Genomic DNA, 72,089 nt, shown 5'->3' with positions numbered 1-72,089 from the left:
CACTTCTCATGGATGGATGAATCTCCATCTTCCATTTTGTTGTTGTTGTTGTTGCTTGGGGTGGGGGGTCACGTAGGTTCTGACAACAGGTGGGCACGATCAAGTCCCTTCATCATTATGCATACCTGTAATGCTCATATTCTCTCTCAGATAATTACAGTAATCAGCAATTAATTTTTTCTTGCCAAAAGAGACTACTAAATCAACCTTAAAACCCATTAGCTGCACCAATACTTTCTTTCTCGTGTATTCTGACCCATTAATTTGACTAAATCCACTCAACTAATCCACTAATCTACTTAACTAAATCAAATCTTTTCAATAACTTGTCTCTAGTCCTCTTATTTATTAGAAGCGAGAACGGATTTAGTTATACAGCTTCTGGGCAGAAGAAAAGATTGAGGAAGTAGAGGTGTTTACCTAAACAATGCTTTGGGAAAAGAGGGGAAAGCCTGCCATCGTGGAAGAGGTAACAGAATAGGTTTTGGAGACTGAGAAAGATCAATGAGAGAAGCTACGGGTCGAGAGGAAGATGGGAGGCAGAGTCAGTGACAGGGGACAGGGAATCCTGGGAGTGTGACCTGTTAGCAGGAGGGTTTGGGGTTGGCTGACACTACTGTTCCAGATAGGATGAGCTACAGATGGCTCACAGCTATAGCAAAACTTCTCCTACGCCACCTCTGTACTGGTGTGAGATAGAACTCCAATTGAGAGGGAATAAATAAGCCAACTTCTTTGGTTTTCAAAACAAGCGGTCCCATTTGCTGCCTGATATTGAAAGTACAAGTATATGGCTTCAATATAAAATATATCTATACTCAAGATACTTGTCAGAGAGTTTTACCTGGCCCACTGTGGGTAATTTTACTGTATTTTACTTTGAGTTCTTGGCAGCAGGAACTAGAATATAAATTACAAATAACACAAACTTAAAAAAAAAAAAACCCTACTGCTCTAGGGTTGACAGCACGATTAGATATCCCTGGATCAAAAAGAAAATATTCCTTGTACTTTCTTTGCTCTGTTTAAGAAGGCAAGAAACTGTTGTATATTTTAGAAAGATTTTCATCCACACTCGTACCTTAAAAATGTGAAAGTGTTGGCATGAAAAAGAGTCGGCTCCGGTTATCTGGAAAACGTGTTTATGTGGAACACTTCATTCCCCAGCAATGTCAACCAAATGATGTGTCATTACAAGAAGCAACGATGCATAACATCAAAGAGAGTTGGACCCACCACATTTCATCACACTTCTGCTAGCATTCCAGAAGACCTTCTTGTTCTGCCTTCTTTATTGTTGCTGCAAGAGCTGAATCAAATATCCAGAGCTACCCCAGGCAGTCAAATTGATAACATTTTGATTTTTTAAATCTCCATTAGAAATTAATGCATAGCTACATGACAGGAGAAAAGGAAGCAATAATGTGAAAAGCCTAGGCACACCATGACATTATCATTTTATATAAATGTACTTACATTTTAAAATAGATAGCAGTGAGTCATCTGAGGAAAGATACTGTACCTTTGTATTACAGTGTTACTGAGCTTAATGCTGGATATCTTTTCATCTGCCACAGAAAGGAAGGGAGAGGGCTGGATTGCTTTTCATTGACCTCTCAGGCGTTTTTCAGGACTACGGCCACATCATGCAAATATTTAATCAGTCCCTGAAAATTGTCAGCAAGAGGCAGTTAAGAGGCAGCATTCTTCATTTATTACCAGCATTGCTATAACAGTACTCAAGAAATATAGAGGGGCACACCAATCCCCTGTCCTTCAGCTACACTACTGGGAATTCTCATCCCATCAGCAAAATGTGTCTGCCAAAATCAAGATATAAGGTCTTGCAGATCATTTCATTTGAGAAAACACAAAAAAGGACTATATGACGGACAAATAAATAATCTTGATTTTTTTTGTTGTTGTTGGGGCAAGGAGGATGGAGATTGATCCAAAATGATCACATTTCCAAGGAAGACAATTTTTATTTATTTTTTTAAAGATTTTATTTATTTGACGGGGGGGGGGGGGAGTGGCAGGCAGAGGGAGAGGGAGAAACAGGCTCCCTGCAGAGCAGGGAGCCCAAGGTGGGTCTAGATGCGGGGCTCCATCCCAGGACACTGGGATCATGGCCTGAGCCAAAGGCAGCCACTTAACCAGCTGAGCCACCCAGGCGCCCCTTGGGAAGACAATTTTTAAACCCATGGTATATGAATTATAATTTCAGGGAAAAATTTTAATCTGAATTTGGGCAAAATCGACATGGGTGGCATTCAGAATTTGTATGAGAATGAAACGTCTCAAAGATAATCAATTACGTTTAAGGAACAAATGTTGAAAGGAAAATTATCACGTTTGGCTGTATAGGGAGAGAATTTGTGTCAGCAAGTCAAGTAAAAGGGGGGAGATGGGGACCAAATGTTCAGGGAGAAACAAGACCATGGCATCTGAGCCAGCGGGCCAGCAGGTCAGAAGGGGTCTACAGGACTGACTTCCCAAAAGTCACCAGAAGTTAAGGGCCTCAAGTGACTAATTGGGAAGCCAACCAGCCTGGATTAGTCCACAGCTGAGAAGAATAGCCTTGGTCTTTCCATTTAAGACAGACTCTGGAAGAGGCTCTAGGAAGAGCCAAAGGTAACTTACAAGGGCTTTTGCTGCTCCTCAGGCTGTAAACATCCCCTTTGTCATGAGAATATAACAAAGCTCCATGGTGATTGACATCACCATGTCAATATTTTTTGTGGACTGTCCAGGATACCTTCTCCAAACCACCATGGAAACCATGAGGGTATTTCAAATAAATGCAGGGCCTCGGGTCCCAAATCCCAGGACCCCTCCTTATCATGGCTATGTTGCAGGTTTGGGCAAAAGCTTTGGGCAACTTTGTCACACGGGGGAAAACAGGGAAGGGCAAGGCTATGTAAAAAATAAGGTTTTGTAATCTGGAGAGCTCCACTGACCATGAACCCATAAATTCAGACAGGTCACTTAGGAATAAGGAGAACTGTATACAAACTGGTCTGCCCAGTGCCAACAGTAAATAGTGCCTCATTACTCCTAAATATCCCAATTTGAGTTCTATATCATCTGGGCACACAATTAGAAACACCATTTACAAAAACTACCTTCTGACTGAAAAAAACGCGTGCAAAAAATTGTGTGTAGAAACTAAATGTAGATAGCTAAAATAGGTTCTGTTCAGTAAAGAATCAGCTCTCATAAATTGGTAATAAAAGGTAGAGTATTAGAGAAATGTCGACCCTTTTAAAAGTTCTATCTTAATTTCTTCATCTTTGTATGGGCAGTGGTGATGGTAGTAGGGGGAAGTGTGCCGTGTGTGTGTGTGTGTGTGTGTGTGTGTGTGTGTGTGTAATTATTAATGCCTCTTAAAAGGCCTTAGGGTCCTATCAGTAAAGATTTCATACAAAGTGGGACGCCTGGGTGGCTCAGTCATTAAGCGTCCGCCTTCGGCTCAGGTCATGATCCCGGGGTCCTGGGATGGAGCCCCACATCAGGCTCCCTGCTCAGCGGGAAGCCTGCTTCTCCCTCCCCCACTCCCACTGCTTGTGTTCCCTCTCTCGCTGTGTGTCTCTGTCAAATAAATAAATAAAATCCTTTAAAAAAATAAATTAAAAAAAGATTTCATACAAAGTAGTATTATTGCAACTTGTCATGATTGATTAAAAAGACTTAAAAAACAATAATAGAAATTCATTTGAAAAGTTCCCAAGCAAAGAGGTAATCAGGGAAATGGGGGGATGGGGTAAGTTTCTGAATGGCTGTCAGACATCTCTTCTGTCCCATGAAGCATATAGAACTTCTCTGTGTGGGACAGAACATACTCGCATATATATCCACCCACAGGTATATCAGGGCACAATGAGGAAGTAAACATTTGTGGTTTTGTCCTTTAACTGAGGGAGTGGCAGCAGGCGTGGTGGAACATTAGAAAATTGTGGCAAGGGAGAGAAACCTTAGTGGTTTTGAATTCTTTACAAAGAATGTCCCACTTTGCCCTGGAGAGCGGGCTGAGCAGACTGCACTACCAGATCAACGTGGGATTAAAGAGTCCATGGTGGGGCCTTTGGAACCCCGAAGCAAAGCAGGGACGCCGCTCCTTGAAGCAGAGAGTTGAGATGCTGAGCCTTTGCCTGTTTCAGAGTCTTGCTGGGATCTCTTTAACATCCCCTGGTCATTCTGTAAATCAAAAGTAGCATGGAAACCACTTCCCAATACCCATTTTATCTCTCCTTTTTTCATCTATTGCTGAAAAATGCATGAAAACTTTATGAACTATAACATAAGAGGACCTAAAATGATGGTAATTTTGTTCCTCTTCATTCAAGAGGTAGGAGTGAGCCCAGGAAAGGGTAACAGGAGAGTGGGAAGTGGAAGGCCCCATTCATTTCCTTGTAATGGCTCCAGCCTAAGTTGCCTTTTATCCACTTAGGCCCACACCACAAGTTCACTCTGGAAATCTCTTCAGCTTTGCTACGTGCAGATGTAATCAGACCTGCTCTGGGCAGTCCTAATTGCAAACACATTTCTCTCCTTCTGTGGCCATTCCTAAGGAAGCAATGGTCAGAGCCTTGCCAGGGTTTTCTGGCATCTTTTTCCTTCTTTGTTTCCAAATCTGCATTTTTCTATGAGAAAAGATGCACGAGAGATTGTAAACAGGATAATTATATGGCAATATGATTTCTAATGCAGGCTTTCCTTGTGGATTATTTCAAATGTGTAGGGGTTTGTTTTGGTGTGTTTTTTTCCCACTCTGCCTGTGAGTCAGGGAAATAAAATGTTGTTTTGAAAGCACAAGTATATGGATCCACTAGAAACCTCCTATGATGTTGTTTAAAACATTTTTGCGAAAGACTACTGAAAGGAACAGCAAACACGAGTGAGAAGGGAGGGCAGAGGAGGTGCGCAGGTCCCCCGCATTCAGCCCACGTCGCCGTGGACACGGGGTCTACACCGTGGGTCCTCTTCTTTCCAGAACAGTGTGGAGAAGGAAGAAAAACTATATGCACAAACAGATGCAAGTTTAGATATGACAAAGTTACAACGTGATCCTGTCTGAGATGACAATGTGTTGGTTGGGGGAGGGGTTGAGTCTGATGAGTCTTTGCAAGGACGCGTCCTCCTGTCCTTCCCCTATGTCTTCACTAACTTTCCACTGCAGTTTGTCAAGTCAGATGGTTCTGCACCTACAGACGGACGGGGTAGTGTCAAACACTTCAAGCTGGCACACACAGACACAGCACGTTTATTTATTTTGGCACAGGAAATCACATAATTTGTGGCAGTTTAAGCTAAAGGGCACTTATGACCCGGCCCCCCACCCCGTGGCCATGCAGGCTGTGTGGCACAAGGCCAGGCTGCACGGGGCATGTGGACTTCTGGTGGAACTGGTGCCCCTGGAGCTCTACCCCAAAGAAAGCCCCAGAACGTACGGTTTTTCACTGATGATCTGTCTTCTATGCCTCGCACACTGCCTAGCACATATTAGGTGCTCAATACGTTTTGTTTTGAGCATGTTGATAATCAAAGGACCTCCAAAAAAAACAGACTATTGATTCCTTCCTTCAGCGGCTAGGAACACAGGGATAAAGAAAGTACCGTCTTGCTCTGGGAAGCTACGGTTTAATGAGAAAAACACACGAACAAGAGTCATGCAAACAGAGCACACGGATCGCACAGAGAGAAATCAGAAAAGTTTTCACATAGAAGAGGACCTTGGCAAAGCAAATTTTGCATTCTCCAGTCCCAAATATCAAAGAAAATAATGCCAACATCTGATCTCTGCCATTTCCTTCATTTTCAGGAAGAGGGAAACTTTGACCCATTCAAGAGGATGGATTACTCCGGATACATTAGAATCTATTCTGTTTGTGAATACTAGAAACTACCATAATCTCCCTATAATTTCATTCAAATGCAACAGGTTCTCTTTTTTTTTTTTTTTTTTTTTTTTTTTGAAGAAATCTTCCTTCAGATATTGTGGGATAGCCTCGTGCTACAGTGTTAGGTAATCCCAGGCTGATGCGTATTAGTTGAGTGGCCTTAAGAACGTTATTTATTGTATGTGGTGGTCCCTTAACCATAAAATGGGGATAGTATGTGTCAAGTGTCCATCCCCTCTCTTGCTGTCCTGCCCTTGAAGTTACACTTGGCATGTGGAGGTTTTTGTAAATAACCTACTTAACCGTTAGAATGGTTGGTACCCTTCACATGTAAGCAAATGCAGTGAAGATTCTTAGACGGCTCGTAGTTTGCCTCTTAATCTTCTCAAATGTAAACAAGAGCAGCACTATTTCTTTTTCAAGAGCTTCCTGAGGGAAGCATGGAGTGAGACTAAAAAACTTCAACCTAGAATATCAATGTTTACCATTCTTCAAATGAGGAGAATCTTTTTTTTTTTTTAAAGATTTTATTCATTTATTTGACAGAGAGAGAAACACAGGGAGAGAGGGAACACAAGCAGGGGGAGTGGGAGAGGGAGAAGCAGGCTTCCCGCCGAGCAGGGAGCCCGATGCGGGGCTCGATCCCAGGACCCTGGGATCACGACCCGAGCCAAAGGCAGACGCCCAACAACTGAGCCACCCAGGCGCCCCAAATGAGGAGAATCTTCATAATATCCACAACCACATCAACAAGTATTAACTGACAATGTATATTTTTGGAAGCAGCAATATTCTTTAGGCACTCCACTGATAACATTAGTAAGGCAAATGAAATCTTTCATGGACTATTTTAAAAATTAAATGTATTTAATATGTTTATTTTTTTCACGACTCCTAATTATATCTTCATTTTAAAAGTTCTTGACTACTATGTGTAATTTCTCTCTAGGAGCAATTAAAAATTTTCTGAAGAGTTTCAGGAAAGTATATTTGAGGGAAACACTTGAAAGATGTTCAGCAATCTATTACCCACAGAACTAGAGGCAATAAGAAAACTCAGATCAATGACATTTGAGTTGATTCCCATGACACATTTACAGCAAGTCAGTTGATTTTACTTCAACTTTCTTCCTAGAAAATTTTTCTCACAGCTGCTAAGTAACAAATTTCCTTTCTTAGTCTGCTGGGTATGACATTAATTATCAACAATATTCCCCCACCCAAAAAAATAATAAAACAGAGTGGGAAGAGAAAGTAGAGCCTTCTGTAATTAGACTCTAGCTAATACATTGGCTAAATAGCTCGGCTATGACTAATTCTACAGTTAATTCTAGATTACCCATCCACAGATAATGCAGGCAATAATTATAGACCATTTATTGTGTGACATCTGCTTTAGTAGGTACTGAAAAACAAAAACAAGTAAGACTATAACCTCCCTGAAGACATTTTTTTTTCACTACTACATCTATCCTCAGCACCTAGGACAGTATCTAGTATGTTGTTGAGTCTCAGTAAATGTTTGTTAAGTTGATAGATGAATTAAAGAAATGACAATGTTCCAAGTTGTCACTGTCTAGGTGGGGAAATTGACATGTGGGTCATTAATTCAATATTGTACTGTCCATGGTGGTTTCTTTCCACCCACTCTTCACAATCTCCAGACTTCCTTTCAGCCACTTTACAAAATCTTTTTCTAATTAGAGAGTGAAATGGGAAAACATTTAAAGTAAAAGAGGTTTGGTTTTAATTTTCTGTTCCACTGCTAGCTGTGTGACTTCAAATTATTTGCCAGTTTTTATGTTTCATCTTTGATTTATCAAATGGAGATAATAGTACTTGTGTGTAGGTCACTCTAGAGAATTAAGTGACATTGTATAAAACCCAGGGTTTGTCGGGGCACATGGGTGGCTCAGTCATTAAGTGTCGGCCTTCGGCTCAGGTCATGGTCCCAGGGTCCTGGGATCAAGCCCCACATCGAGCTCCCTGCTCGGCGGGAAGCCTGCTTCTCCCTCTCCCACTCCCCCTGCTTGTGTTTCTGCTCTCGCTATGTCTCTCTCTCTCTCTGTCAACTAAATAAATAAAATCTTAAAAAAAAAAAAAACCCAGGGTTTGTCAAACAGTAATTACTTAAGTAACTGTGAATCCCCCAGACTGATCCCTCTTTTTCTTCTTCTCTAGCTTTCTCTCCCAGACTGCATTAGCCTGTCCTCAGGACCACTGTGCCCCCAATCCCTCTAGACCAGAGGTTCCCAACCATGGCTGATTTCAGAATTACTGGGACCAGTGGAATTAGAATCTCCTGAGTGGGTCTGAACACCCATAGGAAGCTCATGCTCAGCCTCTCACTCCAGCTGATTCTGATCAGCTGTTAGGGAGTCACCGTTCTCCATCAATCCAATGTTCCTCAGAGCTGTGATTCTCAAACTGGAGTATGCACCAGAATCACCTAGATAGATTGTTGGGTCTCACCCCCAAAGTTTCTGATTCAGGAGGTCTAGAGTGGGACCCAAGAGCTTCATTTCTAACAAGTCCCCAGGGAATACTGATGCTTTTGATTCAGGGACCACATTTTGAGGTCTTGTTTAAAGGTCTTGCTAGTCAAAGTGTGATCCCCTGGCAGCCACATCAGCATCACTGGGGAGCACTGTAAAAATGCAGAATGTCACACCTCACCTCACATTAACATTAAAGTCTGAGAAGCACAGATTTATGGAAGAGCTTCATAAAGCGATCTTTTAAAATGCAGGTTCCTGGGCTCCATACACCCAGATATTCTGATACAGCCCCAGAATCTTCATTTTACTAAGCTCCTCCATGTCACCTGGATTCATGCAATTCTTGAAGCACACCTAGAAAACACTGCCCAAGAGGTTTGCTGCAGCAGCTGATTAGCTGCAAAATCAGTAATCGGGCTCCCTACTGAGTACACAACATTGAGCCTAGACAGCCTTGCTAGTTGTCTTGCTATAGCAAGTATCCTACCAACCAGGCAATCAAATCCTACTTATTTTTTCTAGCTATCAGCCAAAAAGATTGTGTATGCTTCCCAGCAATCTGATCATGACCTGCTAGGATAAGATAAGGATTGAAATGGATTCATTTTGAGACAAATGTCAAGTTTGGAGAAGAATGTCTGAAATCATTACTTATACCCATTAGTCAGGACTATTGTGATTTTAAGTAAGAGAAACCCTCTCTATCTAGCATGCAGGCACACACGCCCACCCACACATACACACACACACACACACACACCCCCACACACAATGAAAAGACGAGTTTTCCAGAAAGATAAAAGGTATCTAACAAAATCCAAGGGAAGGGACACCAGGATGGCTCAGCTGGTTAAGAGTTCTACTCTTGGTTTCAGCTCACGTCATGATCTCAGGGTCATGAGATTGAATCCCAGGTTGGGCTCCAAGCTCAGAGGGGAGTATGCTGCAGATTCTCTCCCTCTCCCTCTCCTCTACTTCTCTCCTCACAAATAAATAAATAAAATCTTTACAAAATACAAGGGAAGGAAGTACAATTGTGTCTCATCTCTTGATGGTCCAGAATGGAGATCATTCATCTGTGGCAGATTGTATATTCCCAAAATGGCCACAACAATATTTTATAGCCTACATGCTCTTCCTGAACTTTGCCACTCCTACACCAAGAGTTGGAGTTTATGGCCCCTTCTCTTGAAACTGTGCAGGTCTTTGTGACTACCTCCTCTAATAGAGGACCATGATGAAAGGGTAATAGATGACTTGTGAAGCAAAACTGTGTCATAAAAGGTGATATGTCTTCTACCTGACTCTCTCTCTTAGAATGTGCCCCTGAGCCTCAGTGTCAGAAGTTCAGCTGTCCAGAAGCTGCCATGTGGGAGAGACCACTTGGAAAGACCACGTGGAGATAGAAAGAAATGCCCCAAAAGCCCCAAGTATTCTAGTTCCTTACCCAGCTATTTGAGTCTTCCTAGTCCAGAAACAAAATATGTAAGGAAGCCCTCAAGTTGTTTCCAAGGATATTATCTGACTGTAGCCACATGAGGGACTCCAAAGAGAACCACCCAGTTAAATCCAGAACCATGAGAGATATTAATAATTGATAGTTGTTGTTTTACACCCCTATCCAGCAACAGTAACTGAACTAATCTCTCTGTTTGTCTAGAGCATTGTGATTTTGCCCCTCTGTTTCTCTCTGCACATCTGCTTTCTGTCTACAGACCAGGCTCTTGCATTTGTTCATGTACATAGAACAATATGGCTGTTCAGCCAGACTATAAGCCCTACAGAAGTATTTCTTAAGCTTTAATGTACACAGGAATCACCTGGAAATTTTGTTGTAAGATAGATTTGAATTCAGTAGTTCTATGGTGGTAACTGAGAGTTTGTATTTCTGTTTTATTTACTTTGTTTTAATTTATACTTTAATAGGTTCCATGCCCCACGTGGGACTTGAACTCATGACCCTGAGATCAAGGGTCACATGCTCTACTGACCAAGCTAACCAGGCGCCTTGAGAGTCTGTGTTTCTAAAAAGCTCCCAGGTGATGGATGTTGCTGCGGCTGTGGACCACTAGACTAAACTTTACCATTTGCTCGCTCTCTTGCTTGTGCTCTCTCTCTCTCTCATTATCTTGAATAACTTAAAAACAAGTTGTAGACATCATGATAGTTTTCGACTAGGTCCTTCAATGTAACTCTTCTAAGAAAAAGAGCATTCTTCCATATAATCAGATACTATTATATATGACAGAAACTTAATTTATATTTAAAAAAGGCCTCATCTAAAATATAGCCCATATTTAAATTTCCTCATTTGTCTCAAAAATATCTTTCAAAGCAGTTTTTTTTTCCATTTTGATCTAAGATTCAATCAAGGATTATGCATCTTTGTTACCCTATACTCTAAAATAGTTGCTTTATCTTTTCTTGAAATGTCTTTTATGAGATTGATATTCTTGAAGAGTGCAGGCCAGTTGTCTAATAAAATGTCCCATAATCTGGATTTGATTGCTTCTTCATGAATAGATTCAAGTTAACCTTTTTAATGTACCAGTTATGTACTTCACATTGGAACACATCAGGTGTCTTATGATACCACTTTGCCCCTTTTTTGGTGATGTGAGGTTGGATCACTTAGTTATGGTGTTGTCTCTTGCATTCCTTTTTTAGGTGCAAAGACATTTTTTCAAGAGTGGTCCCAGCTGGCCTGGGTGACTCAGTCAGTTACACAGTTAAGCATCTGACTCTTGATTTCAGCTCAGGTCTTGATCTCAGGGTCCTGAGTTCAAGCCCCACATTGGGCTCCACCCTGGGTGTGGAGCCTATTTAAAAGAAAGAGAGGGAGAGACGGCCCCAGCTGACTTCCCCTCTCATCTCATTGACCAGAACAGGTCACATGGTCACCACTAACCCACTCATTGACAAAGAAGAAGGGTGTCCTGTCACTGACGTAAACCAAACATGATTCCATCCCTGGAGATGAGGAACAATGCAGCCTCCCTGGAAGTGGAGGTCTGTCAAACTGTGGGAGAGGGGAACTATTGGCCTGAATGGAAGAGTGGCATGCAGATAGACAACCTAGAGTGTTTGCTGCACTTATGTAATATTACAGAGCTAGTTAGAAGAAAAACTGCTCTCTGATTCTTATTCCAACATAGCATGCTGCCTCCTCAAGAGATTAAGGATTTATTGCTTATAAAATACTTTATAGGCCTCCTGTGAGAAATCCAATATTTATTTGCCCTGTAAGATAAAAACAGAAATTTATTTTTTCTTATTTTCTTTCAAGCTTTTCTCAGTCCATGATTCTTCACAGTGTGATAATTATATAGCCATATATGTCCTCTGAAAACGAAAACAAACACTTTTTTTCCTTACAAAATAGGCCAATAAGTGGCACACAGAATAGGCTCATGAAATGTAAATAGTATAATTTAAAAACATTTTCCACTCTGTGATTCTTTCAAAAAGTTCTAGAGATAGAAATAAAAAGGAGTTATAATTCTATCAGGACAAGAAGCCAAAATTATGGATGCTTTTACAAAGTTTATCAAGACTATTAATAATGGTCATCCAAACCTTTGGCATCTGCAGAATTGGGTGGATATGTGTAAAATGTAGTTTTCTCTTTTTTTTTTTTTATTAACATATAATGTGTGATTTGTTTCAGGGGTACAGGTCTGTGATTCACCAGTCTTACACAATTCACAGCGCTCACCATAGCACATACCCTCCCCAATGTCCATCACCCAGCCACCCCATCCCTCCCACCCCCCTCCACTCCAGCAACCCTCAGTTTGTTTCCTGAGATTAAGAGTTTCTTATGGTTTGTCTCCCTCTCTGGTTTCGTCTTGTTTCATTTTTCCCTCCCTTCCCCTATGATCCTCTGTCTTGTTTCTCAAATTCCTCATATCAGTGAGATCATATGATATTTGTCTTTCTCTGATTGACTTATTTTGCTTAGCATAACACCCTCTAGTTCCATCCACATCATTGCAAATGGCAAGATTTCATTTTTTGATGGCTGCATAATATTCCATTATATATATATACCACATCTTCTTCATTCATCTTTTGATGGACATCTAGGCTCTTTCTATAGTGTGGCTATTGTGGACATTGCCGCTATAAACATTGGGGTGCACGTGCCCCTTTGGATCACTACTAAAATGTAGTTTTCTTATGAGAATTCTGGCACTTTGAAACCTTGTTCCAGCTGGAAACTAGATATGAAAAACATTAAGTTGATTCTGAGTCCCAGAAAAGATTTGGTGTAATTCTGAAAATCAAATGAAGTGTCTTGGGGCTGGATACAAGGGCCATTGGTTGGGTCAACCAAGTGATACTTTCCTCTCAGCTACAGTAATCTTTTGTTCTGTGCCTTCAGAAGTAGGAGAGGTAACTTACATCCTGTGATTTGAAGGGTTCACAGTCAGCTCTTTTACTAGTTTATACAGTGACTATAAGTTTTACCATAGGGATCTTAAAGTCATTCTTTATCCCACTTCCTGCAAGGATGTCTCCCCCTACCAGTCCCATTCTCACTAGGCCGAAGCTATTTCCCCTCTTTGTACTTCTATAAGGGGCCTCAGAGTTGACTCTTCATGGGCCTAAGACAATTCCTCCCACACCTCTCTCTCAAGCATCAGTCAACACTTTAGCAGTAGAACTTTAGGTTCCATTTAAACCTAAGGACAGAGAAGCCCAGATGGCCATATGGAGAATGGACTGCAGGTGGAGAAAGGGGTGCAGTTGAGTAGGGAGATGAAAAAGGAGAGAACATTGAAGTTAATCTTTATCTGCTTCACAATTTGCCCAAACTGAGCTACCATTTTTTAGAGCTCACCACCCTTTCTGTTTTCTACAACCACTGACCTCAACCTTTACCAATTTTTTCTTCTGTGCTGTAATCTTGACTCCAGGAGAATGGCACTTGTGATTTGTGTAACCTTGTTTTACCCCGCAACAAAAAAACAGGAGATGGCCAAATACCAGAGAGAACTGTGGGGTTATTTTTGTATGGGCACCAAACAAGATTTCTACATAGATTTGTCATCTCTCCCATACAATGAGTGAGTTTTAAAAATGTGGAGAGATTTCTCAGAACTCTTATTCCGGCTATTTTGTTCTTTGGCATTTACCCACATACCCCATGAGAGGTAAATATGAAAAAACAATATTTGCCCATGTAACTATAGTTACAGGCCACAGACAGCCAAGGATACAGAAATTTAAAGACGAATGTAATATGCAACTTTGCCCCAATTCTGTCTCCTTAGATAAACTCTGCTCACCACTCAAATCTAAGTGTTCCCTAGTCCTAGATAATTGACAAGCAGTGGGAGAAGGTAAAATCAAGTAGAAATTGAACACTGAATAGAAAAGGACCTCCCTTCCAAAAAAAAAAAATTCCATTTTATTGTGGAATGATGAAAATACCCTATTCTTTTGTTTAGATAAATTTCAACAGTATTTATGCTGATTTCCCCACCGGGAGAAAAAGAGACTATTCCTTTGAAAAGCCATTGGCAGAAAAACACTCAAGTTCAACTTGGTTTCATCCTGAAGGTTTGAAGTAAAATAATTCTTTGTGAGGATTTATAAATAAGACATTCATTAATGAAGTTTCACAATATCACTTTGAAGTGAATACTACTGAATTCATTTAACTAGTGCCAAGACTCCAGCAGAGAAATTGAGCAATTAGACTTGTTCAGTAGAGCATTTAAAAGTCTAGAGAACGAATCCAGGAATTCCCAATGCCTCAGTCTCCATGTTGCAGGACCCTCAGGTATGGAATCAGATATGTGACATATACAGGGAACGGAATTCTGTGACCCAGATAGAACCAGAAGTATAACCTACACGACTACTTAGGATATCACTATTCCCCGTCTGGAACAGATGTCCCATACATGTCACATGTGGAAGAAGAGGCTTCTGGGAAGTGCATGAGTGCTTTCACAGAACTGAACATCTGCCCTGACCTCTTCTCCAGTTCCGAGGCCACCTCAGCACCTGACTCCCCCACCCCCAAGTCAGTGCTGCTATTGAACATTTCTGATGCGAATGGTCTAAAAGCACCTTGGATATCAAAGTCTTCCCCCTCAGGGTCAGCCTAATGATCTAGCTTTAATGTAATTCTGTCTGCCTCTGATTCCTCTCTTTCCATAGTCCACCAACATTCAAACATGTCAGCTTATTGTTCGTCCCTAAATCTAGCCCATTTTTGTTGACACGTCCCTTTTAAGTCTTATTCGGGACCTAATTACAGTACTTTGTAATCTACTTCTTCAACACTCCTTTCCTTCCTGTCTGTCCTTCTGTCTATTGCAAAGATTTCTGTTGTTGGGGCAGGAAGAACCCCTTACTGCCTACCTATCACCCTTGGGTCCAAGTCACCTTTTTCCTTAAGTTGCAGGGTCTGCTTCCCTGATGTCTACTATCCATTGTCTCGTCTTTTACTCGGGCAAGCAGAGCTTCCCCAGAGGTCCCGTGACACAGGCATCTTTCTTTTGCCTTTATGTCTGCTACAATCACACATCCCTCTAATTTCTTTTCATGCGTTCAGGATCACTTCATCTACCAAACTTAAACTGACCCCGATGCCCCATTTCTTGTCCATGCTTTCCTTGTGCAATTACCCACATTAATTCAGTAAATATTTACTGATAATATCCTATGTACAGAGCACCATACATAACAAAGAAGATACAAAGGTAATTGAGATATGCATCCTGAACTTGAGGACCTGACCATCTGTAGAGAAGTAAGATGCAGAGGGATAGCATAAATCATTGTAATACACAGAGAATTCTAAATGATACTAAAATGATACTGATAAGGTGATATGGTCGTTCAAAATCAGGAAAAATTACTTCCGAGAAAGAGGAACATGAGCAAAAGCAGGAAGATTTCATGGAAGAAGTAGCTTCTTAGTGTAGCCTGTAGACAGATATTTCGGATGTAGAAAGGTATTTCAGGTGTTAAAACTGTACCATCAAAGGCATGGAGTGGGGAGGAAACCGGGATTAACAGCAGGGTAAAGTTTGGGCTGGCTAGAATCTGGAGGGTAGAAAAGGATGTTTGGAGAAATAAATATGGAGCCAGGTACACAGCATTGGAATGATATGCTAAGGTGTCCAAACTGTTGTTCTGAAGCCATTGAAAGTTTGTGATGAGGAGTGAGATGATCTGAGCTGGCCTCTGGAAGATGAAGCTGGCATTGGTACGGGTAAAAACAAGAAGCAAGGAATTTTAGGAAACCATTACAACCAACTCCAAGGGGGAAAAAAAAAAAGAATCGAGAGCCTGAACTAGAGTAGTGGCAGTGGGAAGGAGAAGGAAGAAACGTATCTAAGAAAGAGTCCGAACGTAGAATCAACAGAGATTGGCAACGGGCTGGATTAGAGGGGGAGAAAGTGACTCCAAGTTTTCCTAATAATGTTGGTACAAAGAGGCACTAGACAGGAGCTGCTTTTTTTAATTCCGTCCACAAATGCTTATTAAGCTCTTTCTGTGTGACCAGAGCAAGGCACGAAATTGGAGATAAAGGAGCAAATGAAAACAAATAGTCTCCTTCTATGAAGAAGCTGCCAATCCAAAAGAGTTAGATACAGGGGGAAAGTGTTGGAGATACTGTGAAAGGAGCTCACTCAGAATCCAGAGGGGCTGGTTAGTCACTGTCGGCTGGAAAGTTTCTCAAAGACCAGGTTGTGTGAGAGTCAGCTGCACATGACCATATGCGCAACTGCAGAGAAGCCCGCCTCCTCTGAGAACATTCCTTTCCAGCTCCTTGGGTGCCTGCGTCTCAGCTTTGATTGAAATGAAAACAAAGAGTACACTGAATTCTTTCTCTCATTGTTCATTGTTACCCAAAAACTGTCATTTCCATCGCACTTGTATTAGGTAATAATATCAGGTGATGTTGCATGTGGTGGGGAAGGGAGAGGACTGGCAGCCCGATCAGTGCAAAGAGCTCTAAATTCAGAGTCAGTAAACCAGACTTGTTTTCTGGCTCTCCCGCTGACCAATGGGGTGAACTTTACGAGGTATAAAAACTTCTCTTGGCCTCAGTTTTCTTATTCATAAAATGGTGATTTCAAAAAAAAAAATCTGCTTTACTTACATCACATTGTGTTGTAAAGATCAAAAAATAAATATAAAGGCAATTTGCAAAGCATAAAATATTATTAGTTATCAACTGTTACTAAATATATTTCTTTTAGTCCCGATTCCTCCAGAGAGCAAATGACACACTCACGTTAGATTAAAGGAGAGTTTACCAAAGACTGCTTACAAAGTACAGGCAGGGTTCTGGGGAGAGTGCAGTACTCGGGGCAGGTAACATCAGGGGAGCAATTTGGTCTCTTTGGGACCAAAGAGATAAGAGGTAGGAGTCATTGCAGGGATTGGGAAAGAAAAAGTGCTATCAGTTGGAGAAGGCCATCTGCAGGCAGCAGAGCAAAGAGGAAGCCCAGGTAATAAATACCTCAATCATGCTCTTCCTTCCCTCTGATCAACTTCCAGGGTCCCTTGGTCAAATCCAACCAGAAGACAGCAAGAGAGAGATCAGACTGTCTAGGTCAGGCTCTGGGGTCAGCGAGTTGAGTGGAGAAGGTATACGACCCAACTTCCCCCTAATCATCTATTAATCATCTTCCGTGAACGTGAGGATCACCGGTGGGAGCTTGTTAGAAACAAAAGTGCGATGTGATGTTTTCCTGAGCAGTCCACAGGTTCTCACATATGTGGTCAATAGACACATTTTGAGAACACTGAAGTAGTAGATAGCTTAATTTCTAGATAGGTTAATAAGTGATTTCTAGGAGCTTAATCAGGTTCTCTTCCCTTTGTCATGGGGGGATCTTAGGAGTAAGGTCAGATTAACCAACCATGAAAGAAGGCATTTGCTCCTCTTCCCACATGCCTCATAGGTCTTGGAGACCGATGTGTGAACCATGGGCCTTCCTAATTTGCTAGGACTCACCACCTGGCATGGCTCCAAAGGACTCTTACACCTTCCTTTGCTTCTAGTGGGACCCAAATCAGCCCAGGAGAGAGTCTGGTCACAATTCTATGTCCTCGTGTGTTTGTTTAAACCAATTATACAGAATGTCACTCCCCAGGGAAGAGTTTTTAATTTTTGACAGTATCCTATTGCCCTGGAAATCACTGCTTTTTCTCTGTCTTTGTATCCCCTCTACCAACACAATGAGTAGATGATAAGTGCTCTGTAAACATCGAAGGCCACCATTTCATGACTGGACAGAAAGGAAAAATGAATGCAGTTTAAATTTATGTTGGAAAGTCTATTATGTGTTTCTTTTAAAAAGCAAAAAAAAAAAATTCTTTTAAAAAACTTTCTTTGGAACTTTCATTTAAAATCAAATCCATGGGACGCCTGGGTGGCTCAGTCAGTTAAGCATCTGCCTTCGGCTCAGGTCATGATCCCAGGGTCCTAGGATCGAGCCCCACATCAGGCTCCTTGCTCAGCGTGGAGCCTGCTTCTCCCTCTCCCACTCCCCCTGCTTGTGTTCCCTCTCTTGCTGTCTCTCCCTCAAGTAAATAAATAAAATCTTAAAAAAATTAAAAATAAAAATAAAACCAAATACAACAAAAGTTCAAACAAATCTTTAAGACTATATGCAATTGCAGTGTTCCTCAAGGGAATTAGTGGGTCCCTGGGAAAGAGAGCCTCCTCTCAGGCTCTCACCTACTGTTTTGCTCTTCTGTGTGATTGGTAGTCAAAGTAACTGAAACTTTTTTAGAAAGGATAAACTTGTCACAAATGGCAAGATCTCATCCTTTTTTATGGTTAAGTAATATTCCATTTTATATATCTATATCTATAACTCGCATCATCTTTATCCATTCATCTATCAGTGGACACTAGGCTGCTTCCATATCTTGTCTATTATAAAAATGTTTTTGTTTTCCGTGAGTAATTTTTATGGGGACAGATAGTAGCTACACTTGTGGTGAGTATAGCATAACACTTAATCATTATATCGTACACCTAAAACTAATGTAACACTGTGTGTCAACTACACTCAAAAAAAAAAAAGAAGAAATGATAAAAAGGTGAAGATAATGCCACAGTAGATATGGAAGCTTCTCTTTTTAAGAGTCTTTCAATGTTTTTTGTCATGCATCCGTTTCCGGACATGTGTAAATTAAAAAAAAAAAAAAAAAAAAACCAAATCTTAGCAACTAGATTACACAGCTTCAGCCTAAAAGTGAATTTATTTCTTTTCAGTACACACTGCCCGTGCAACACCTGTTCCCTGCAGAAGATATTAAACATTTTGGGCATACCTACATATAGTCTTGGGGCAGGAATCACAGCTGTTTGTAATTTAACTGTAACTCTAATCCCGAGTGTGAAAAAGAACTAAGATAGAGAGTTATGAGACATTAAATAAGGAATCATGCAGCTGATCCTTTCTTGGTAAGGCCTCAAAAGTGCAAAATAAAGAAAAAGGTACTTATTCAATAATTTACAAAAATATTGAGCACAATTTTATTATTTTCTGAATATTAATAATGTTTTCAAGATTTCCTTCTGTAGAATGAAACAGGCTATCACCACAGGAGATCTTTTCCCACTTTTATACCAATCCTAAAGAGAGATAATAATTAGTTTCTAAACTTTTAAATGCACGCATTTAGTTTGACCTTCTAGCCAGTGAAAGTGAATGCTTTGTTACCGCTCATCAAAAGGCATTCCAAATAAGGGAGGCTCCAGGTCTGATGAATTCAGAAGTTCAATCACATTCCTGAAGACCCAGGTTCTGTCCATGTTTTTACTCATTCATCTAAATTTCCATACTGACAAGAAGACAGTGTATCAGTCAGGATTCTCTGAGAAAAAGAACAAAAAAGATACCTATCTAACTGTTCTTTGACCAATCTATTGATCAGTCTATTTATCTATTGACTTATCTAGAAAGATTTCAAGTAATTGGCTTATGCAGGTGTGGATGGAAGCTGGCAAGTCTGAAATCTGTGGGAAATGAAAACAGGCAGGAAACTCTTGGGCAGAAGCTGATGTTGCAGGCTTGAGGCAGAATTTCTTCTTCCTCAGAGAAAGAGTTTTGCTCTTAAGACCTTTCGACTGATTGGAAGCCCACCTAGATTATCAAATACACCCTCCTTTACCTAAAGTCAGCTGATTGTAGATGGTAACCATGTCTACAAAATACCTTCACAGCAACACCTAAATTAGTGTTTAATTGAATAACTGGGTAATCTAGCCTAGCCAGTTGACACACTAAACTATCAGAAGCAGTTTCTTCCTTGTGCAACTCTTACGAGCAAAGGAGTTTTTCCCTGAAGCACCTCAACATACTTCCTCTCAATCTCCATTGGCCAGTGCTGGGATTCACACTCTTCATGAAATCAGTCCCTTGCAAGGAGTATGAAATCAAGACTGGTTTAAACCAGTTGGGTTTTAGCTGAGCCATATGGACCTGGAGTAGATGCCAGCACTCAGTTTGGGCTGTGCCACATGGAAGAAGGGGAAAGTTATCATCAGGCAGGCAAAGAGAGTATCTGGACATAGTAGGAGCTCAATACAAATTTGAATGAGGGAATAAGCCAATGAGTGAATAGTGATGCATGCTGAGGAGAATGAGTATTGGTGATTTTCTCCAAGTACACATTCTGGGCAAGACATGACTTCATCAGGTAAATAGTGTATATACTGTATGCATGATGTATGCCTCTTGTTTACGTGATATCACATTCAAATCTTTGCCACACACTGCTAGGCACTGTCGCTCATAAAGACTAAGTGAATGCTGATTGTGCTCAAAGGGATGAACTGGAAAAGAAGAAAAACACCATTCTAAGTTTACAATCTAATTTAGTATAAAGTGCAAAAGCTTTCACGTTGCTGTACTTAAACCCCTAATTCTAGAACACACACCAACATACTGTTTTTTGATAAATAAGATTACAATTTAGAGAAATCTCCTAGGAAAGCAGAGAGCCTCACCTGGGGACTATGCATTTCTCCAGGGAGTCCCAAGTTGTATTCCAAAAAAAATTTTTGCTTTTTTTGTTGAATTTATTTCAGAGTTCTTTATGTTTAACTATCTTGTTAAGTTTTGAACAAGGGTCTGAGTTTGTATGACATATGATATAGGAACAAGCTGGAGATAAGTTCAAAATCAATGGAACCCGTCGCACGCACACAGACGCACACACACAAAACCACCACCACACCTGCCTTTACTGTTTACTCACCACCTTAATAATTAGGGACTTTGTTATGTTCCTTCCATATTAATTTTTCAGGGAAAATACTCAGCTGGTCAACAAGAAATTATTCTTTTTCAGTTGTCAGACTAAAATTCAAATTTATTAAAAATATCATCAGAAACTTGTGAGGAGGGGCGTCTGGGTGGCTCAGTCGTTAAGCGTCTGCCTTCAGCTCAGGTCACGATCCCAGGGTCCTGGGATGGAGCCCCGCATCAGTCTCCCTGCTCGGCGGGAAGCTTCTCCCTCTCCCACCCCCCTTGCTTGTGTTCCCTCTCTCACTGTGTCTCTCTCTGTCAAATAAATAAATAAAACCTTTTTAAAAAGAAAAGAAAAGGAAAGAAAAGAAAAAAGAAACTTGTGAGGAACTCCTGTGAATAAGAGGAAGTCTGTGACTAATGTCTCCTTCTTAAGCACTTTGAAAACCACTTCCCCTTCATCTCTCTTCTTTCCATGTGGATCCTGGCCAACTTGCTGTCATATATTAGTCTTGTAACCCTAGTCCTTTACTCTTTCTAAGATTTAGTTGCTTTCTTTCCTTGCAAAATAGGAAGAACAATAGTTTTCCGAAATGCCTCAGAAGTTTTACTTATTTATTTATTTATTTATTTTTTGCTTCAGAAGTTTTAGATCTCTGTTTCCAATGTTGGCTTTTTTCCCCACTAAAATGTGATATTCTGGAGGGCAGGAACTATGCCATTTTCACCTTTATCCTTAGGTACTCAAAAAATGTTGGCAGGTTGAAGTAACGAAATATCCATCAATTAATACTTGTACCCCAAGTATTTTTAAAGCATTTCTCTCCACCAACCTATTTTCTGATTATTCACTTGAGCTCTCTCTACAGAATCACTTTTGTTTTGTCCTCCATAATTGTTCTTCCCAAGGGAAGTGTGTTTAGTGGGAAACTCTTGAGAAGACTGGTTTGGGACCTTGCTTTTCATCACCAAGTGTTACTTTTAGCTAAGATTGGTTTAGGCATGGGCAAGACTGCTAGATGAGGCTTGTGCAATGTAGAAAGTTGCTAACAAATACATATGATCATTATATTCGATGTGTATTGACAGTGAATCACCACACATGGCCTATCATGATATGGTGGTTATCTAGAGGTTTGAATAAGAAGTTGAATATTTTTATTGGAAGACTAAAATTCCCTTGGGAAAACAGCAAGAAGATGTTTACTTTGTGTAGATCAATTGAATGTGGGAAAAGCAGTGGTAATTGAATGAAACGTTTATGCACAAATATTTCCATGACACCAAAACAAAGTAGACAGGGAAAGTGGTAGGTGTGTATTTTTTTTAAATGTGTGGTTCTAAAAAAATAACTCCCCTTTGATTAGTCGAAAGGCTTTGTGGAAGTGCTTAAATTATCAAAGGCCATTTAATGAAATTGAGAGTCTGATGACCCGGAAGTAGAACTAGGGGCGGAGAAAGGCAATCCAGCACCAGAAAAGGGATGTCACAGGGGTGAGAGGTGTCAGAGTGGCGTCATAGAAGATAAGAGGAGTGAGAAAAATTCCAGGAACGGGTGTGTAAGGAGGGATATAAGCAGCCCAGGTTCAACATTGGGATACTTAAGGAAGGAGAACAGGGCCATTAATGCTGCCATCTTGAATTTACTTCTCAGAATTTTGAGCACATGGAGGGCATTAATATCCTTGATTTAATTTCCTGTTAGAGACCAAAAGGAATAGAGTGTTAAAAGGCAATCATTACGTCCTTTTTGGTGGGTGTGCTCTAGAAGTACGGAAGGCAAGATGGAGGCCCTAATGCCACAAGAACTGGTTTTTGAGACTTTTGGAAACCATTGAGATCTCCTTGTCAGTTTCCAAATCTGAAGTGAGGAACTTTCCAAAAATGCAATGCTAAAGGGAGAGGGAGTATATTTTAACTTGCTAGACTGCAAGGAAACAGAAAACATTTTTCTAGTAGTGTGTTGTCTATGCAGAGAATGTTAAACTACTTGGTTTCCCTAAAAATTGAGAAGAGGGATTTGTAATTGTATGGTGGGCAGTGGGCCCCAAAGTGGGGAGGAGAGGACATCTGGTGTGGTACATCACTGTTCCACCCACCCAGAAGATGAGTAGGAAGAGTGAAAACCAGCCTCCCTTGCTTTGAGTTTGACTTCTAGATTATAGTCACAGAAAATGCAGATAGCCCTTGGCCAATTGTTGTTTGGACTCAATGGGATTAGAAATGTACATGCAAACCCAGTACCAGAGTACACTTCGACATCTGTAAAGTCAGCCTGTTTTTTTCCTAGATTCCACGGGATTTGGAGTTCTGGTCTTTACGTTCAGGTTTTCATCTGTGGTATGACATGATCTCCAAAGACATTGCTAAGAAAGTTTTGCCCCTTAAAACAAAGCCCAAATATGTCATTCTAAGGCATTATGTAATACTCTCCTATTGGAAGTACTTGAGATAATATATGTGAGCGTGTTCCATAAACTGTAAAGCTCTGTCTAAATATAAGTCCTGTGGCGATTGCATGGTTAAACTAAGCCTTGCAATGAAAAAAGAATTGTGACTGAATTGCAATTCTGAGTGTCTGGAGCCCGCTTTCAATTAGGTTTACAATTTCATCAATTTGCTAATTAATTGTTTTAAGCCATCCAAGTGCCAGGCAATATTCTTGTACTCTTTCTTCAATATGGCGTTAGCACAAACACTTGAACAAGTTTAACATAAAAGTTGACACAGACAGAAGCAATATTTTTGTTTTTAGGGCATTAAAATAGCAGATATTTGGGGAAATGCTTTTAACAGGTTTTAGTATCTGGCTGAGTCCATGGCTCTTCCCAGCTGTCCGCCTCATTTGTCACCCTCAGCTTCCTCCCACATCTCCAAGGAGCCTTAGTGAACCACTCCTCACTGATGTCAGTTGCTCCAGCAGGCTCCAGGCATGGTCAAGGCCTTTAGAAGTCTAGAGAGGCCCAGGGTCACCTTATTTTTAGACTCTTACTGACTTAAAAAATTAAGAAATACTTTAATAGGTTTAACAAAATTATGACTTTTTATGTTTTACACTTAAATGAATTCCCTTAAAACACATAAATAGATACATCAACAACTTAAGTTGATGCATTTAAGTTTGATCCACTGGGCATGAAGATGACTAAGACACAATACTCCTCCTCAAGGAATTCTCAGTCCAGCAAACTGTGAAGTGTTATATGATAAATAATCACATGTAAGTGTTGCTAGGGTCATGCAACCAGAAAGTCCTTAATGACATTCTCATAGAGATGTCAAAACTCTGACATTCTCTCTGTGTGTGGAAACCTCAATAAGCAGCAGTCCTGATCCCTTCCCAGTCCTGAGCTCATGGGTCTGGCTGCTCACCCTCCCCGGGCTCCCGCAGCCGGCACATTGGCCCATCGAGGTTGCCAGGCTGCCGGGCACTGCAACAGCCCTACCCTGGTTCTTTCGCTGCAGCTCTCAAGGAGACGGAGAGTGTTACCATTCCACAACCAGGAAAGTCCCATTTTCTCCCGGCCCGTCGGCAGGGCTGAAGCTTTTTTCAAATTGGCTCTTTCACTTGGAAAGCTCTTTTCATGTTCAAAACACCCAGCGAGTACAAACTGTTGCTAAATTAGGTAAACTATAGAGCAATCTGTCTGACTAGAAGAAAAGCCGGTATTGCTCTTTTGTTCCAGTCTGCACAGATCACGCTCAACATCCTAATGGTAGTGGAGCACGTTACTGTCTAGGAGAGAGAGAGATGGAGAGAAAGAGAGAAGCTACAGTCACAAGAAGTCCGTTTTCCCCTCTGAAAAACTCCATTTTGAGAAGACACTTCCTCTACACAAGTCCCAGTTCCTGCTTGCACGTTGTAATGTCTCAACATACCTGCAGATGCTTTGACCTAATGAGGCTCCTCCCCAACCCATGATTCACGCCACATGCCCTATTTATCTCCTGTCTTACCAGCAACTCAGAGCAATTGGGAGACTCAGAGATTAAATTCTGAAAGACAAGCCTCATCATAATGGAAAATCCAATTAACTTTAGTTATAGGAGCTGCCTTCCAGCAACACCACTGTAATTTTGCCTTCTATGAAAATGGTTTAGCTCTTCATTAGGTAGCATGTCAAAAATTAAACAATGCCAATTATTTTCCTTGTCTTGAGATCTAGCATTATCTGGGGAATTAGAAGACTGACTGCGGACATCCATTTTAACTAGACGTAATTCCTGGCATCTTTGTTTTTCACTGTGTTATCTTTTCTTGAATGTCCTGGTGTGAGGGAAAATAATTATCTCTGGGGAATCCAGACTGAATTCCTGTTCAATGGTTTGTAGATTATGAAATGATGATGTTGATAGTGTTGATGTCATTTTTAGCTTTCCTAAGTGAAAACTGATATTAAAGAGTGATATTATCATGCTTATGCTCTCAGCTGCTTTGTGAGAGAAGTAAGAAAGCGATTGTTATCCCTGTTTACAGGGAGATAAACTAGAAGACACATGACTTGCTGAAAGTTTCCTGTGTGATTATTGGTAGAGCTGGAAACAAAAGCCAGGTCTTGACACAAAGCTCAGCATTCAGCTACCAGACTATGTTTTCTCACTTTGGCAAAGCTGACAAACCCTAAGTTTCTATTGCATGCCTTGTTTTTATTACTTTTTGCACATTTGACTTACTCGCAGTCAAAAAAAAAAAATCCATTTTTTACCATGAAATTCTGGAGGATAGAAAACTGGTAAAGACATGACCCCCTGACTCTAGGGAGTTAAAACAGTACCGCAAATACAGAGCAGAGACGTGATCACTAGCATATTAAACATAAAAGAAAATTAGAGTCTTTTTGAAAGTGTGTAAAATCTAAGTGTAGATGTGTGTATACATACTTACAAGTGCAAGAGTGGCATGGAAGTGAACGGACATCTCATTTGGTTGGGGATAAAGGAAAACCAGAGGAAGCAAATGAGGGAGAGGAGGGTTGGGCTGCACTCCCCTCCCCTGTGCTTTCTCTTGGTTTAGCCAGCATCCCCTTCCCAGGGCAGTTTCTCCAACTTAATGGTGTGCATCAGACTTACTCAGGGAAATTTCTTAAAAATGCCGATTCATGGGCTCCACCCCGGATATCCAGATTCCACGGATCTGCAGGGGGTTCCTGCAATCTGCATTTTTCCCCAACCCTCCCGTGGCTGTGAACCAAGCTTTGGACCAGAGCTGGGAAACAGTGCTGTAAGATCGTGCCACTTGCCTGCTTTAAGAAAGGAGAGCACTGACTTGGAAGATAGGGATGATGTAGGAGTCCACAAAAGGTGGTCCTTGCAATCCCTGCCTTATACATGGAAGAGGAGGACTGAAGGAGGAAAGAAAAAGAGAGTACTAAGGCAATTCACTAACACAGCCTTCTTACAGCGCAAGTGCACTTGGGCAGAGCCCCATCTGCCTGCATCAGAGAAATCTGACTCCTGACAGAGTTACCCCTTCCTCTGTCCATCTCCTGCATTTCCTCTGACCCTCATATTATGCTCCATCTGGAGCACGGGCTGCTCTCATTTTCCACTTATGAATAATTTGGGGCTATATTTAGGCAACTCTGGTCATTAGGTACCCATATTTCTGTATACAGCCTATAAGGTTTTATTTTTTTAGAATTCTAGAAATTTGTGAGCAAGAAAGCTCTTAATATTAGGTCACTTAGTCAATTACCTCCTTTCCTGCCTAATGCAAGATTATTCCCACTGGTCCTGTTTCCAGTGCTCTGTTGTCTATTTTTAAATGTACTAGCTGATGGTGATTCTGCCGCTCCCCTCAAGAGACCGTGATCCTGGCTCACCATTCTCAGTGTCAGGGGGCTTCCCTGGTAATTAGCTCCAACTTGCTATTTCTTCCCCTTCCCATTATCCTCGGTTATCAATTCCCTTGTAACAACATTATTTCTCTCACATTCATTATATATTTTTAGATAGTTTCCACGGTTCCACAAGCTCCTGTTAAAAAGAGTTGGGCCAGTTGGTACCAGCCCATGTCTTATTCAGTCTCACTGTGGAGAATGAAAATGGAGCGAAAGGGAATGGTCCCTGGGCTCTGCGGTGGGCAGCCAGGTGGGCAGCCAGGTACCACACTGTCTTGTGTCTGTGGCTCCATGCTCATCCACAGTGGTTTTATCAGTCTAAGGCCACCCTCCTCCACAAAGCAGTGTCTCTTGAAGCATAATGCGTCTAGGTCATATGAAGGTGTACAAGAAAGGGCCGTCTCATCATCTGAAAAATGGGGATGAGACTGCCTACTTCATTAGATTTCTAGGAATATTACATGATACCGGGTATGCAACTAATTTAGCAAAAGCTCTATAGCATGCAATGAAACCGAATAAAATCTTGAGATATATCTGTGTGCTCAAATGAATATACATTTGGAAGTCAAATAAACCTCATTCCATTTTTAGCCTTGTCACTTGCTGGTTGTATGACTTCATTAACGCTTACGTGCAATTATTTATTATATAATATTTTACATTTGGCTGGACCAAAGATTCCTTGAGGGGACGTATTGTGCCTTATTCATCTTTATGCCCAATGCACCCAACTTAAATGCATCAACTTACGTTGTTTGACCTCCCTGAGGCTCAGTGCAATGAGTGCATATTGCCTACCTCTACGTTACACACATTTTATACCCCAACTCACATCTTCTTAGCCTACTTTTTTTTTCCCTGCAGCCATTGCTGCAGCTACCACATGGGCACAGGAATAGCCTGATGACACTTCACCTTAGCAGCACCCTGAAGAATCCTGCCATCACCTAAGGGAGTCTGGATCCTGTCACCGAGCAGCCGTTCTCACCACGGGGATTTGGTTATCACAACTGAGGGCGGGAAGCGCTATTGGCATCTGGTAGATAGAGGCCAGTCTGTTAACATCTTACAATGCACAGGACAGCCCGCCAAACAAAGAATTATCCAGCCCAAATGCCAACAGTGCTGGTGTCAAGAAACCCTGATTAAGAGACACTGCAAAAGCCTTATCTGAGGAAAACACCTCATAAGATATGCTCCTCTTCTCACATTCAAACCCATCCCCTTCACTGCTTCAGACTGGACTCATCAGAAGGTTATTTCTCTGCCCTATAAGGGTTAGATAGTAAACAGCTAACAGAACCATGCATTGGTTCCTATCCTATCCTGTGGAGTAAGGGCTATAATGATAGGAATGTATAATGATAGGAATGTTTAGGTCATAGCACCAACACAGGACATTTCCCTGATCTGAGAGAAAACAGCACAGCTAAAGAAATTGCAAGGTGTGGGGCACCTGCATGGCTCAGTCATTTAAGCATCTGCCTTCAGCTCAGGTCATGATCTCAGGGTCCTAGGATGGAGCCCCGCGTCAGGCTCCCTGCTCAGCAGGGAGTCTGCTTCTCCCTCTGCCCCTCCCCCAATTTCTACTCTCTCTCTCAAATAAATAAATAAAATCTTAACTATAAAAAAAATTGCAAGGTAGAAACCAGGGGAACCAGTGTGGGAGTAGATTTTGAGGGGGCTTACATATGAGGTTAGAGTCTAAGGTTGGAGAGGGGAAAGTTTATTGACAATGGAACACTCTTCTGTGATACGGGGTTCAATGTCTTAGCAAGAGCAAAGTGGGTCCTAATACACTGCTGGGATTGTTCCTTGAAGCTTGGACCTTACAAAAGTAAATCAAGTGTAGACTGCCTTAGCAGAGAATTGGGGAAGAGATTGAAAGGCTCAGGGAATGTTGTAGTGGATTGATGCTAGATCAAAGAAACCACCACCTGACCACTCTCCCTGAGGAGGTCCAAATTCCACCTGGTCAATAAAGAATGCATGGTGAAGGGAAACACCAACATTGTAGAGAAGCTTGGTTGTCAAGCTGTTGACACTGGGAGGTACTACATTGGAACTGGTTTCTCTGGTATTACTGGAATTGATAGGATTCTGAAATAGCTGAGGCTATTTTGTCTTTACAGAGATTGGATATAATTATTGAAATGGGCAGGATGGCCAGAGTGACAGAGTGCCTTGACCCATAGGGATCTGTGGCATTGATTGATAGGGATCGTGGGAGTGACAATGGAAGGGCAACCAACTAGGGTTTTGTCTAAGCTGTATAACCAGAAGTTGAAGTCTGGCAAGCAAAAAAACTGGTGTCAACCACTACAGTGGAAAATCACAAACCCTCACTCATTTTCTAGATCTAAGTTAACTCTCAGACTCAGAACCCAGTCTCGGATCCAGAACCCATTGACCAATGAAGAGGCTAGGTCCTCTTGAGGAAGTACCCTGCACCACCACTGCAAATATATGCAATAAATATCCCCTAAACTTTCCCCAAAGGATCTGAAACCAGTTATCAGAATCCGTATGTACTGGGGAAAGAATGCCCAGACCATTCAAGGGCTACTGGGCACCGGGGCTGAGCTGACTCTGACAGCAAGGCATCTGAATTGCCATTGTGACCCTTCATTAGAGAAAGGTTTATATAAGCCAGACAATGAATGGAATCCTGGCCCACATCCATCTCCTAGTGGCCCCATGGGTCCACAGACCATCTGTGCAGTTATTACCCATTACCTTAGTGCAATTAAGATTAGTTCCTTGGCTGATGGAATAAAAGCTACTATATTTGAAAGGGATAAGGGTAAATCCCTAAAACTGCAGAGCTACATCACAGGAGGAACTGCAGAAATTAGCACCACTGTCAAAGATTTGAAGGATGAAGGTGTATCACCCTTCGATTCACCTGTTTGGCCTCTGCAAAAAGCTAGAGGGATCACGGTGAATGACAGTGGACCAAAATAAAATCAAGTGGTAGCCACAATCACAACTGCTACAGCAGATATGGTACCTGAATACAAGTGATTATCCCAACTTCTGGCACTTAATATGCAGCTTTTGAGCAGATAAATGTATTTTTCTCAATCCCCATAAATAATAAAGATCAAAAGCACTTTATGGTCATGTCAAAAAGACAGTAGTATACGTTGACTGTCTTACCTTAGGACTAGGGTAAATCTCTTGCTCTCTGCCCCAATATAGTCTACAAAGACCTTAATGGCCTTGATATTCCACAGAATCAGCATGATTTCTGGTTGGCAACACTGGTGGTGTCATGGTGATTGGACCAGGTGAGCTGGAAGTGGTAAGTATTTAGGGTGCCATGATCAGACACATACATGCCATAGTTTAGATGATAAAACCTTCAAAGCTTCAAGGACCTACCACATGGGTGATGTTTTCAATGATCCAATGAATCATAACACGTGGGGAAAGTCTAGTTTAATATAAATGATAAATTGTTGCACCTACACCTCCTGCCCCCAGGAGAGAGGCACTGCACAGTAGGCTTATTCAGGTACTGGTGTCAGCACATGCCACACATGGAAATACACCGTGGACCATTTATTGGTGTCTTGGAAAGCTGCATTTTTAGGTGTGATATATGCTGCCCAGAACAAGAGAGGATCCTATTGCAGGTCCAGACTGAAGTACAAGCTGCCTTGATGCTCAGGCAGGATGACCTACACGATGGATGGTGCTAGAGGTATCCTAAGTGGATTACAATGCTGTGCAGAATCTCTGTTAAACCTCATTGTGAGATCCCTGGGTTCTGGAGGGAGGTCAAATATGCAAAGGCAGAGAACCATCACCTGGCATGTTTTGGGGCCCTAGAAGAAGCTAGAACATCAAGTGTGACTATGCAGTTGGAGCTGCCTATGAGGAGTGAGATTATGAGACCCACAGTCACAGGTCTTCCAAGAACAGATACAGTCACTGTATTACATAAATAGTACATTTGAGATTGTGCTGAGTAGGTCCAGAGAGCACAAATAAATTGCATGAGCAGATGGCCTCAACTGTCACGTGACTTTCCTCTGTTACACCCATACTGTCATGGAGGCTTCCTTATGACTAACTCATAGAGGAGAAAATATTTGAGCCTGGTTCACATATGGACTAGCCCAATAGATTTATGATAAGTAAAGATAGACTGCCACCACAATACAACCCCACTCAAACCTGAAGGGCACCAGAAAAGAGAAGTTGGCCCAGTTGTATAACTCTGGGCCATCCACTTGGCTATACACCCTGTCTGTGGGGAGAAACTGCTTAAAGCACAGATAACACGCAAACTTTTGGGCTGACAGAGGGCTTTGCTGATTGGTCAGGATTTTTGAAAGGAGCGCAATTAGGGCTTAAAAACAGACGAGGAAGTGTGAGGATCAGGTTTGTGGATGAATCTTTGGCAGAGGGCCTAAAAAGCATGTATGGATATTAGTGTCTTGTCTTAATGCCTACTGGAAAGCATTCCAGAGCATTCAGAGACATACTGGGCAATCAGGAGACAGTGGTGCTGTCAACAAGGAGAATAGGTTGGCTTGTCTAGTGGCTATCAGTCAGCCTCTGACCAGCCCCCCGAGTGCTTGCACAGTAGTCCCATGAATGAAGCAGCCTTGGTGACAGGAATGGAGGCTATGCATAGACCCAACAGCATGGGCTCTCTCTCACTAAGGCTGATCTAGCTATTGCTACTGCTAAATTTCTAAGCTGCCAGCAGCAGAGACACAACATGGTGCCTCAATATAGAAACATCCCTCAAGAAGGCCAATCACTTCGTGACAAGTTAGTGACATCCTAGAAGGGCAGCAATATATCCTTGCCAGAATTTACACTGACTTTCATTATGACTTTGCCTCTCCTATCCAAGCTGCCTCAGCTAGCATCATCTGAGGGCTTGAAGAGTATATGATTTACCATCTTAGGATCCCAATAAAATTGACTCAGACCAAGGGACATCTTTTACAGTGAGGGTAAATGAAATGACTAGAGAATCCTCAAATCCCACCATATACCACATCACTGTGAAGAAGCCAGCCTTGTAGAATGATGTAATCTTCTATTTTAGGCCCAGCTAAGGAGTCTCCTTGGGGACCACATTAGGTCAAGTGCTGTCCTCTAGGACTCTGTATATGTAGTGAACCTCTAGCCAATATACGGTGAAGTATAACTAGAATGCATAAATCTGAAAAACCAAGACGTAGAGGTAGAATTAGCTCTTCTCATCATCACTCCTAGTGACCCACTCTCAGAATGCATGCTTCCCATCCTTGTTGCCTTAAGCTCCGCTGGATTAGAAGTTCTGAGTCCTGGTACTGGGAGTGAAGCTGGAGGGTAGGGAGGAGGCTTCCACCAGAGAACCCAGAAAGGCAGGACGACTTCCACTGAATTTAAAGCTATGACTACTGGGGCACCTGGGTGGCTCAGTCGGTTAAAGTGTCTGACTCTTGATTTTGGCTCAGGGCATGACCTCAGGGTCGTGAGATCGAGCCCTGTGTTGGGCTCTGGGTTCAGCGCAGTCTTCTTGGGCTTCTCTCTCTCCTCTCCCTCTGCGCCTCCCCTCGCTCATTCTCCCTCTCTTTGTCAAATAAATAAATAAACATCTAAAAATAAAAAATAAAGCTATGACTACTATTTTGTCATTTAGGGGTTTTCAAACTGATAGATCAACAAACAAAGAAGGGAGTTGACACACTGACCCTGACGACCGTTCAGAAATTAAGTATTTGTTACACAATGGTGGTCTGAAGGAATAAAGCTCTAAACCCACAACATTCACCAGGGCTTCTCTCAATGCTTCCATGCAATTTCAGCAAGCACAGCTTAGCAAGGGTAAAACAACTAAGAGATCCAGTCCCTGGCGATAAATGTGCAAACCCAGAAATGTGAGGAAGTTAACACCTCTTGGTGCAACCTTTGAACAAGGGAGGCATGGAAACTGGTGGATAAACACTTTTCTCCTTCTACCTTAAGTGGATCATTCTGAGGCACAGCCTACACACTTCCTCAAATGGCCCCAAAGTGGTTTAAGCCCATGTTGCCCATGTTGGTAACCAACTCAGTAAGGTACCCTGAGACTGGCTTTCTTTTCTTCTCCATTTTACTCTTCCGAGTAGCCCTCTCTTGTTCTCTGTGATAATTTTCCCAAAATAAACTACACCAAATCCATGTCTCAGGCTCTGCTTTTTGGAAGACCCCAAGCTAAGAAATCTCCAAAAGTATTACTGTGAATACCTAATGAAATAGCCTACAGCTGGGGTAGAATACTGGGAAAAAGTACAAGTACTTAAATGCATCCTGGCAAAATTTCTGAGTCCCAAGGATAAAGATAAAATCCTTCAAGCTTCCAAGCAGAAAATAACTATAATAATAATAACAGTTCACCTGGAAAGGGGAAAAGAAATCAGGCCAGTACTGAAAAATCTCATCTCTTACACCAAAAACTAGAAAACAGTAATGTTTGCAAAGGACTTACCTGAATGTGACTCTACGATCCTATAGCCAAACTACCCTGGTGTGACAGCAAGAGACAGACATTTTCAGTTATGTAAGGATTGCCAAAAGTCCCACAACAGCATACACCATCTAGAAGCATCACTTGAGGAAATCTCTAACCAGAGGAAACTGCAAAAAGAACAAAACAAGGAAATGGAATACGTGGTATATAAAAAATGGTGGTAAATATTGAAACCAGTAAAATGTGTAGGTAAGTCTAGCTATAATGATGATGTTCTTTAACTTTTAAATAGTGAAGAAAAATTCTTAAAATAGAAGTCTAATATGAAAACACAACACTGTATATTTAATGTGCAAACCACAGTGCCAGGGACATGGTAGGCATTAAAACACAATTAGTTCTCTTCCTTCTTATTTCTTGTTGGCATTTTGAAACACACATGATATAAAAGACTGTGTGTAATAGATGACATACTTTAAAAAATAATAATGTTAGAAAAAAATCTGTGCTTCATCCACCTAGCTTAAGATGTATCTGCCTACTTTTTTCAGTTTGCCTAATTTTCATGGAGAAATCTTAGTTGTTGGTTTTTTTTTTTTTTTTACAATGCGAAAGCTCTCGACTTCTTGTTACTTTTTATTGACCTATTTGTTTATGTAATAGGACTCTAGACCAAATGCCTGCTACCACTGTTAGCAGTGTGAGCCAGACTCGGACTAGATCGCTTTGCACCTCAGTTTCCCCTTTTGTAAAAGGCGACCAATGTCCTCATTTTCTCTCTACAGGAGCATCATTGGGATGGGAGTAGGAGGGTGAACATAATAACTGTGGAAGATGTGGTACATACATATACATAAGTAGAAGACAAAAGAGCATGTACATAAGAGAAGCACCTGGTACAGCATCATCCATCCACACTTAGTCTACTCCCAAAAGCTAATGCTATCGATTCTGCACAAAGGCTTGGACAGCACTGGTTTTCTCCAGCTACCCTTCCGTTAGTCCTCTTTCACTCTCTTTACCATCAAAAACTGTGCTCATTAATACCTGATTTTACTTTTTTCTCCCTTTTAAATATCCAGCATATGAATTACCATTGAGTTAGAAACAATGCTTGAAAGAAAAGCTAAAACATACAAATATATCTGTCGCAAGGTGCTGGCAGTACATTTTCAAAGTGACTCTGTGCAACGGACAGAATTAACTTTCCTTTTCTTCTTCTCACAGTATGTCTCTATGGAGCCTGGCAAAGATGTTTAACAGACAGAACAAAACTTTATTTTCTCCTGGTACTGGTGTGATGCTGTCAGCCTGAGCATCTTTTGGAATGCCTGGTGCACTCAGAACGGGCTCTGTGAGCTCACAGGAGGCAGGAACAATGGCCTGCAGACTGCTCAAGTGGGCAGTGCTGCAACCTGGAGCCATACCAGCCCTGCTGGGAAGGAAGCCTGTCCGTTTATCAAATTGACAGCAAGGCGGTAGAGGGAGCAGCTGAAGCATCCTTTGCCAAGGACAGGCATAATGCAGAAAAATACGTCATTGCTGCTAGTGACTGAATAGATCTCTGGTTCAATTGTTGGACCGTATCACTAGTCATCTAAAGTAATGGACAGTAAAGAATGACCAAGAGTTACATCTTCCAAACAAAGCTGGAAATAAGTTTATCTAAAGTGAGTTATTGAGTTGGAGTCAGACTTGCTGGCCTCATAAAAAAAAAAAAAAATAGAACACTGGCTAATATCTCACTTCCATCCCAGAATCTATGAAAGGCCTCACCCTAAAGAACACCCAAGGTACCATGGCCTTTTGTGGATCATGAGTCCAGTTTACCCAGCTTTAGATTAGAACCTCTTATTTTCTATATGGTTCAAACTATGTGCAAGAAGCTATTACTGTCTAGACAGATTTCAACCATTACAGTCCTTGGTACACAAAACATAACCAAAACATATTTGTTGAAAGAGTATTTCGCAGGATCATTTTCAATGATTTCATATTAGTTTACTCATGCTCATGCTGAGAACTGAATAATCCATAAAGGGACTAAGAATTTAGGCGCTAGTCTCGAGAAGTTCACAACCAAGCTCATTCTAGGTAACAGTGAACCACTCAGCACCCACACACCCCACCCCAGCATTCCTGCCTATTTCTTTCCCTGTTGCATTTATCCCTCCTGGCATACTATCTCATCACTTTTGGTGGGATATTGTTTTGTTTTGTTTTGTTTTGTTTTTTGTTTTTACTGTCTCCCCTCATTAGAATATCAACTCCAGGAGCAGAAATTTGTCATCTGTTTTGGTCATAGATGCTGCCCCTGTGCCTAATAATTATACTAATTGATCATTTCTCTTTCTTTGAAATACTTCCGGGTTTCTTTTTTTTTAATTTTATTTTATTATGTTATGTTAATCTCCATACATTAAGTCAACAAAACCAAAAGACAACTGACAGAATGGGAGAATATATTTGCAAATGACATACTTCTGGATTTCTGATCTGGCCGCCTTTTCTCCCCTACTTTTATCTCCTACCTCCCTCGCTCCATTCCAGTCCTATGGACCTTGTCACTGTTCCTCAAATAGGTCAGGCCAGCTCCTGCATTGGGGTCTTTGTACTTGGCTGTCCCTTCTCAGCAGGACGCTTTCCCACCTCCCCATTCCCCCCACCCCTACCCACTCCCTTACCTCTTGCAGACCTTTGTTCCAAAGTCACCCTGACAGCAGAGTCTTTCCCCATACCCTTATTTAAATTTGAACCCCTCCTCTCTTCCCTACAACACACACACATACTCTTAGAATTTGCCATCTTCCTGCTCTGCTTTTTCCCCAGACCACTCGTTACAGTCTAATATACAATATTAGTATTTGCTGTCTGTCTCTCTTCCTCTTCACCCCAGACACACGAGAAGTCTAAGCTCCACGAAGGCAGACGTGATCCTCTCTTTCACTCACCGACATATCCCCAATATCGAGAAATCTGTCACACTTGGCACTTAATAAATATTTGTGGAATAGATGAATTATTGTAAAAGCAATTTTTATACAAGAAACACCAGATTTTAGAATGTTCCACTTTAGCTCAGAAAGCATGCACATGATTATAATAAGTTGCTTGAATTTCAAATAAGAAGTTGAATATGAAATAAAAAATATAATAAGAAGCAGGTGGCTTGGAAAGGTTAAGTAATACAAGTCATACATCTTTGCTTTTTGATGAATACACTGCTAGAGTTTAGGTTGTTGATAAATTTTGGCTTGAAAATCTCTAAGCATTTGTTTGCTATCATATACTATTTTTGAAGGCAGCAATCAAAGCGCACACACACACACACACACACACACACACATCAGTCTTTATGTACAAGACTGCCTCTGGTGCCCAGGGCAAATGAGAGGAAATGACTTTTAATGGCCAAGAAAAGTATTCATGATTTATTAGTTCAGGGAAACAGAGCAGAACAGAGCAGGCACCCACTTAACAAAGCAGGCAGAACCAAGCTTAACCAGGTAGATGTCGATGTGGAGACTCATTGACCCAAAGCTGCCAGGTACAGCTGCATGATTCTGAATGACCGTGAGAGTCAGAAACCTCAGAATAACACTACAAGACCTTCCTCTTCTTTCCCCCCCTAGTCTGGAGACAGGAAATTTGTAGAGAATAATCTTCTCCCTGTGAAACCCAATTCAAACTATACACTCTACCTTCCATCCAGGGACTCCCGAGTAGGATTTGGAAGGGTAGGAGTGGTTGTTTGCTCTCTTTGTGATCAGCACAGGATCGCATCACTTCAGAGCGCAAAGAGACTTTCATAATCATGCCTTCCTCCCACAGCATTTTATAAAGGAAAAATGGAACTAAGCCAAAAGTTCCTCAGCTAGTTTGGAGGAAATACCCAAACAGCCTCGAGATCTCTGAAGCCAGTACCAGAGTCCTCACCTGACACAGAAGCGCCATTGCTGGTGTCTTAGTTGGCTTTCCAGAGCAAGCCCTCATTTCAGCCCAAAATACTGCATGCATTCAAATCTCTATAGGTAGACATAAGGTAGAGTGATAGAAGGATAAATATAAATACAGACATGCTATATATAGAAAGTCAATATCATAAACTTCATTCATCTTGCTTGTTTTTTAATAAAGAGAAGAATGAGGGAGAAAATAGAAAGTTTCCCATAATCTCATAGCCCTGACAACACCTGTTGATATTTACATCCTTCTATTTTTAATGCTTTTATGTCTTCCATCTTAGTACTATAAATAGAATCACCATTTCCTGATCAGCTAACCATGTACCAGGTCCTGTTCTAGTTCATTTACTCAAATCTCACAACAACCCAATGGCAGAGATATTATTAGCTCCATTTTATAGAGGAAGGGATGAAGTTCAAAAACTTTACACAGAAAGTAAGTTGACCAAAGCCAAACAGCCCAGGTGTGGCTTGGTCCGTCCTCAAACCCAAACCAGTTAATCTTCAAGGCCACCACTGTTCATAATGCCCCATATGGCATCCCCGTCTTCCCCCTGGGAAATGAAACCCACCCCATTTCCTTCCTCATCCAAGATAGATACATAAACCTTATATTTATGAGGACAACTAACAACATCCCAATTACAGTCATTCTACTTAGATAAAGACGAGGTAGTATCATTAGTATTTAAATCACAAACTTGATTGCAGTTTTTAAGCCATTCAAGATGATTTTATTTTTCAACCACGTATTTGATAATCAACCTGAGCAAAGCCCTTTGGGCAGAGATCTGTGCTTCTCATTCCGCCAGTTGAAGAGTTTAGTCTCATGCAGAGAAGCAAGCACCACAGTGATTTTTCTTGTCCATTGCCTGCCTAGAATGCCTTACTCCCAGCAGAACAGATTTGTAGATTTGTACAAGGGGAAGGTTGGCTGAATCAGGCACTACATAATGGCTCCTTTTGGAATGAACAGGCAGAGCTGGGAGAAGACTAGGCTGTGTTCTTCCACAGGGGTGGTGCAGGTAAATCACCAGGGCTTGAGCCAAAAATGCAGCTGAGATTCCAAGCACAGCACCTCTCAAGAAAGGGACATGAGGCAGGCAGAAACGTTCATTCTCCTTTAGGTCATTCATTCCTTGCTTCTTTACCCTGCTCCCAGGTCAAGGAAAGATTTCTCGTCAAGATCTTTAACAGCAAAATCGTATGACTTAAAGAGGCTCCCTGAGTCTTTCCAGAAATAGCCAGAGGGCCAGAGTGGAGCTGCCAGCCAACCTCGTGGGATTCAAATTCTGAAAGTGTAGGCGATAACTTTCCAGAGCTCCAGCCTCGCAACTCTGATCCATGTCCGCATTCTCCTCTCTGGGGAATCTGTGGGGTGGAGGTTCGGAGGAGGGAAGGAAATCTTTGGGTCTGTTCTTTATCCATTGTCCCATCACTCTGGCGACTGCTACTCTTTATTTTTTTTAAAGCATTAAACACATAAATAGCACTGCTTTATTTTTCTTTACAGGAGATAACACTCTATTATGAAGAAAAAAATTTGTTGCTTCCGAAGGAAACATGATGTTTAGTTTTGACTTCAAACTGAGAGGTTTCAGAATGCACAAAGTAAGTTCTCTTTTCTTAAGTGATCCTGTTTTTCATTTTCCCATTTTCCCAGTGACAGAGAAAGGAATTATTGCCACCCTTTTTTGACTAGCTAGCTGGTTCTTTCTTATGAAAATGTGAACCATAAGTTGAAGAGACTACTTGGCATGTCTATGGTGAGCTGTTCTGTGCCATGGGTCACTAAAATGCTCTTGGTAAGGTTTCCTTATAATTTTTTCTGTTGTATTGTTCTCAGAAGCCACAATCTATTCAATTGCCTCTACGGGACTACACAGCATAATTCATTCCGGGAGACTTCCTTTTTTAAATAGTTTTCCCTTCAAGCCATCTTTTTTTTTTAGGATTTTATTTATTTATTTGACAGAGAGAGACACAACGAGAGAAGGAACACAAGCAGGGGGAGTGGGAGAGGGAGAAGCAGGCTCTCCACCGAGCAGGGAGCCAGACACGGGGCTCGATCCCAGAACCCCGGGATCATGACCTGAGCCAAAGGCAGACGCTTAACGACTGAGCCACCCAGGCGCCCCTCCTTCAAGTCATCTTATTTTAGTTACAGTCAAATGTGTGTGTGTATACAACTCACTGGTGATTCCCAGCAGTCACAAAGCTCCAGAGGCGCCACCACCATCTGCATTTATACATACATGTGCCCACATATGTACAGATCTGCTGAAGTTAGCACACTCATTTATCTGGCATCAATGATTTCTGCTTTGAAGAATTCAGAATGATATATTTTTTTGAAGATTTGATTTATTTATTTGACAGATACAGAGACAGCGAGAGCAGGAACACAAGCAGGGGGCGCGGGAGAGGGAGAAGCAGGCTTCCAAGCGGAGCAGGGAGCCCGATGCGGGGCTCGATCCCAGGACCCTGAGAACATGACCTGAGCCGAAGGCAGACACTTAACTGACTGAGCCACCCAGGCGCCCCAGAATGATATTTTTAGAATGTTTTGATAACTGGAAACATAGATGACAGTTATTCTGTAGAACACAAAATGTTATCCCTGTATTAACTGGAGAACAATATAGATGCTAATAGAGTTCACTGAAGTTCAGCATTATTGCTGTTCTTTTCCTTTTTTTTTTTTTTGTCCAGTCTCTTCCCCAAATTAAAATGCTTGCTAAATGTGGTCCTGTTTATCAACTTCTTTTTCAGTCATTTAGAAGGGGGGTGTATATGTTCCTGTTTCCTATTTACTGAATTCAATCATAGGAATTTAAACAGGTATAGAAGCTAAGAGAGAAAATTATTGTTTTATTTATATATAATATTATATATATTATTAATACCTCTTAGTATTCTTAAACACATGGTCCTTCTAGAGTCCATTTCATCACCAAATAATACTTAGACCTTTTTGGAACAGAAAGATCCTCCTCGTTACACAGAAAATGAATCACAAAGAACTCAAGCATGTTGTTACACAGTCATTGATAAGACAACAAATAGAACTCAAAAGTCCTATTACTGTTATATGTTTTCTCCATAGCAGACAGATGGAAAGCTGTAGTAAACATGAGTCAAAAATGTGAACTTTCAGGGAGAATAATTTTTTTAAATTTTACATTTTAAAATGTAAAAGCCTACCTCTGATACTTTGTTTAATATGCCACTGTGCTTCATGCTAAGAAGAAACAAAATGTTCCTTTATGTAGATATATCCCAATTCATTCTAAATAATTCATTATCCTTAAGACACATGTGGACCAAAATCTAACTTTCCTTATAAAGTACATAGTGTTCCCAAAGCAAGTTGTTTGGCTTTGTGAGGCCATGAAGGCTTCTGGAAGTTTTCATCTGTGACACCTGCATGCTATACTTAGCCATATGGCAGCATACTATTGCCAATGAAGACATTTGGAAAAGTAATTGTTCCACAGGCCCCCAAACTCTGCCCTGTATAACTCATTTCTGCTGGACCACTAGTGTGAAGAGAAGAGACAATGCCAGAATTCTGAAGGAAATCACGGAATCTCTAGATTGGAAAAGACCTTAAATTTCATCCAGTCCCACCACCAGTCCCAGGTTATGAATTAACCTGCAAGCATCCTTGAAAAGCAAGTAAGATAATATCACATATTCAGGAAAGATAATGGCAGACACACCATCACAGCAAATCTAGGTAGAATGTTTTAAGTACACCAAAGGGAATGTGGGTGGAACTCAGAAAAGGCACACCAAAAAGTTTTTGTTCTTTCTTGAAATTTGAGAAATAACAATTCCTTCAATGCTTTCTGGCAGTTCTATAATTCAAGAAAAGGTGTTACAGATTTTGCATTGCTTGTCACTCCTTTATTCAATAATATTTATGTAATGCCTGGTATGTGAAAGATAATCTATCAAAGTGAGATTAAAACTTTTAACAACTATTGAAGTAATTTTTGTTCCCAGAAGACTCTTCACTCAAACTTTTTTTTTTACCATGTTTAACATAGATGACCACAGATCACAGACCACTTTTCAGAAGAGAAAAAATATTCCATAATAATGAAGACTTAAGGAAAATCTTGAGGAAAAAAATAATACATTTTAGAAATCCTTAATAACTCATTAGCTACTGTCACTCGAGTAAATAGGCACCAAAATCTGATACATATCTGAGTTCAGATATAAAATAACAAAGCGTTGGTTAGTATGAATAAAAAGAAGTGAGAATAAATAAAAGAAATCATGAAAAAATGTTAAAGTTGGTACTGAGGAAAGTTTCAGTTATTGACCTATAGGAAGGGGCATTATGAAAGGGCAAAGAGTTGAGAGAGAGAATTTCGTGAGGAGGTGTTCTCTGGCACAGCTGAGCCCTGTATCCCCATCCCCCTTCCCTTCCCTGACAGAAGGTTGCAGACACTTCTCTCCAGGACTAGAGTCAGGGAGAGGGGAGGCTTCAACAGGGCTTCTCAGAGATGTATGTTCCCTGAATGTGACTTGGTAGACTAGAACCAGACTTACCTGATAAACGTCAAGTAACCCATGGCAGCACAGAGAGGGCTGCAGCTAGGTTATAAATGCACTTCTCTCCAATGTCTAGTCAAAGAGGCATATCTTAGGGACTAGCTGTAGAGCCCATGATAGGAATGCCAGGCAGAGGGCATGCACAATGGAATTCTGCCTACAAGAGTGGATGCCAATGTGCAGGTACCACAGGAGTAGAGGTGAGAGTGTAACGTGGGGGTGTTATGAGTGTTCTCAGCAAGTAAATGTGCCCTGAGTCTTAAACCTTTATCATAAATTCTCCATGACTCTAACTTGCAAACATTAGAGTCAAGACCATCCTGTCAGATTGGCACCTCCAGAGACTTCGGGGTGTAGCAGTAATGAGACCATTGAGAATGTCAAGTCAATATGGCAGACTGAACTGACAGAGAATGATTCTCCCGCATGGAAAAATTAAACTCTACAGAAACAAAATTTGGATACAGAGGCAAATTTCAAATGCAGAGTGTGAAATCCCTGAGGGTGAAAAATGGAACCAAAGTCAGAGAAGTGAATAGGAGCTTAAACCAAAGTAGCTCATAGTTTATACCTTTAATGGTTATAGAACTTAATAGGGGCTTCGGAGCAATGACAAACAGAGAAGTTCAAAATTTAATTCTCTGTGTGCATAGAGACAAAATGGACTGACAGAAAATATCCCATCCATTGGTAACAAAAGATGCCAGAATGCAATGGAGTAAATTTTCAAAGTGGTAAAGCAAAGTTACTATCCACCAGTTAAATTATGTCAAGGGAAGGTAAATAAATACAGAGACTGAAAGGGTTTACTCTCATAGCAGTTTATTGAAAAAATTCCTAAATAACATTATTCAACAAGAATAATGGTAAATCTGGAAGAAAAGAGTGGATGCCAGAAATAATGAGATAGAGAAGCTGGTAAGCATGTTGGTAGATCTAAATGAACTTTGGATGCAAAATAATGATAACGTAAACTAATTTGGTAGCTTAGATAAAAGAAAAAACTAAAATAGTACATGATAATTTGGAATAGAGAAGGGAATAATCATTCTCATTTCTTATATTGCTCAGGAGGGAGATAGAGGCTTTGGTTAACTTCACAATTTGTTAAGTCAGAAGGAAAACCCGTAAAAGGAATAAAAATCAAATGTATAATTACAAAATGAGTTGAAAGGCTGTAAAGAGAATAAAGAACACTTGGTCAATTTAATAAAAAAAAAAAACTAGAAAAAAGAAAAAAAAACATAAAGCCAGATAGTACAATTAGGTATTAATGTATTAGTAATCATACTAAATTCAAAAAAAATAAAATCACCTCAAATTGAATTTTCTAAAAAAAGATTAACATTCAGCTATTTTTTTATTTTAAGAAATATATGCAAAACATAATGATACAGAAAGAGATGGACAAATATGAGCCAAGCAAATGCTGATCAAGAGATGGTTGGTGTTACTATATTCAAATCAAACAACATAGAATTTTAAGCCAAGAGGCATTGATAGAAACATAGATACATATGATAAAAAGAACAACTCAAAAAGAAAATAAAGTAGTCATGAAATTTTATGTACCTAACAATATAGCCTCAAAATACATAAAGTAATGACAGAATTATAAGGAGGAATTGACAAATCTATAATCATAGTGGGAAATTTTCATATACCTCTCTCAGAAACCAATACATGAGGCAGACAGAAAAAGTACTAAGGATTCATAATTATAATTTTATAATCCTTGTAATTTAAGGACTTATAATTATAATTATAATATAGATTTGAACAACATAAAAAGCTAATCTAGAAGACTTACTGTATGTAGAAGCCTGCACATAATGAATAAAAAATATAAAAATATAAAATACACATATGAATGGAACTGTCAGAAAAACTGACGACATAGCAAGTCACAAAGGAAATTTTAAGAAATGCCAAAGAATATCACATATCTGTATCATAAAAATAACCAAGCAGTCAAACAGGGAACCATATGAGGATATTATTTAAAAAATTTTAAACTATACAGCAATAAAAATAAAATAAAATAAAAGTTACATGCCAAAATTTGGGGATATTTCTAAAGCAATATTTAAGCCTTAAATTGATTTACTGAGAAACAAGAAAAGACTAAAAATATACAGAGTCTATTGAAGATTGGGGGGGGGGGAAGAATACCCAAAGAAAATAGAAGAAAGAAATTAATGAACTTGGAAACAAACACATGAAAAATCACTAAAGATGATGAGGCCATCAAAATACTCCCTCCATTTGGCTCCTAAAAGTCCCTCACTGTCCATGATGAAGAACAAAGCTCTCATTCCTCAGCTGCCTTGATGTGCAATACCTACCGGAACTGCCTGAGAGACATACAGTGTAAACCACAGATGTAATTCAAATTTTATGGTAGCCACATTTTAAAAAGTAACAAAATACAGGTGAAATTAATATTAATAATATATTTTATTTAAACCAATATATCAAAAATATTATTATAACATATAATCAATATTTTAAAATTATTGAGATGGTTTGCATTCTTTTTCCATACTAAATCCTCAAATCTAGTTCTTATTTTATACCCGCAGCACATCTCAATTCAGACTAGCCACATTTCAGTTACTCAGTAGCCACATGCTACTGTCTAGTGGGTATTGAATTGGACAGAACAAACCCATACTGAAATGGCATACCATGTAATATCAGAATCCTTTGGCCTTTGCAGGCACTCTTTTATCATACTTGTTTCTTAATTTTGCCTTTGGGACGGGATAAGGACTTGTACAAACATTGTCATGTAGTCTACATTTTAGGTCTGCAAGATGGTCGTAAAGCTTCAGTGACCTTACTGTTAATTTTTGAGTAAGTCTTTTCTGTCCATATGTAGTGACATCAATTTAGCAACCAAAGTTCAGATGACCACATAGTTGATGGCATCTCAAAGAATTACCTACTTACTTTTCATATTAGTATTTGCACAACAGAGATTCTCTACAGTCATCTTCATTCCCCAAGAGTTTCATGTTGAAATAACAAAATGGCCTAGATCCACCAGACGATAAATTGCTTTAATTATTAGGCAGAGTGTGAAACTCACCGTTTCACATAGCAGGTCAGTGCAATGCCCAGCATCGGCAGTGGTTTCGCTGTGATATTTCTCCAGGTGCTACTATTGCGCCTTCATATCAATGAAATGCCTCCATTTAGGACTAGCTTTACCTGTGGGATTTGTTCACTTCTCCAAAAAAAAGTGATCTCAGTAACTGTGGAAGAAGACCATTATTTTCCAACATTGCAATATTTGCTATTTCACATTTTAGTCTAATTGTCAGCACTGTTGTTAATAGGTATGGAAACCTCACAGGATAATTAGTTTTTAGGTCTTAAAATTGATATAATAAAGCTATATTGATACTTACCAACTCTTGTGTTTTTAACATTTTATGTGGGATCACAGACGGGAATTTAGTGGTTACAACTAACGGTATCAAAACAAAACAAAAGACTAACAAAAGACCAAAGCCAGACTACCTGGGTTTGAATCCCAACTTTACTATCTACCAGCTGTAAGTCTGAAACTCAGCTTCCTTGGCTGGGAAAGTATGGAAAAATATCAAAGTTGCAAAGAGGATTACACAAAGTAACACACAAGGTACTTAACACAGTGCCCAGAACTCAGAAGTATTTCATAAACATTAGCTAGGTCACCTATAGGTTCCTAAATCCTCCAGACAAATTTGGGAGCATTGAAAGAAGTGACCGTCTTATAGTGTTTGTAAAGCTCTGAAGACCATTCTTTCCAAAGGAAATTCCAGTTGACCCGCTTCTCTCTAAAACCTTCATCAGAAAGATTTGCCTAAATTAGATGACATTGACTTCCATTCTAGATATTTACTATGCAACTGTGCTAAAGTTTTGGTTTGGAGACTCCCCACTCAGATCCTATTATCAAGAACCAAGTCAGATTAGAGCTCTCTAAACATAATTGGCATCAGCTGGTGGAGTGACCCAGTTCTGATATGACCACTTTCCCTAATCTTTTCATTCTGCATTGGAAGGAGGCACTGTAAGGCCAAAGATTTTTTAATTTCCTTTTTCCTAACTATATGATTTTTTTCAAAGATTTTATTTATTTTAGAGACAGAGAGAGAGAGTGAACAGGGGGAGAAGCAAAAAGACAAGCAGACTCCCCACTGAGTGTGGAGCCCAACACAGGGCTCCATCTCAGGACCCTGAGATCACAAGCTGAGCTGAAACCAAGAGGCGGACGCTTAACCAAATGAGTCGCCCGGGCGCCCCACTATATGATTTTTTATAACACTTTCACTCAGGGTAAGGGAGGTCAAGTCTGCACTGAGCAAATGTAATAACAGGGTTTATGTAAGCAAGATACTTAGATAGGAGTCCCAGCCCAAGGATTTCCTCACCCTTCCTGCTCGTGAGAGTGTTGTTCACCTTTAGACATTCACCTGTCTAGGTGGACAATTCTCCCCTGTCTTCAGATTCTGATCTATACCTGCTCTTTTTGAGGTTCACATTCATTAAAACTATAAATTTCATGCCCAAATTATCCATCTGCTGAGGTTTTAGTATTCTGGAGCTAAAATTGCACTTTCAGAGACTTTTGTCAATTAATTAAGAGTGTGGTATAAAACTAGACAAATTTTTACAATTTTTCCCATAAATCTACTTTAATGTTTAAAACTTTTTTAAAATATTGATTAATAGTTAATGCAATGATTAGTATGTGCCAGGCACCATTCTATTTTGTTTTACATAAAAAAATGCTATTAATCCACACAATAGCCCTATAAGGGAGATATTAATTAGTATTATTGCCATTTCATGGATGAGCAAAGTAAGCTATAAAGAGGTTAAGAATTTGCCTGCAGTCTCAGAGTTGCCAAATGGTGAAATCAGGATTCAAATGCAGCTCTCATTCCAAAGCTGATGCCTGGAACCACGATGACATATTCTGCCCATCACAGAAAATCATTATAGCATACCAAAATGAAAACAAAGACTTTGTGCATTAAAAAGCAAATTTGTCACATTTTAACATATCTCTGGAATCAAAAACATTTAAATAACTTAGCCTTAATTTATACATGTCTCAGAAACCATATGCCTTATAAAACCACCAGGGACACAGGCAAGGATATCAAATAATTATGAAAATTTAACAAAAGGTCAGTGTAGCTTCCATCATGGTTACTTTGTTCCTTTGGTCATCTTATTTGCAAATTAAGGAGTATCTTTCTTCCTCTCCCCACACTCCCAAATTGTAAAAAGGTAAAGAAGAGATGCTGTGCTTTGGATGATGTTTACTTTTTTTTTTTTCAGTTGAGCAGGAAATCATTATCCAAGCTCAGCCGCAAATATGTGCTACAAAACAATTTATCTACCAAGAGTTCATGGGCAGCTGGATTGGGAAAAAACACATTAATTATCATTCAAGTGGAAATGCCCCCATAGACATACCATTTAATTAACAGAGAGGCCAGTATTGGAAATGAATAATTTGAGGCGAAGCAGAGAGATGTGTGAGTGAACCCTTATGTGATTTAAGGCTATTATCTGTGGATAAACATACAAAAATACATGAAATAGGTTTCTATCTTATAAAGTCCTTTAAAAAATAAAAAAGATGCCTTAGAAAAAAAAGACCCTTGTGAGCCTTTTCCTTGTCCGTATGTTTCCTTGTTCATCACCTGTGAGCAGGAAGCTAGTTGACTTCTGTAGGAACATCAATCCCTTTAAAGGCTGGAAGATCCCACTCCCTGGAATTCAAGCTCTGAAAAGATAAGAGCTAAAATCACTTCATGTAACAGAGTTGCACTGTCTCCGAAAACCCTTGAAATTTGTAGCTCTGCCAAGATTATAAATAGAAGTGATATGGCAGCAGTGGATTGATCATTCTGCTAAATGCGCTCATCCCATTGGGATGGTTTTATGAAGCATGGCGGCAGCTGGGGCAGTGGTGGCCGCCGCCGCCACTGCTCCTGCTCTGGCTGCAAAACACCTTTCCATTTTCTTTTTTTTTTAATTTCTTTACTGAGAAAATCCAAAAGAGATTTTCCTAAAACATAAAAAAATAAAATAAAATAAAATAACATTGCAGCCCAAAGTCTGTTTTCTAGAACAGTCTGGGAGACAATCAAAGAGACTGAAATGAAATCACATACACTCATTGATCCCCTGAAAATAAACCAAAAATCAGAATTCTGGGACCCAGTTTGGCATCATATGTGGGCTGCGTTGGGTTGTTGAGACACTGTCAGATTTTGGGTTATGATTCCTGAAAATATCACTCTTAATAAGATAAGTCAAATGCCATGCCTAGTGAACTGGGGGAGGGGAGGTTTTCTGACCGTGGTGCCTTCGAGACCATCTGGAAAGAAAGACAAGTTCATCTTCCATGATCCTTCCTTTTTTGTATTTTCCCCTCAACTTTCAGCATCTCTTTTCTTTAACAGCACCAAAGTCCTTAATTCAATTTAATTTGAGAAGTATTTATTAGGCACCTACTGAGCACCCAGCACTGTTACTAGATATTTGAAGAAGAGAATGCACTTCAAAGGGGGGGAAAAGCATCTTTATTAAAACAAAAAACTTCCTTTAGCACTGGAATAAAAAATTGGGACAAGGAGAAGGGTGAGGAGAAGGAGCTTGGTGACCTGATTTCTGTTCCTACCTCAGGTTTTACCTTTGCCTTGGAGGCCTCTCCCTCTGTTTTTCTCCATCACTCCCATGATCACCTCTGGGAGTGATCTCCATGTGAGCAAGAACTTTTCCCATAGATCAGCTGAGATATTTTCAACCAAGGTTTGTGAAATCCCAAGAATCAATAAAGGGAAAGGAACATTGAGAATGCAGTAATCAAAATAATCTAGACTACAAAGAAGACGGAGCTCTTTTCCCCTACTATTTTTTCAGCAGCAAATCCTATATTTTGAACTGAATCTTACACAAAGCCCTAATAGATGAAACAGAGACCCCTGGAGCTGCGCTAGTAAGTGTCAGAGGAGGGACGGTCCTCCCAGCTCTTCCTACTGACCTGCAGTACTACTGACCTGGAGGCTCCTCTATGGAACCCTAGGGAGTCTCTGAGCATCATTCAACCTTAACTAGAGACTTCCATGTGACAGATCCCATTCTTAACACACCTTGTGACCACAACCTCCCCCTCAAAACATACACATTTCTGACGTCCCAACACCTCCTTCAACCTCAAGACCGAGATAGCACCCCACTGTTCTCCTGCACTATCAGTGCTGGCCTACTACATGTCCCTTCCACAAGTGACAGACACTGGCCATAACCTTACTTTTTAGCTGCATCTGGGTCCCTGGTGTGGGCGTGACCAGAACCAAATATAGGACCACAATAAAATGCCATCTTCATAGAAAAGAATAACCTCAGCATTCACATAATAGTGAAGTGATACAGAGGAAGTAGTTTGCTCACAAACAGAAGTGGTTCCCATCTCCTGCAAGATGATGTTTTAGAGGAGACAAAAAAGTGTCTACAAGTAAAGTAATCCGACTTGAAACAGAAAATCAAACAAGGCAGGAGGAAAGAGGTTTCTAAAGTGAATGTGAACAAATTATTAAACATGTAAGTGATGGGGTGGTAAGAAAGAGGAGTGATCAGTATTGGCTGGACTGATTAGATATTTGTAAAGGTAGTTTAGACTTTGGATGGGCCGTTTAGGAGGAGTCGACTTGGAGAGACAGATGGAAAGAAAGGGAAAGGTATTCCTGGTAAGCTCCTGGCAAACTAAGGTGCATCCCCAGGAAGTGTTTTCATTTTAAGGAACCAGTGCCTGAATGGATCTAAGCTTTACTCATAAAAATAAACTTCTAAGAAGAAACTTAAGTTACACTAGATCTTTCATAGAGGAGATATTTTCCCACTGAGAGGATATAGTTGGAGCTTCTCAAATCACCTTCAGCAACCCAGAGCTACCTCTAATCTCTGTGTGGTCAGATTTCTGCCCAAGACATTTGGGAAGAAATATGGAAAGCCTAGCAGTCTGCATTCCAATTCTGTTGCCATAGTAACTCTGGAACACTAACATATTCCCCTTCCTACTTTGACCTCTCTTCACCTCCCATCCCAGCCATCTCAAGCTCATTGCCTTAGAAAGAGAATATAATCACCGAAAGTAGGGGGGAAAAAAAAGGAGCTTTTCCTGGCTTTTGACTGTCAAAAGCCTAAATGAAAAATTTGGAAGAAATTGGGATGACTCCTAGGAAGTTGTCCTCAACCATACCTCCATCTCCCATCCCACATCCTCTCAAAGCTAGAAAAGAATTCCCAGGGCTTGGGGGAAGAGTGGGAGAATAGAGGGAAGTGGTGTGAGAGAAAAGTCCTGGAGGGGGACATTGGATCCAGTGAGACCTCATGGACCAGCCAGTCCAGCTTAGGGCTCTGCTACCTGTCCTTCCCACAGCAGCTAACAAGGACCCCCTTCCACAGCACTCAGCACTGTGACCAGTGACTCACTGGGAGCTCCATCTCTTTCTTCCAAATCACATGTAGATAACAAACAGCATAGTCTAGTGCTTTTCACACATTAATGTGCATCAGAATCACCTAGAAGCCTTGTCAAAACACAAATGGTTGGACTCCACCCCTAGAGTTTCTGATTCAGTAGTTCTGGGGACCTGAGAATTTGTATTTCTAACAAGTTGCCAACTGAAGCCGATGCTACAGTTCTGGAGACCACACTTTGAGAATCACAGCCCTAGGCAGTATGGTAAGACATTCATGAGCAAAGTGAAGGGAAATGAGATTCTATATGTCTTTGTTTTAGTGACAAAGATGAAAGAGAAGGCCCCACATTGAAATATGAGGAATTAAACAGAATCAGTTTGAGATATTCTCTGAGTTTGGGCAGTGGTACAATACACTGGAAAAACAGTTTGACAATTTGGGTGTGTTTTATCTCTAGGCATCCAAACTACAGACCCAAATGGGTATCCTTGATGTCCGTAGCTTCATTAGCAAATCTTAGCCCCAGAAAGAGGCTGTGATCTCTGCGGAGATCCCAGTGGAGAAAGACATCTTAGGGGATTTAGGTTGTGCTGTTCCATGTGGAGCTCCCCAGCCCAAATGACATACATGGTCACGGCGGGCCTGGCTTCTTTACAACTCCTTAGCACTTAGCAGAAGGAAAATACTGGGATCTAGGTCTCCCAGTGTCCGACATTCTTAAATGGGTACCAAATATATCTGATTCCAACTTGAGAAGCTTGATATCTGTGCTAGTTCATCTGTGAATCAAAACACAAGGCAGCAACTGATTGAGCAGGCTACAAGGCTTGACTTAGAATCTCAACAATCATATTGTTGAGCTACGAGTTGCATGATCTTAGGCACATTTCTTAACCTCTCTGCCCCTCGGGTTTCCTTATGTTAAAAAAAATGGGGGTGGGGGGTATACTGCCTACCTCATCCAGTTCTGGTGAAGATTAAATGAAATGTTGCTGACGCATTTGGCAAGGGGGTGGTTCATGGCACATAAATAAGTGCTGGTGATTATTTAGAACAGTGCTTGATAGAATGCCTTTCACATAATTAAGTCTTCAATAAATGTTTTCTGGCTAGTTGAATTGTCACCAAGTGTTGACAATCTCAAAAATCAAGTGTGTGTATCAACACCCCCGCCCCCATCTCCCCTCTGTTTCCCTGCCTACACCTTAGCTATACAGGACCAAGAAATTGTCCTCTGGGTTATACTTCCTAGGGCTTAAGCGTGTGTCACTTTAAACCCACTGTTCCAGACCCTGCTAAGGAAATAGAAAGTCTGTCAGGCAGCAGGCCTCTGTTGTTGAGGAAAGGAAACCAAGAGATGTGGTCCCAGTAGGCATTCAAAACCTCTAGTATTCTTAGCTCCACTTATCTCGGGTTGAGCTTTTGTGAGGATTTTTTTTTTTTTAAGCCAAGCAGTCTTGTGAAAACCAGCTTCTCGGTAAACTATATAGGCACTTCCTGGTTACCCATGATATGAGAATAACCTTTAAACTATTTCCATTTCTGATCCCAGCTGGAAACAGGAAACGCATGGGGTACAGCTTTAAACAAAAACAAAAGAACCAAAAGATAAACCAAATTGTTCCAGGGTTCAGAAGAGGTTTATGCTAAGTGTTAGAAGGTTCACATTTAGCGAATCCTCTCCCAGTTTCTGCCATTCCAGAAATTCCTTTCGTGGGGGTGGGGTGTGTAGTAGAGGAAGGGTTGTGCTAACTTGCGCAGCACTGCCATCTTCAGGACCAGTGGGGGAAATTTTCTCCGGGTCAGTCAGATAAATCATCTTCCTAAACACTTCATTTAAATATAATCAGATGGTTAAAAATTTGACAGCAGACAGACTGGAACAGATTTTTCTACTGTTTCCAATGTTTGAAAAGTCAGTAGACACAGCTTTTTTGTGGTGTGTGCACATTTAAAAAAATATTTGCTGATTGAAAAGCCATTTACAATAAATAGGAAAGTTTAAATAGCTCATACTGCATTGCCAAATGATGGGAGTAACACAGACACAAACATATTGTTCTGAAAAAAAAATTCCTTAAAAAGAAAAGTATGAATCAAATGATTTAGAAGTGTTGTTTGAGCAGATGGTGTGATTAACAACTAGCATGTTAGCCATCTCAGGAGCTTACGGAGAAGTAAACAAATGCAAGGGGAAAACTCACTTCATCCCCCCAAAGAGTATTTAGTTCATTTCATTAGGAAAATTTGAAAGTCTGCATTTTGAAAGTTGGATATCCCTAGGGGACATTGGGAAGGAAGAACGAGGGGAGTCTTTTTGGAGGAAGACCACGTCAAGACAAGTGCTGATGTTCCATGAATAGGCTAGGAGGAGAAGGGAGAAGTTGACATTGGCGTTGTCATCCAAAATGCTGGAGGCAGGTGGCGGCAGTGAACACACCGGCCGTGGGGGTAGAGGGCCGGGTTCTCATCCGGGCTCTAGCACGAGATGCCCTGGGCTCGGAGGCATCCTTGTTCTCTCTCAACCTCAGTTTCTTTGTTTAGAAAATAAGAGTGAGAGCCAAAGGACTGTACAGCTTTGCTTCGAAAACTTTAATGTGCACCTGGAGATCTCATTAGAATGCAGATTCTAACTCACAGGCCTGAGGTAGGGTCTGAGAGTGAATTTCTTACAGACCCCCGAGTAATGCTGACGGCGCTGACACAGAGACCACACATTTACTATCGGGACTCTAATTATCCCTTCCAGGGATGATACTCTGTCATCTTCTCAGATGTGAGGTGCAGCTCAGAATAAAGGCAAAAAGGACAAGTGTTTACCTTCCAAGGGTATATGACTCAAAAAAATGTGTATGGAACATAACGAACATGCAAAATGTTCAATTGGTTTTTAAAAGCAAATTAAGTATTTATTTACAGGGGTGCCTGGGTGGTGCAGTCAGTTAAGCGTCCAACTCTTGGTTTCAACTCAGGTGGTGATCTCCGCGTCATGAGATTGAGCCTGGGGTTGGGCTCAGCCCGGAGTCTGCAGGAGGTTCTCTTTCCATCTCCCTCTGCCCCCTCCCCACACCAGGCTCTCTTGCTCTCTCTCTGAAGTAAATAAACAAATCTTTTTTTAAAAGTATTTACATTATATAATTTATATTTAATATACATATATACACGAACATAACATATGTAATTGAATTGACTTTCATGAGCAGGTGCGGTGAGGGGAAAGTCCTCAGACTTGGACATGGAGACCAAATACAGGGGGATTAGATAAGAGGGAGGTTGGGAGGTTGAGTAACCAATCAGCATTCACAGAGTAGTCAAGACAGATTCTGAGACTTCACCAGGATTAAAATCTTTTTCTCTATGAAAGACGCGTTTAAGAGAATAAAAAACAAGCTAAAAACTGGGAGAAAATATTTACTAACCACATATATGACAAAGGACTTGTATCCAGAATATATAAAGAATTCTCAAAACTCAATGGTAGAAAAAAACAAACAAAAACAAAAGCAAAAAAACAATTTTAAAGCACGCAAAAGACTTGTAACAGATAGTTAGCCAGAGAGGAGATTTGGATGGCAAATAAGCAAACAAGAAGATGCTCAACATTAGCCACTAGGGAAAGGCAGATTCAATCCCTGATATCACCACATACCTATTACAATGGCTAAAATAAAAAATATTGACAACACCAAGTGCTAACGAGGATGTGAAGAAATTGGATCACTCATATATTGCTGGTAAAAATGTAAAGATGATACAGACACTTCACAAAACAGTTTTGGGCAGTTTCTTATAAAGTGAAACATACATTTACCACATGCCCCAGCAATTCCACTTCTATATATTTACCCTAGAGAGACAAAAATTTATATCCACACAATAATCTGTACAAGAGTGTTTATATAGCAACTCTATTCATAATAGCCAAAAATTAGAAACAGCCCAAATATTTTTCAGTGAGTGAGTAAACAACAACGGATGTATGATATATCCATACAATGAGATTCATTCAGAAATAAAAAGGAGCAAACCACTGATATAACAATTTGAATGAATCTCAAGGACATTATCCTGAGTGAAAGAAGCCAATCTCCAAATTTCATACTGTATGATTGCATTTACACAACCCTTAAAAAAAAAAAAAAACTAAAGTGACAGAAAACAAATCAGCAGTGGCCAGGGGTTGAGTATAAGGGGTTAGTATAAAGGAGTTTGGTGGGTAGATATAACTGTTCCACATTCTGATCCCCACCCCAATTTCGGGTGGGGATCAGCCACTCCCAATAATCTGATTGTGGTGGTGGTTATAAATATCTACCCATGTATTAAAACTCACAGAATTACACACACAAAAATGTCAATATCACTGTGTGCTAATTATTTTTCTTAAGAAACGAACCCTTAAAACATTAAATGGTTAGTTTATTTTTAAACTTAGCATAGAAGTAAAAAGTTTTCAGAAGTCTGATTGATAAATGTTTTCCAGCCACTACTATGATATTTTACCAGTGAACTATGACGGCTAGCTTCCACTTTGCTATCTCTGTGCACAACAAGATATTCCCATCCTTGAGTCCTAGTAGCTTATCATTTTAAGTCTATAGTGCGTTTCCTTTCCAGATAATTTATAAGATGTCAAAAAAGTGTTTCCCAATCCTTCACCAAGTCAGTAGTAAGTCCAAGAGACCAACTCATTACTGACAAGGCCTTGCCCTCCAAAAACTTAATATTTTTATAAAAATAAACCAAGCCAGTTGATTCTCCCTCAAAATGGATTAAAGAATTGAAGGTAAGACCTAAAACCATAAAACTCCTAGAAGAAAACAGGCAGTAAACTTCACAACATAGGCCTTGGCAATGACTTTTTTAATAGAACACCAAAAACAAAAGCAACAAAAGCAAAAATAAACAAATGGGACTATGTCAAACTAAGAAGCTTCGGTACAGCAAAGGAAATAATCAACGAAATGAAAAGGCAACCTACTGAAAGGGAGAAAATATTTGCAAATATCTTATAAGGGGCTCATATCCAAAATATATAAAGAACTCATACAACTCAATAACAAAGAAGCAAACAATCCAAGCAAAAAATGAGCAGAAGATCTGAACAGACATTTTTCCAGAGAAGACATGCAGATGGCCAACAGGCACGTCAAAAAAGATGCTCAACATCATTCATCATCAGGGAAATGCAAATCAAAACCAAAATGAGATATCACCTCACACCTGTTAAAATGGCTATTATTAAAAGACTAGAAATAACAAGTGTTGGGCAGGATGTAGAGAAAAGGTCGTGGACTTGTGTTGGGAATGCAAATTGGTGCAGCCACTACAGAAAACCATATGAAGTTTCCTCAAAAAATTAAAAATACAACTACCATATGATCTGCCAATTCCACTTCTGGGTATTTATCTGAAGAAAATGAAAACAGTAATTTGAAAAGATTTCTGCAACCCATGTTCATTGCAACATTATTTACAATAGCCAAGATAAGGAAACAACTTCAGCGTCCATCGGGATGAATGGACGAAGAAGATGTGGTGTGTACACACACACACACACACACACACACACACACACACACACACTGGAATATTATTCAGCTATAAAAAAGAAGGATATCCTGCCATTTGCAAAAACATGAAATAACCTTGAGGGCATTATCCTAACTGAAATAAATCAGACAAAGGCGACAAATTCCATATGATCTCTCTCATACATGGAATCTGAGCTCATAGATAGAACAGATTAGCCAGGGGCAGGAAGTGGGAGATAGGAAAAATGGGAGAATTGCATTTGTTTTAGTTTAAATAAATTGAATTAAAAATAAATAAAAATTTAAAAAGAGAAAGAGAAAAAAGACAAAACATACAGCTATAAGAAAACATTTAACCTCATTAGTAATTGAAGAACTACAAATTAGAGTGCAATACCATTTTTTCAAACTATCAGCCTTGTAAAAAATTATGATATGCCTTGTGCAGGAAGTATGGGGAAACTGGGCATGAGGGTAAATTGGTTTACCTTTCAAGAGGTCAGTTCAATAGTACGTAGCAAAAGCCTTAGAAATGAGCATCACCTCTGAGATGATAATTCAACTTCTTGGAATTTGTCCTAAGAAATAATCGAGCAAGGATACTCAGCTTAGCATTGTGTTAATAATGAAATATTGAGTGCCAGAGTTCTACAATCCCTTCCAGTGAATGGGTGAAGAGACTTTGTCATTCTCTGGTGTGCTAGATGCTGCACAGAGTATAATATTACAGTCTGAGAGTATAATATGATCAGAAATGTATAGGTACTAATGTGCATAAAGAATATACTGAGAGTCAAATATTGAACTGATTTTAAAAGTAAATATTTATTTAAATTATGTAACTTATAATCTATATATCAAAAGGTAGAAAATTAAAGTACATAATATCCAGACATTAAAAATAATATGTATCTATATTTATTGACATAAAAAGATTTGCATTTCATATGTTTCTAAGTAAAAAAATGCAGACTACAAAATAGTACTATCTCATTTTATACAAAACTTACAAAAAGACAGAAAACATACATATAGCAGAAAATCTGCAAAATGTATTTTAAGATGTTATCATAGGTTTTTCTGAGTGTGGGATGGTAATTGATTTTTATTTTCTTCTTTATGGTTTTCTGTATTTTCTAGGTCTTTTTTTTCCTGTGACAGTATACGACTTTTATGATTGAAAACAATCCAATAAAACTAGTTCTAGAAACAACTAGCAGATTAATCAAAGACAGTTTTCTTTGTTTTAATATTGTTGTCTTTTGGGGCGCCTGGATGCCTCAGTTGTTAAGCGTCTGCCTTCGGCTCAGGCCATGATCCCAGGGTCGTGGGATCGAGCCCCGCATGGAGCGAGCCCCGCATGGAGGGAGCCCCGCATGGAGGGAGCCCCGCATGGAGCGAGCCCGCATCAGGACCCCTGCTCAGCAGGAAGCCTGCTCCTCCCTCTCCCACTCCCCCTGCTTGTGTTCCCTCTCTCGCTGTGTCTCTCTCTGTCAAATAAATAAATAAAATCTTTAAAAATATATATATATTGTTGTCTTTCTCCTCAAGAAGGCTATGCCCCTTAGGTGTTTAGAATCCTGCCTTTTTTCTCAGATTCCACAGGCTTGTGGGGGGGGGTGGGCAGGGGTTGTTTCCAACCATTGCCCCAGGGCATTTAGAGTCACATGGGCAATCTCCCAGCTCAATTAACAGCTGATAATATATCTTAAGCAACATCCATACGGGAAGTCCATTCAAAGATTTCCGGTGGGGATCAGCCACTCCCAATAATCCTGCTGCACCCTGACTTTTTCCTTATTAACTCTCAATTATCTGCTTCCAAAGTTAATTTGGAAATGAATTCAGCCTTAACATCTTTCCATAAGATCTTCTTTGAAATAAAAAAAAAAAAAGGCTACAGAACTTTTTTCAAGCAGTTTTCCTTAAAACTGGGTTTTATTTAAAATTTGGAATGTTTCTAATTTTTCCAGGTAATAAAAAGTCAGATAGCAAAGGGAGAAAAATCAATCTTTTCTAAGTTAATTGTTTTTTTTCTTTTTTTTTCTGTTCACATTTCTATTCAGGAAAAAAGAAGAATAAATGAACTCACTGGATTATATTATTTCCTTTTCATCCACATGTATAACTTTTCCATATCTGCCTAGCTTCTAATCTGATGTATTTAAAAACAATCTTGCTATTACTAATTGCAAAAAATTTTGCAATGTGCTTCTAGATTTAGCCACTTAATTTCTAGTTCACCCCTAATACCTGGACATTTTGATTTATCTGTGGCAAACAGTTTTCATGTGTTTACAGTAATATTTTTAGTTAGCCTTCAGGTTTTTTAAAACATTATTTTAAAATCTATTTTGATGAAGTTTTTCTGATCAGTGTTGAATTTTATCTAAATGGGTGTTCTTGGCTTTACCCCACCTGATAAAATGTCAGACTTGATTGTGCTATGATTATCCAAGAGAGCACTCATAAACACCTGACTAAACCAGTTTCTGCTCATTCCACAAACACTCTATGCCACGCGGGGTTATTCTACTTTGCTAGAATTCGTCATTTGCCTCATCCTAAAATCTCATCTCTGCATTTCATCCTGAATTAGGCAGCTTGACAACTGACAGGTATATAATTGAAATTTTTTAATTTCTTACCTGACCTACCATTTCAACGTCCCCAGTTTCATTGGGAAACTGATTGTCAGCATCCTGATCAGGCACTTTTTCTCTATTTTTATTATTTAAAAAAATTATAATTATGGAAGTTATGCTTGTAGAGATTTCAGAGAGAATACTTGCATAGAAAAAAATTTGATGTCATTTCTAAGTGTATTTTTCCTCACAAAGAATTCCCTGAACTCCAGCCTAAATACACCATTTGCTACCCATCTTCCTCCAATTATCTCAAGACCACTTATTCACACTGTCCCCTCCCTCACATATCACCAAGCATTCCATTTCATCCAGCTAATGGTTTCCGCATTTTTATATTTTGACCTGACTTTTCTCCCATTTCCCACAAATGTCAAATAGCTTTCTACTGATAAATTGGACACCATTTTCCTCAAATAAATCATTGACTTCCCTTCAGTTACACAGCATCAAATTCCTTTCAATGACTCTAGCTACTTATCATGTGCGTTTCTTAACTTGCTGGTCTCTCTGTAATTTAGAAACTGCTCTATCGACTTAAAAAATTCAAACCAGCTTCCTGATACTCCTCCTTCCTAATCTATTCTCCCCGGCCCCCAAAGTCTTCTCATTAACAATAATAGCAACTGTTTATCAACTACAGTGTCCCAACTGCTTTTTAGCTATCATATGTTATCCTCATAATGGGGGAAAACTGTTATTCCAGTTTCACAGATGAGGAAACTGAAGCTTCGGAATTCAAGCAATTATAAATTGTGACCGCCCAGGCAAGCTCAGCTAGTGACAGCTGGAGTTCAGATCCAAGTCTCTCTGATGCCAGTTCAACTTCTATCTTGCTACAATGATGTCATTCCTGCCCAGGCACCCACGTCTGACCATCTAATCTGGGTCATGAACCACGGCTCCAGGAGAGCCCAGGACTCAGCTTCCTGCCTGCAGTACTAACTTGTGCAAAATGAGACTGGCATGGGGCTCACCAGACACAAGTTGCTCTCAAATTCCTATTATGTGGCCTTCTCTCGGGTCCTTAAAGTTCCTCCCAAATGCATTACTTTTTTCTCTCAAAAACTTAATTCCTTTTCTAAAGTCTTCGGTGGTTCCTCAAGCTAACACTACTTTTCCCTGCTTTCTCAACAAAACTGGTTATTGATTTATTACTTTTTTAGTGTGGCAGCAAATCAATACGCCAGGAAGCAGTTTGTCAGATGATCCTAAGATTGCAGAACAATTATTTTCTTGGGGGAAATGAACACCAGGGCTTCCTGTTTGAGAATTGTGGGTGATCCCATCTTCCCAGCCCTTCTTTTGTTCTAAAGCAAAAAAAGCTGGTCTGGTGATTACTCACATCACATTTCCAGCTTTGCCATTCCCTTAGGCACTAACTTATTTTCTGGCATTTGGAAAGATTACTCCCTCAGGGTTTAATTGCAATTAGAGGAACAGGTTGGAGAGAACATCAAATTGCATTCTGGGAAAAAAAATTATTTTTTTAATGTGGAGGAAAGGAGCTAGATGGTAAGAGAAAAGTTATTCATTTCCAAAATACATTTTACAGAAACACAAAGCTAATAACTTATACTTAGTGTTCCTTCTATTTTTGTTATTTGGCTCTTGACAGGCAATTTTATTTACCGCTTTCTAAATTAATTATGAAATCAAACTGCCGCTTGGCATGTCCGCTTCTTCCCCAAATCATCTTCGCTGCCTCCCGCTGACAGTTGTGACATGCGCAGATAGCCCCCAACTGTGACCTGCTCACCTACATGGAGACATTGACAGCCCCTCTCCGACCCTTTAGGGGTGCTGTTAACCCTCTGCAAAACAAATCACTGCTGTCTTAGGCACCTAAACTTTCTATGGGGTCTCTTCAGCCTTTTCGGTTTTCTGTGTTTTGAAGAAATAGCTTTTAAGAAATCGCTATTCTTTTTAAGGCATTTTTGACTAAGAATCTTTTTTGTCTGGTAAAATATAAAGGAACTCTTTTAAGCAAACCAAACTTGAGGTCAAATTCATTAATCAAGCACCTAAAAATTAGATTCAATCACAGATTGCATCTTCGCTTACTCTTCAGAACCCTAAATTATCTACTCCTACATGCTGGAGTCCTGGCTCCTTGGAATGATCCCCCTCACTTCCTCTGTGTCTCATATTACATCGTTATTTTTTAAGAATTTTATTCTGCTATATTGTTTTTTATATCAGTAAGCCACTTTGAATTTTCTTTGGAACAAAATGGGATATATATAAATAAATTAAAAGTCTGGAAAGGATCCTAGACCCAAGAATTAAAATTTGCCATTATTAGCTATGGGATCTGGAAGAGGTCACTTAAAATTTCTGAGTCTCTGTTTCCTCATCTGCAAAAGGGTTAGCATGAAATGATCTCTAAGGGTTTTTTTCTTATTCCAATCTGGGGGTGATAGAACTGCCAGTCAATGGAACAGATAAAAATTGAGAGACTATCTAAACTCCTCCTGGGCTGAATATACCCAATTGGCACTTAACATTCATTCCCACTTCCTTCCAGTGTGCTTTTCTGTACTGCAGAGGCTGCAAAGCTAAAAATTACATTACCCAGTCTCCCAGCTAGGGTCCTGGATACGAATGAGGATAATGAAATCCATTTGCATGAGATTTTGAAAGTGGAAATGAAATAGGAACACTCTTGGTGTTTTTTGTAGCTGTTGGGAAATGATGTCATGAAGATGCTAGTGTCCAGTCTCCAGCTTCGGGGGTGGGGGGTGGGGGGCGCACATAAGGGTGGCTGATGTCACACTCCATGTTCTAGACGTGATCACTGCATTCCACTGGGAGTTGTCAAGAAACATTTATGATAGCGGTGTTTGTGGCTTCCCATGCCCGGTTTTCTTAGCACACATCTTACATTTTGTGATGAGATTACAGTACCTTGAGAGGGTCATATCTGTGGTGTTCTAGAAGTCATTGCTTGTCTCCTGTTACAGCCTGATCCTCTGTTCTTCTAATGATTTTGTGAGTAGCTAGCTTCCTGTGTTAAACTTGCTTTTCCTTAAATTGCTGAAGGGGATCAGGATATTCCACCCCAAAATATTCTATGTTAGCATAAGAATTATTTTGAACTAAAGGCAATTGAGAAATAGCAGACATAGAAAAACTCGCTACTCTTCCCCTTTATGCCTAAAGGAAGGGTATAAATTTCCCTTGGTGAAGCTGTCTCCTCTCTCCTCTCCAGTACACCAGGAAAAGACAACTCTTATCCCCAGAGACAGCACCGACTGGAACCTACATAACTAAACCTTACTGAAGTAACCTTAACTTCTATTAGTTTCACTTCATATAATCACTTTCCCACAATTTACCACCCATGGAAGCCCAAACACTTTCTTCGTGTTGTCACTTCTTCAGATTTATCACGTTTTGTTAAAATGGTACATGAACTCTTAGGCCTCACCGCTTCTCTGGGGTTTCACTTCCTTTTCTGTGAGAACCCCATGTACACATAAAAATTAAAATATTAGCATCAAATAAAATTTATATGTCTTTTTCTCCTGTCTTTTGTCAGTTTAATTTGCAGGACCTCAGTTCATGAACTTAAGAGATAAAAGAAAAAGCGTTTTGTTTTGTTTTGTTTTTTTACCCTGTAATACCTGGAGTAGTTTTTGATCTCTTTCTTCTAGCCTAATTTATTTTCAAGTTCTAGTTTCTTCTTCCTGGCTTCTTGCTAAATTTTTTTTCCAAATATAATTTGTTTACATGATGCAAACTTGGTTGACAAGTGAAAAATGTAATCAAATTGGTCCTATGAGAGCTTTTTTAATACCCATTCCAGCTCAACCCTTTTTTTCCCTTTGAATCAAGCCAAATGTTCTTCCAAACTTATTCAGCACTCAGTGTGAGTATCTACTGAGTGCTCCTTTGTGCCGTGGCATGCATGAACTCAGGATTTTCTTTGGAAACTATTTATACTATTTCTTTCTGTATTTCTTTGCCACTGGTTTGATCTGCTATTTTGAGTTTAGGCTTTTCTCCTTCGAATATCAGAATTAATATGTATATAAGATCCTGAAATACATTATCCATTATATTTTTTTAACTTTTTACCTTGAAATAATTGTAGGTTCACAAGAAGTAGCAAAGACAGTCCTGAGAAGTCCAGTGTACCCTATAATTTAACAAACACTTTTTATCATCACTAAAATTTTAGCTACTAACTCTCTTACTTTTCTGACACACTTCATGTCACATTATTTCGCTCCTCAAAATCTGAAGTAAGAAGTGACATCACTGAAAATGGCAGAGAAGGAAATTCTATGGCTCCAGCCCTTCATAAAAGCAATTAAAGTGGTGCCTGGGTGGCTCAGTCAGTTAAGCCTCTGATTCTTGATTTTGGCTAAGATCAAGATCTCAGGGTGGTGAGATTGAGCCCTGCGTCGGGCTCAGCACAGTCTCCCCCCATCTCTGCTTCCCCCCCATCTTGTGCTCTCTCTCTCTCTCTCTCAAATAAATAAACAAATAAAATCTTTTTAAAAAAATGGCTCATTTGATTAAGCGACTGCCTTCGGCTCAGGTCATGATCCTGGAGTCCCTGGATCAAGTCCCGCATCGGGCTCCCTGCTCAGCAAGCAGCCTGCTTCTCCCTCTAACCCTCCCCCCTCTCATGTACTCTCTCCCTCTCATTCTCGCTATCTCAAATAAATAAATAAATCTTAAAAAAAAAATCAAATAGTAGTGATGGTTGCACAAAAGATGGTGCTGATGATTGTACAACAATGTGAATGTAATTAATATCACCATACACTTAAAGATGGTTAAAATGGCAAATTTTATGTATTATATGTACATTTACTATAATAAAAAATATTAAGAATGCATGAGAAAAAAAGCAACTTAACAAGCTAGCAAAATTATCAATCAACTTTTGCAGAACTCTGGAAACTAGTCAAAAATTAACAGCATTCAGGGAAAACTTAATGATAACAGAAGATGCCACACTGTAGTAAGAGCACTGTGGCATTTCAGATGGCCCATCCACCATTCCCCATCCCCAGAGCAGCACCCATGAAGACGGTGGTATGTATTCCTGGTGTGGGTCACCAGAGCCCAAGGAAGAAATATGGATATTAGTCTCAAAAAATTGTGGTTGTTGTTTCAACTTCTCTGGTAGCTCCATAAAGGACCAGCACAAGGTCCTGTCTTTGTTTTGCTTGACTTAGAGCATTCTCAGGACTGGGGTGACTTCCCAAGCAGCATTTGCCAAAAGCATTTAAAAGCAGAAATATTGGCCATGGGAGCCTGAGGCAAGGGATAGCAGTCAGGACAAGAAACAAAGTAGAAGACCTGGGGAAAAAGAAGTAGGGAAAGGTGATCCGTGGAGGAGAGGGCTTTTAAAAGCTCCTACATATACTAGGGAATTGATAAGACCACAAACATTCCCAGAGCTGGATATATGCTCAGAAAAGACCTGAAGATTTTACCTTTGACTGACCTTCAGGCTCTGAGCAAGCAGGAAAAGGCAAAGTTGTAAATAGCCTAGCTAACTGTCCAAGAAATATTCCCACACAGAGCCAATTTTCAGACTTGGAAGAATGTTTTTCATTTTTCTTTTTTGCCTTTAAGCACTTAAGGAAATTCTGTAAAAATACTAGATGACCACTAAGTTAATAGAACACAGATTTCTGCAGCCACACACAACAAAGAATAGAGATTTTATTAAAATAGTTTAGAAAGGCCACTAAGCAAGCAAACATCAACAACCCAAAACAAGACTCATTAACAAAACCCAGGGAGTGGAGAGAATCTGATTTTCAAAGTTGTCACACTATAATATTAAAAATGTTCAGTTTTCAACAAAAATATTGTGAGTCATACTAAGAAACAAGAAACATACATAGAAACAAGTCATACTAATGAAATGGCTCATTAACAGAAGGAAAAAAAAGAGATTAATTGAAACTGTCCCTGAGGAAACACAGGCATTGGATTTACTAGACAAAGACTTTATATCAACCATCTTAAAGATGCTGAAAGAGATTAAGGACACCATAGACAGAACCAGAGAAAACCAAAGGAGCAGTATCTCATAAAAATGATCTACACATTCAATGCAATCCTTATCAAAATCCCAACCATATTTTTTTTACAGACATGGAAAAGCTGATCCTAAAATCCATATAGACTTGCAATAGCCAAATCATCTTGAAAAGGAAAACAAAGTTGGAGGAGTCACACTTCCCATTTTCAAAACTACAACAAAGCTACAGCAATGAAAACAGTGTAGTACTGGCATAAGGATAGACATACAATCAATGGGCTAGAATTCAGAGAGAAGAATAAACTCATACATATATGGTCAGTTGATTTCCAACAGGGACACAAAGATCATTCAGTGGAGAAAGAATAGTCTCTTCAACATATAATGCTGGCAGAACTGGATGTCTCCTTGCAGAACAATGAACTTGGACCTTTACTACCCACCACAAAAATTAACTTGAAATGGATCTAAGACCAAAATGTAAGAGCTAAACCTATAAAATTCTTAGAAGAAAACATAGATGAAAACCTCTGGATTTGGCAATGGATATTAGATATGACACCAAAAATGCAAAGAACTACAACAATAAAAAAGATAAATTGGACTTTATCAAAATTAAAAATGTGCCTCAAAGGACACTGTCAAAAGAGTGAAAAGATAACCGCAGTATGGGAGAAAATATTTGCAAATTATATCTCTGGTAAGAGTCTAGCATCCAGAATATAGAAAGAACTCCTATACCTCAACAATGGGAAGACAATAAAATAAAATGGGTAAAGGCCTTAAATAGGCATTCTTCCAAAGAAGATATATGAAAGGCCGGCAAGCACATGAGAATATGCTCAACATCACTAATAATCAGGGAAATGCAAATCAAAACCACAATGAGAGTCCACTTTGCACCCACTAGGATGGTTACAATATTTTTTAAATGGAAATAATAAGTGTTGGTGTGATTGTAGAAAAACCGGAATTCACATACTTCGTTAGCAGGAATGTAAAATAGCACAGTCATTGTGGGAAACAGTTTGACAGTTTCTCAAAAAATTAAGTATAGAATTACCATATGGCCCAGCAATTCCAATCTTAATTATATATTCAAGGAATTGAAAACAGGTACTCAAACAAAATCTTCTACATAAATGTTCACCACAGCACTATTCACATTAGCCAAAATGTAGAAATAACCCAAATGTCAGTGAAGTCATGAATGGATAAACATGTCGGTATATCCATACAGTGGAATATTACTCAGCCATAAGAAGGAAGGAAGTGCTGATACATGTTACAACATGGATGAGCATCAAAACCATTTTACTAAGTGAAAAAAGCCAGACACATAAGGTCACAGATTGTATGAGTCCATTTAAATGAGATACCCAGAGTAGGTAAATTCTTAGAGACAAACAGTAGATTAGTGGCTGCCGAGGACTAGCAGGGAAGCAGAGTAGAGAGTGGCTGCCTCATGAGCACAGGGGTCTTTTTTAGGTGATGAACGGCTTTGGAACCAGATAGATATGATACTATTGTAAACGTCACTGAAGCATTCACTTTAAAATTGTTAATTCTATGCTATATGAATTTTAGCTCAATTAAAAAAAACAAAACCTGAAGCCCCTTTCCCTTGTTTGCACAATGAAGTAAAACTCGTCACTTCATCTAGCATTCCACACTTTCCATTACCAGGCCGTCTTTTTCCAACCTTGTCTCCTTCTCCATTCCGAACTCATCAGAGATGTATTGGCAAATGCGGGAACCTTTTATGTTCTCACCCACCTCCCCGCCTTTGCACCTGAAATGTCCTTTCTTTCTCTTTCCTACTTTGCTTGACTAACTCCTACTTCTTCAAGGTTCTGCTCAGACTTACCCTCTCTGGAGAGAGTATTTTCCTCCCCTAATCTTATTCCTTATCTCCAGCTGGAGTATAGATTTAACCGTAGGTTCCCACAATACCCTTTGCACACTGCATTTTTCACACTGCCTTCTAATTATCTCCCCCTCCAAACTGTGAGACTCTCAAGAGCAGAAATCGTGCCAGAAATATCTCCTGGCAGTGGTCCTGGCACACAACACATGCTCATGAAGTGTTGAATTGATAAACTTTCTCCGGCATGATTTTTGCACTAGACTTCTGTTTCTTTACCTCAGCCTACAGTCTAATACACTCAAGTTTCCTCATCACTGTGGGCCACTGGTCAGCAGGAGCCCCAGGAGAGTGTGGGTCCTCATAAACACATCACCTCTGGAGAGACAGCTCAGCATCCATGCCCTTTTTCTAGTGGATCAGGAATACCATCTTTATTCAATGAATACAAGGGGAAGAACAGGAGGGCCTTGGAGCCAAAGGAATACAATTCAAGCTCCTGTTGCCCCATTCTCTTGTGCAACCTTGACCAAGTCACCTATGCCCTATGGGATTCATTTTCCTCATCTAGAAAATGGGGATAAAAATAACTGCCCTGTCTTATTCCCAGAATCACTTGAGGATTAAAATAAAATAAATGTATTCACATAGATTGTATTTTTAAAATTTTATAGGCCTCAAAGCTTTTCAAATCTATTCATAAGAGAAATTTAGAGTCAACCAAAACTGACCACCTTCCCCATCACAGTTTTTTACAGAATACTTATGATTAAGTAAAAATTCTAACACAGTAAAGAAATATGAATGATTATGTATTCATCTTCATCATCTCCCTAAAATAGCATGATTGAAACTTATTCTTAGAAATAGCAATGTTCTGGGGAGTTTCTGTCCCACATACATTAGTAACTGAGGCAACAGGAACAATCTGGAGGATCTGGCGAATCCTGCTATCCTGGTGTCTGATCTGTGACTGTATGTTAGGAAATGGGATGGTGTGGGGTAATTATACCCATGCTCATGACACAGTGAAAGCTGTTTAGACTCCTACCCAGATCTGACAGTATAACAAAAATCCACAACAAATCGCTTCCTAGCTTGAGATTGGAGTAAACACTCTTTAGAGAATGGAGTTGATTTTGCTATATTAAGGAATATTGCTTCATACTTTGCCAAAGAGACATGTTTTTAAAAATGTCATTCTTGCACTGAAATATTCATGACCCCATTTCGTGACTCCCACTAGTGGTAATTTAAGGGTCACTTTAACCTGTCCATTCATCATAAAAACCTAGAGTCAATTAAGATTGACCACCTTTCCTAAGCATGGTTTACAATTTTTTTTCTTCACTGCTAATGGCTAGCCCATAACGATAGTAAAATGGATAAATAAAGGCAATTATTAAGTGGGTATTTTAGGTTCCCTTCATATTTGCTTGCTATGAAATAAAAAACAAATCCAATGTAAATAAAGTTATTCTTGTCATAACCTATGGAGCATGAAATGGTCTAAGAAAAAGTTTCAGGCCACGTGAGTCATGAGAGCTTGATAAAGTGAAGGGATGGCCACTTCTTAAAATAGTAGAAATATTGTCTTCTACTTTCAGGTTTGAAATAGTCTGAACCCTGTTCTGTTTTCCATCAAAATTAAGAGCTGCTTATATTGCTTCCCTCTTCCTTCAGCCTGTCCTTACTGACAAAACAAAGCATAACTAGAGAGAGGAAAGTGAAAAAAACATAGACACTAACCTTTCCTGGGCAACAGCAGCTTACAAGCTGCACAGAATATATTCTGAAGTAAAGCCAAGCTTCTTCTGTTCTAGCTGTGCATGAATCTGTGCAATAGTAAATTAGTGACAGCGATAGCCTGAGCAAGGGACAGATGATGCATGAAGGCTAACTAAGTCTAAGTTTAGATCCAACTCTAAACATTGAGCAATTACCAACTCTCTACAAAATTAATACTAAATTTTTATGCAACTGGCATGGAGCAGGGAAGAACAGTGGGGTAGAACGACCAAAGAAGATGAAAGATGTTTATTTCCTGAATGAGGAGAGATTGGAAATTAACATCAAATCTGCATCATATATAAATTAAATGTTTAAATTAAGTGTTAAAGAAACTCCAAAATATGAGAGTTAAGGACGGCTTTTCCATTGGATGCAGAATATTTCATCTCTGACCTTCTCTTCTAGTACCCTATCCCAACTAGTCATAGCCACACTGGCCCAAAATATATCTTTACCCAGGTCATATCCTTAGCAAATGCCAACTCTTTCTTCATGACCCAGTTCACTTATCATCTCTTCTGTGAATCCTTCTTTGAGTCCCCCGATGTTCCACTTCATGGTATTGTAGGGCTTTGTTCATCTCCCTTTTAAAACACTTATCACACTAAATTGCAAAAACTTGAAGTACTTGCCTGTTCCCCACATCTTATATCTTTGTGCTCCTTGGACTTAGCAAATTGTCCAGCATTGAGCAGAAGCTCATAAATGTTGCACAGTTAGGGAGTCTCCCATTCCTCCTCTCACCAGCCAGCTATCTACCTCCACAACAACCCTGAAATCTCAGTTCTTATTTCCTACATGAAGTCCCAGGTGATAACCCTCTTTGAGATACTAACATAGGGAACTACTCAATAAGTTTTGGCTGCGAGATCTTAACAGCATCATTAACTGTGGTCATGGGAACATGCTAGTTGCCTGGCGAAGGCCAGAATGTAGGGCCTTGCAGTCTTGGCTACAAGTGAATTTATCTCAAAGAAAACCAAAAGGTAGACTGGAAAGTCTACATATAAGTTCATGGATGCTCTGCTCTACTCAAGTGGTAGAAGAAAGGTAAAACAACTGGACAAAATAAAATACTACCCTGCATGCTTTAAGATTCTTCAGCAGACTTTCTAGTGAGGGTGTATTATGAGGACTAGTAGAGAAGGGAGGGGATAAATATGATTTGTTATAAGTTTGGGTTTATAATAGCGTATAGACACTGCACTCTTCTAGTGTGTTATGCCTGAAGCATGGTTGCATTGCTTAGTTTGTTTCTTGTTGCTCCTCATCCATTACCTGCCCAACTCTGCCTTGCTCCGTGTCCTAGGACCATCAGCTGCCTTGCCTTCTGGGAGTCACCAGTCAAGGTCATAAGGCTGCAAGACTGCTGTCTATTTCCCCTGCCCCTGGCCCACTCAGGCTTCCAAGGACAGCCCTTCCACACACCTCCAGCTCTCCCCAGACCCGTAATCCTTTCCCGGTGGGGGTGCCTTCTGTTTCCTGGAAAGAGCCTGACTGACTGAATAGTCACCTGCTCACGATGGGAAAGATTTGTGTATAAGCCCATTGATTTTTACCCATTTCAGAAAGATCACAACTTTGGTGGAACAATAGATAGTTCCTCCGGGCAACTGTTTCCAATACTGATAATTTGACCCCACCAGAGACAAATGTCTGAGGCTGTACCTCTCCTTACTGCCACAACTGACCTCTTCAGATAAGAGCTGTGCAACTGTGGCCCACTTCTTCTCAGTTCAATAAACCTGCTCTAATCATCTTTCCTGGTTCATCGGTGTCATTTTAACAAAGAGAGTGAATATCTAGGGAGGCTTGTACGGCCATGTGTTCTCTGTGTCAGATTTTACTTGTGCTCTTTTGTTTAAAAACACCGTGGATTCCCTTGGGATTATTACTGATGCAGAACCACATTTTCAAAAAGATCCTTTCATCCTTGGCAGAAAGGCAGCTCACCTGGTCTCTGCTCATTTTTCAAAGTGGCTTGAGTTTCTTCATTACTTGCCCCTTGCCATCCCTCCCTTTCCAGGTGCTGAATGCTCATAGCAGATCCCATAGGCCCAAGGATGGTGTTGTCTGTCACTTCTAAGGGATACTTCTAAGTGCCTTTTTCTAGGAAGGCAGATTCTTCTAGGAGTTAAAGATGAGGAATGCCAAAAATTGTTTTTCAGATGTTTGGGGTTTAATGAAACACAGGACGTGCGCTGCCAGGTAGCACCAATGTTCATTTTTAAGCTTTCCATATGTTACCATATATTTGCCTAAAATACTATCTTACATTACTCTGCCTTTTGTTTGCCTACATTTCTGTGCAATACTCCTAAGACTCCAGACATTTTAAAGCCCATTTTAAAAATAACCACCATCAAGAAAAAAAAAAAAAAAAAAAAAAATTGAAGTCCTTAGGCAATTGCATTCAGGTAGGAACAAAGGATTTAATTTGAGGCTCAAAAGTAATGAGGCTTACAGGAATCCCAAACATGGCCTGGTACAACATGCCTGAAAATTCCTTTGTACAAATGTTCTCATTATTTTAAAATAACAGTTTCATATATAAATAATATGTACAATATCAGTTGTATTCAGAGACACAAACCCTGGTGTAATTGAGGTAAATAGCTATTCTCAGCTCTGGATCCCTGAAAACCTGATTTTTTGGAGTCTGATGGCTTTGAGTCAGCAGGTACTCTCTGGGTTTCTGTAGCAATCACAGAGGCTGTTGTCCCCCACCTGCCTCAGAGGGTCAGAAGGCAATATTTACTTATCCCTTGCTCTGTTTAGGGTCTGCCATTAACAACTCATTAGTGTAACAAGAGGGAAAGAAGAAATAGCACCACCCCTGCCCTTGGGCACATCTAAGAAACCAGAAGTACACTAGGCAAAGTAAGCCCACTACAGCGAAGTCCATTTGAAGAGAATGTTTCCCAACACTATTAGAATTGCCAAACAGGAATGCAGCCTAAAGGGGTTTATCTTGATCCTCTTATTGTATGTCTAGGAGAAGAGCTGATCAAAATGAATTTGAGTTCACTTTACCACAAAGCCCTTCTACATTGCCATGGCTAGAAGCATGTTCATTACACCTATGAAAGACCACTGGAGTCTATATTATTGCCTTTAGAGCACATTGTATTATAAGATAATTAAGCAGTTATTGAACCTATAAAACTGTATCTATTGAGCACTCTACCAGATATCGGGGTAGAGGAATACAGGTAAATAATCAAATATGGTTTCCAACCTTAAATTTATCACCTGAGAAAAGCAATCATAATAGTTTTCTAAGTGTATTTTAAGGGTCTCCAACATCAAAATCAACCAAGCACATGTTAAAATTCAGTTTTCTGGACTGTACCACCCCCAAGACCTACTAAACTAAACTGGTGGAATAGCTCAAGAATCTTAATTTTAATAAGTATCCCAGGTTATTATGCTTCTACCACCAACAGTTTGGGAACCACAGGTTAAGGGCCTATGCTGATTTTGGGGGCATCTTCCTAACCTTATTCTTACCAATGAAATCTGTATTAAGAATCGTCCCAGTTTGGGTATTTACCCCGAAGATACAAATGTAGTGATCCGAAGAGGTACGTGCCCACCAGTGTTTATAGCAGCAATGTCCACAATAGCCAAACTATGGAAAGAGCCAAGATGTCCATCAGCAGATGAATTGATAAAGAAGGTGTGGCATATATATACAATAGAATATTATGCAGCCATCAAAAAAATGAAATCTTGCCATTTGCAACGATGTGGATGGAACTAGAAGGTATTATGCTAAGCAAAATAAGTCAATCAGAGACAAGTATATGATCACACTGATATGAGGAATTCTTAATCTCAGGAAACAAACTGAGGGTTGCTGGAGTGGTGGGGGGTGGGAGGGATGGGGTGGCTGGGTGATAGACATTGGGGAGGGTATGTGCTATGGTGAGCACTGTGAATCGTGTAAGATTGATGAGTCACAGACCTGTACTTCTGAAACAAATAATACATTATATGTTAAAAAAAAAAAAAGAAGAAGAAGAAGAAGAAGATAGTAGGAAGGGAAAAATGAAGGTGGGCGAAATCAGAGGGGGAGATGAACCATGAGAGACTATGGACTCTGAGAAACAAACTGAGGGATTTAGAGGGGAGGAGGTTGGGGGGATGGGTTAGCCCAGTGATGGATATTAAGGAGGGCACATATTGAATGGAGCACTGGGTGTTATATGCAAACAATGAATCATGGAACACTACATCAAAAACTAATGATGTAATGAATGGTGACTAATATAACATAATAAAACA

This window comes from Eumetopias jubatus, unplaced genomic scaffold, assembly GCF_037043125.1.
Source record: "Eumetopias jubatus isolate StellerSeaLion01/CBP00866 unplaced genomic scaffold, mEumJub1_p1.0 scaffold_3, whole genome shotgun sequence".
Taxonomy (NCBI): Eukaryota; Metazoa; Chordata; class Mammalia; order Carnivora; family Otariidae; genus Eumetopias; species Eumetopias jubatus.
This window is presented reverse-complemented; position numbering follows the sequence as displayed.